Source organism: Apodemus sylvaticus, chromosome 18 (genome assembly GCF_947179515.1).
Source record: "Apodemus sylvaticus chromosome 18, mApoSyl1.1, whole genome shotgun sequence".
NCBI classification, from domain to species: Eukaryota; Metazoa; Chordata; class Mammalia; order Rodentia; family Muridae; genus Apodemus; species Apodemus sylvaticus.
Window position 1 is genome coordinate 17,879,441 of NC_067489.1, and position 72,089 is coordinate 17,951,529.

Below are 72,089 nucleotides of genomic sequence, written 5' to 3' on the forward strand. Positions count from 1 at the left end.
TGAGTCTACATGCTTAGACATACACGTAACACCAAAGCTTTTCGAGTTACAATGTGTTGTTTAGGAAAAACAAGATAATTTCGCACGATGCGTTATTTGTTCTCTTAAAGTTTAAGTATTTCCAGTACATACGTATTTGTCTTTACTCTGCAACACTTTATTTCCTTATAACGTGGAATTCTTACATATTCTTTGAGAGAAAACTCTCCTGTGCGTTCACTTTTGAAGCTGCATGCTTAGACATACACGCAACACCAAAGCTTTTTGAGTTACAACGTGTTGTTTAGGAAAAACAAGATAATTTCGCAAGATGGGGGGTTTCCTTAAAACGTGGTGTTCTGACATGAATTTTTTTGAGAGAAAATTCTCCTGTGGGTTCTCTCTTGAGGATACACATGTAGACATACACACAACACCAAATCTTATCGAGTTACAAAGTGTTGTTTAGGAAATACAAAACCATTTTTTACGATGTGTTTTTTCTTCTCGTAAATTTAAGTATTTCTAATACGTAAGTATTTGTCTTTAGTCTGCAACACTGTATTTCCCTATAACGTGGTATTCTTACATATTCTTTCGAGAGCAAACTCTCCTGTGCGTTCTCTTTTGAGGATACACGGTTAGACATACACGAAACATCAAAGATTTTCGAGTTAAAACGTATTGTTTAGTAAAAACAAGATAATTTCGCACGATGTGTTATTTCTTCTCGTAAAGTTTAAGTATTTCCAATACATACGTATTTGTCTTTACTCTGCACCACTGTATTTCCTTATAACGTGTAATTCTTACATATTCTTTGAGCGAAAATTCTCCTGTGTGTTCACCTTTGAAACTACACGCTTAGACATACACACAACACCAAAGCTTTTCGAGTTACAACGTGTTGTTTAGGAAAAACAAGATAATTTTGCACGATGCAGGATTTCCTTAAAACATGGTATTCTGACATATTTTTTCGAGAGAAAATTCTCCTGTGGGTTCTCTTTTGAGGCTACATGTTTAGACATACAAGCAGCAGCAAATCTTTTGAGTTACAACGTGTTGTTTAGGAAATACAAGATAATTTTCTACGATGCGTTACTTCTTCTCGTAAAGTTTAAGTATTTCTAATAAGTACGTATTTGTCTTTACTCTGCAACACTGTATTTACTTATAACGTTGTATTCTTACATATTCTTTTGAGAGAAAACTCTCCTTTGCGTTCTCTTTTGAGGCTACACGCATAGACATAAACGCCACACCAAAGCTTTTCGAGTTAAAACGTATTGTTTAGGAAAAATAAGATAATTTCACAAGATGCGGGATTTCCTGAAAACGCGGTATATTGACATATTTTCTCGAGAGAAAACTCTCCTGTGCATTCTCTTTTGAGGCTACAACCTTAGACATACACGCAACACCAAATCTTTTCGAGTTACAACGTGTTGTTTAAGAAAAACAAGATAATTTTGCACAATGCATTAAATCTTCTCGTAAATTTTAATTATTTCCAATATGGACATATTTGTCGTTACTCTGCAACACTGTATTTCCTTATAACGTGGTATTCTTACATATTCTTTCGAGAGAAAACTCTAATGTGCATTCTCTTTTGAGGCTACATGCTTAGACATACACGCAACACCAAAGCTTTTCGAGTTACAAGGTATTGTTTAGGAAAAACAAGATAATTTCGCACGATGCAGGATTTCCTTAAAACATGGTATTCTGACATATTTTTTCGAGAGAAAACTCTCCTGTGCATTCTTTTTTGAGGCTACATGCTTAGTCAAACACACAACACCTAATCTTTTCGAGTTACAATCTGCTGTTTAGGAAAAACAAGATAATTTCGCACGATGCGAGATTTCCTTAAAACATGGTATTCTGGCATATTTTTTCGAGAGAAAATTCTCCTGTGGGTTCTCTTTTGAGGCTACACGTTTAGACATACAAGCAGCAGCAAATCTTTTTTAGTTACAACGTGTTGTTTAGGAAATACAAGATAATTTTGCACAATGCGTTACTTCTTCTAGTAAAGTTTAAGTATTTCTAATACTTACATATTTGTCTTTACTCTGCAACACTGTATTTCTTTATAACGTTGTATTCTTACATATTCTTTTGAGAGAAAACTCTCCTGTGCATTTTCTTTTGAGGCTACTCTACTCGCATAGACATAAACGCAACACCAAAGCTTTACGAGTTAAAACCTGTTGTTTAGAAAAAATAAGATAATTTTTCACGATGCAGGATTTCCTTAAAACGTGGTATTCTGAGATATTTTCTCGAGAGAAAACTCTCCTGTGCATTCTCTTTTGAGGCTAAAACCTTAGACATACACGCAACACCAAATCTTTTCGAGTTACAACGTGTTGTTTAGGAAAAACAAGACAATTTTGCACGATGCGTTATTTCTTCTCGTAAATTTTAAGTATTTCCACTACGTATGTATTTGTCGTTACTCTTCAACACTGTATTTCCTTATAACGTGGTAGTTTTACATATTCTTTCAAGAGAAAACTATAATGTGCATTCTCTTTTGAGGCTACACGCTTAGACATACACGCAACTCCAAAGCTTTTCGAGTTATAACGTGTTGTTTAGGTAAAACAAGATAATTTCGCACGATGTGCATTTTCCTTAAAACGTGGTATTCTGACATATTTTTTCAAGAGAAAACTCTCCTGTGCACTTTCTTTTGAGGCTACACGCTTAGACAAACACGCAACACCAAATCTTTTCGAGTCACAACGTGTTGTTTAGGAAAAACAAGATAATTTTTTACGATGCGTTATTTCTTCTGGTAAAGTTTAAGTATTTCTAAAACGTACATATTTGTCTTTACTCTGCAACAAAGTATTTCCTTATAACGTGGTAGTCTTACATATTCTTTCAAGAGAAAATTCTCCTGTCATTTCTCTTTTGAGGCAACACGCTTCGACATTCACGCAACACCAAAGCTTTTCAACTTACAACGTGTTGTTTAGGAAAAACAAGATAATTTTGCACAATGCGGGATTTCCTTAAAATGTGGTGTTCTGACATGTTTTTTTTCGAGAGAAAATTCTGCTGTGGGTTCTCTTTTGAGGCTACACGTGTAGACATACACATAACACCAAATCTTATCGAGTTACAAAGTGTTGTTTAGGAAATACAAAACAATTTTGTACGATGTGTTATTTCTTCTCATAAAGTTTAAGTATTTCTAATACAGAAGTATTTGTCTTTAGTCTGCAACACTGTATTTCCCTATAACGTGGTATTCTTTCATATTCTTTAGAGAGCAAAATCTCCTGTGCGTTCTCTTTTGTGGCTACAAGCTTATACATACACGCAACACCAAATCCTTTCGAGTTACAATGTGTTGTTTAGGAAAAACAAGATAAATTTGCACAATGTCTTATTTCTTCTCGTAAAGTTTAAGTATTTCTAATACGTATGTATTTGTCTTTACTCTGCACCACTGTATTTCCTTATAACGTGGTATTCTTACATATTCTTTCGAGAGAAAACTCTCCTATGCGTTCTCTCTTGAGGCTATACACTTAGACATGCACGCAACACCAAAGCTTTTCAAGTTACAAAGTGTTGTTTAGGAAAAACAAGATAATATCGCATGATGTGCGATTTCCTTTTAACGGGGTATTCTGACATGTTTTTTTGAGAGAAAACTCTCCTGTGCATTCTCTTTTGAGGCTAGAAGGTTAGACATACACGCAACACCAAATCTTTTCAGGTTACAACGTGTTGTTTAGGATATACAAGATAATTTTGTACGATGCATTATTTCTTCTCTTAAGGTTTAAGTATTTCTAATACGTGTGTATTTGTCTTTACTCTGCAACACTGTATTTGCTTATAACGTGGTATTCTTACATATTCTTTCGAGAGAAAACTCTCCTGTGCATTCTCTTTTGAGGCTACACTCATAGACATACGCGCAAAACCAAAGCTTTTCAAGTTACAACGTGTTGTTTAGGAAAAACAAGATAATTTTGCACGATGTGATATTTCTTCTCGTAAAGTTTAAGTATTTCTAATACGTACGTATTTGTCTTTACTCTGCAACACTGTATTTCCTTATAACGTGGTATTTGTACATATTCTTTTGAAAGAAATCTCTCCTGTGCATTCTCTTTTGAGTCTAAAAACTTAGACATGCACGCAATACCAAAGCTTTTCGAGTTACAACGTGTTGTTTAGGAAAAACAAGATAATTTCGCACAACGCTGGATTTCCTTAAAACGTGGTATTCTGACATATTTTTTTCGAGACAAAACTCTCCTGTGCATTCTCTTTTGAGGCTACACGCTTAGACAAACACGCAACACCAAAATTTTCGAGTTGCAACGTGTTGTTTAGGAAAAACAGGATAATTTCGCACGATGCATGATTTCCTTAAAACGTGGTATTCTGACATATTTTTTCGAGAGAAAACTCTCGTGTGCGTTCTCTTTTGAGGCTACAAGCTTAGACATACACACAGCACCAAATCTTTTCGAGTTCCAACGTGTTGTTAAGAAAAACATGATAATTTTGCACGATGCATTATTTCCTCTCGTAAAGTTTAAGTATTTCTAATAAGTATGTATTTGTCTTTACTCTGCAACACTGTATTTCCATATAACATGGTATTCTTACATATTCTTTCGAGAGAAAACTCTCGTGTGCGTTCTCTTTTGAGGCTGCATGTTTAGAAATAAAAGCAACACCAAAGCTTTTCGAATAACAATGTGTTGATTAGGAAAAACAAGATAATTTTGCATGATGCAGGATTTCCTCTCATAAAGTTCAAGTATTTCTGATACGTACATATTTGTCTTTACTCTGCCACACTCTATTTCCATTTAACGTGGTATTCTTACATATTCTTTCGAGAGAAAACTGTCCTCTTCATTCTCTTTTGAGGTGACATGCTTAGACAAACACGCAATACCAAAGCTTTTCGAGTTACAATGTGTTGTTTAGGAAAAACAAGATAATTTCGCACGAAGCGGTATTTTCTTAAAACGTTGTATTCTGACATATTTTTTCGAGAAAAAATTCTCCTGTGGGTTCTCTTTTGAGGCTACACTTTTAGACTTACAAGCAACACCAAATCTTTTCAGGTTACAACGTGTTGTTTAGGATATACAAGATAATTTTGTACGATGCATTATTTCTTCTCATAAGGTTTAAGTATTTCTAATACGTGCATATTTGTCTTTACTCAGCAACACTGTCTTTGCTTATAACGTGGTATTCTTACATATTCTTTCGAGAGAAAACTCTCCTGTGCATTCTCTTTTGAGGCTACACTCATAGACATACACGCAACAACAAAGCTTTTCAAGTTACAATGTGTTGTTTAGGAAAAACAAGATAATTTTGCACGATGTGATATTTCTTCTCGTAAAGTTTAAGTATTTCTAATACGTACGTATTTGTCTTTACTCTGCAACACTGTATTTCCTTATAACGTGGTATTCGTACATATTCTTTTGAGAGAAATCTCTCCTGTGCGTTCTCTTTTGAGTCTATAAACTTAGACACATACGCAACACCAAAGCTTTTCGAGTTACAACATGTTCTTTAGGAAAAACAAGATAATTTCGCACAAGGCTGCATTTCCTTAAATCGTGGTATTCTGACATTTTTTTTCGAGAGAAAACTCTCCTGTGCATTCTCTTTTGAAGCTACACGCTTAGACATGCACGCAACACCAAAATTTTCGAGTTACAACGTGTTGTTTAGGAAAAACAGGATAATTTCGCACGATGCGTGATTTCCTTACAACGTGGTTTTCTGACATATTTTTTGAGAGAAAACTCTCGTGTGCCTTCTCTTTTGGCTACAAGCTTAGACATAAACACAACAACAAATCTTTTTGAGTTCCAACGTGTTGTTAGGAAAAACATGATAATTTTGCACGATGCGTTATTTCCTCTCATAAAGTTTAATTATTTCTAATACATACGTATTTGTCTTTATTCTGCAACACTATATTTCCTTATAACCTGGTATTCTTACATTTTCTTTCGAGAGAAAACTCACCTGTGCATTCTCTTTTGAGGCTGCATGCTTAGACATACACGCATCACCAAAGCTTTTCGAGTTATAACGTGCTGTTTAGGAAAAACAAGATAATATCGCATGATGCGGGATTTCCTTAAAATGTTGTATTCTGGCAAATTTTTTCGAGAGAAAATTCTCCTGTGGGTTCTCGTGTGGATACACGTTTAGACATACACGCAAAACCAAATCTTTGCCAGTTACAACGTGTTGTATAGGAAATATAAGATAATTTTTTACGATGCGTTATTTCTTCTCTTAAAGTTTAAGTATTTCTAGTACATACGTATTTGTGTTTACTCTGCAACACTGTACTTCCTTACAACGTGGTATTCTTACATATTCTTTCGAGAGAAAACGCTTCTGTGCGTTCTCTTTTGAGGCTGCACTCTTAGAAATAAACGCAACACCAAAGCTTTTCGAATGACAATGTGCTGTTTAGGAAAAACAAGATAATTTCGCAGGATGCGGGATTTCCTTATAACGTGGTATTCTGACATATTTTTTCGAGAAAAAAATTCTCCTGTGGGTTCTCTTTTGCGGCTACAAGCTTAGACATACATGCAACCCCAAATCTTTTCGAATTTCAACTTGTTGTTTTTGAAATACAAGAAAATTTTTTATGGAGCCTTATTTCTTCTTGTAAGTTTAAGTATTTCTATAATGTACGTGTTAGTCTTTACTCTGCAACAGTGTATTTCCTTGTAACGTGGTATTCTGACATATTCTTTCGAGAGAAAACTCTCCAGTGCGTTCTCTTCTGAGGCTACACACTTAGACATACAAACAATACCAAAGCTTTTCGAGTTAAAACGTGTTGTTTAGGAAAAACAAGATAATTTTGCACAATGCTGGATTTCCTTAAAACGTGGTATTCTGACATATTTTTTCGAGAGAAAACTCTCCTGTGCGTTTTCCTGTGCGCTTAGTCATACACGAAACACGAAAACCTTTCGAGTTACAACGTGTTGTTTAGGAAAAACAAGATAATTTTGCATGATGCGTTATTTCTTCTCGTAAAGTTTAAGTATTTCTAATACCTACTTATTTGTTTTTACTCTGCAACACTGTATTCCGTTATAACGTGGAATTCTTACATATTCTTTCGAGAGAAAACTCTCCTGTGCGTTCTCTTTAGAGGCTACAAGCTTAGACATACACGCAATACCAAAGCCTTACGAGTTACAACATGTTGTTTAGGAAAAACAAGATAATTTCGCATATTGCGGTATTTCCTTAAAACGTGGTATTCTGACATATTTTTTCGAGGGAAAATTCTCTTGTGGGTTCTCTTTTGAGGCTTCACATTTAGACATACAAGCAACACCAAATCTTTTCGAGTTACAACGTGTTGTTTAGGAAAAACTAGATAATTTTGCATGATGCATTATTCCTTCTCGAAAATTTTAAGTATTTCTAATACTTACGTATTTGTCTTTACTCTGCAACACTGTATTTCCTTATAACGTGGTATTCTTACATATTCTTTCAAGAGAAAACTCTCCTCTTCATTCTCTTTTGAGGCGACACGCTTAGACATACACGCAACACCAAAGCTTTTCGAATTACAACTTGTTGTTTAGGAAAAACAAGATAATTTTGCACGAAGCGGGATTTCCTAAAAACGTTGTATTCTGACATATTTTTTCGAGAAAAAAAATTCTCCTGTGGGTTCTCTTTTGAGGCTACACTTTTAGACTTACAAGCAACACCAAATCTTTTCAGGTTATAACGTGTTGTTTAGGATATACCAGGTAATTTTGTACGATGCATTATTTGTTCTCGTAAAGTTTAAGTATTTCTAATACGTACGTATTTGTCTTTATTCTGCAACACTGTATTTGCTTATAACGTGGTCTTCTTACATATTCTTTCGAGAGAAAACTCTCCTGTGGGTTCTCGTTTGAGGCTACACTCATAGACATCCACCCAACACCAAAGCTTTTCAAGTTACAATGTGTTGTTTAGGAAAAACAAGATAATTTCGCACGGTGTGCGATTTCTTTAAACCGGCATATTCTGACATGTTTTTTTCGAGAGAAAACTCTCCTGTGCATTCTCTTTTGAGGCTAGGAGCTTAGACATACACGCAACACCAAATCTTTTTGAGTTACAATGTGTTATTTAGGAAAAATAAGATAATTTTGCATGATGCGTTATTTCTTCTCATAAAGTTTAAGTATTTCCAATATATACGTATTTGTCTTTAATATGCAACACTGTATTTTCTTATGACGTGGTATTCTTCCATATTCTTTCGAGTGAAAACTCTCCTGTGCGTTCTCTTTTGAGACTGCATGCTATGACATACACGCAACACCAAAGCTTTTCGAGTTACAAGGTGTTGTTTAGGAAAAACAAGATAATTTCTCAGGATGAGCGCTTTCCTTAAAACGGGGTATTCTGACATGTTTTTTCGAGAGAAAACTCTCCTGTGTGTTCTATTTTGAGGCTGCACGCTTAAACATACACGAACCACCAAAGCTTTTCGAGTTAAAACGTGTTGTTTAGGAAAAACAAGATAATTTCGCACAAAGCGTGATTTCCTTAAAACGTGGTATTCTGACATATTTTCTCGAGAGAAAATTCTCCTGTGGGTTCTCTTTTGAGGCTACACATTTAGACATACAAGCAACCCCAAATCTTTTCGAGTTACAACATGTTGTTTAGGATATTCAAGATAATTTTGCACGATGCATTATTTCTTCTCGTAAATTTTAAGTATTTCTAATACGTACATATTTGTCTTTACTCTGCAACACTGTATTTGCTTATAACGTGGTATTCTTACATATTCTTTCGAGAGAAAACTCTCCTGTGCGTTCTCTTTTGAGGCTACACTCAAAGACTTACACGCAACACCAAAGCTTTTCAAGTTCCACCGTGTTGTTTAGGAAAAACAAGATAATTTTGCACAATGTGATATTTCTTCTCGTAAAGTTTAAGTATTTCTAACACGTACGTATTTGTCTTTATCCTGCAACACTGTATTTCCTTATAACGTGGTATTCGTACATATTCTTTCAAGAGAAATCTCTCCTGTGCGTTCTTTTTTGAGGCTACAAGCTTAGACATACAAGCAACACCAAAGCTTTTCGAGCTACAACGTGTTGTTTAGGAAAAACAAGATAATTTCGCACAAGGCTGGATTTCCTTAAAACGTGGTATTCTGACATATTTTTTTCGAGAGAAAACTCTCCTGTGCATTCTCTTTTGAGGCTACACCCTTAGACGTACATGCAACACCAAAATTTTCGAGTTACAACGTGTTGTTTAGGAAAAACAGGATAATTTCGCACGATGCGTGATTTCCTTAAAACGTGGTATTCTGACATATTTCTTCGAGAGAAAACTCTCCTGTGCGTTCTCTTTTGAGACTACAAGCTTAGACATACACACAACAACAAATCTTTTCGAGTTCCAACGTGTTGTTAGGAAAAACATGATAATTTTGCACGATGCATTATTTCCTCTCGTAAAGTTTAAGTATTTCTAATACGTACGTATTTGTCTTTACTCTGCAACATTCTATTTCCATTTAACGTGGTATTCTTACATATTCTTTCGAGAGAAAACTCTCCTGTGTGTTCTCTTTTGAGGCTACACGCTTAGACATACACACATCACCAAAGCTTTTCGAGTTATTACGTGTTGTTTAGGAAAAACAAGATAATATCGCATGATGCGGGATTTCCTTAAAATGTTGTATTCTGGCATATTTTTTCGAGAGAAAATTCCCCTGTGGGTTCTCTTTTGAGGATACACGTTTAGACATACACGCAAAACCAAATCTTTTCGAGTTACAACGTGTTGTATAGGAAATATAAGATAATTTTTTACGATGCGTTATTTCTTCTCTTAAAGTTTAAGTATTTCTAATACATACGTATTTGTGTTTACTCTGCAACACTGTACTTCCTTACAACGTTGTATTCGTACATATTCTTTCGAGAGAAAATTCTCCTGTGCGTTCTCTTTTGAGGCTGCATGCTTAGAAATAAACGCAACACCAAAGCTTTTCGAATGACAATGTGCTGTTAAGTAAAAACAAGATAATTTGGCAGGATGTGGGATTTCCTTAAAACGTGGTATTCTTACATATTCTTTCGAGAGAAAACTCTCCTGTGAGTTCACTTTTGAGGCTGAACGCTTAGAAATAAATGCAACACCAAAGCGTTTCAAATGACAATGTGCAGTTTAGGAAAAACAAGATAATTTCGCAGGATGCGGGATTTCCTTAAAACATGGTATTCTGACATATTTTTTCGAGAGAAAACTCTCCTGTGCCTTCTCTTTGTGTCTACAAGCTTAGACATACATGCAACACCAAATCTTTTCGAACTTCAACTTGTTGTTTTTGAAATACGAGATAATTTTGTACGGAGCCTTATTTCTTCTTGTAAGTTTAAGTATTTCTAATACGTACGTATTAGTCTTTACTCTGGAACAGTGTATTTCCTTGTAACGTGGTATTCTGACATATTCTTTCGAGAGAAAACTCTCCAGTGCGTTCTCTTCTGTGGCTGCACACTTAGACATACACGCAACACCAAAGCTTTTCGAGTTAAAACGTGTTCTTTAGGAAAAACAAGATAATTTCGCACAATGCTGGATTTCCTTAAAACGTGGTATTCTGACATATTTTTTCGAGAGAAAACTCTTCTGTGCGTTCTCTTTTGAGGCTACACGCTTAGTCATACACGAAACACGAAAATCTTTTGAGTTACAACGTGTTGTTTAGGAAAAACAAGATAATTTTGCATGATGCGTTATTTCTTCTCGTAAAGTTTAAGTATTTCTAATACCTACTTATTTGTTTTTACTCTGCAACACTGTATTCCGTTATAACGTGGAATTCTTACATATTCTTTCGAGAGAAAACTCTCCTGTGCGTTCTCTTTTGATGCTACACGCTTAGACATACACGCAATACCAAAGCTTTACGAGTTACAACGTGTTGTTTAGGAAAAACAAGATAATTTCGCATATTGCGGTATTTCCTTAAAACGTGCTATTCTGACATATATTTTCGAGGGAAAATTCTCCTGTGGGTTCCCTTTTGAGGCTTCACATTTAGACATACACACAACACCAAATCTTTTCGAGTTACAACGTGTTGTTTAGGAAAAACTAGATAATTTTGCACGATGCATTATTTCTTCTCATAAATTTTAAGTATTTCTAAGCCTTACGTATTGGTCTTTACTCTGCAACATGGTATTTCCTTATAACGTGGTATTCTTACATATTCTTTCAAGAGAAAACTCTCCTCTTCGTTCTCTTTTGAGGCGACACGCTTAGACATACACGCAACACCAAAGCTTTTCGAGTTACAACTTGTTGTTTAGGAAAAACAAGATAATTTCGCACGAAGCGGGATTTCCTTAAAACGTTGTATTCTGACATATTTTTTTGAGAAAAATTTCTCCTGTGGGTTCTCTTTTGAGGCTACACCTTTAGACTTACAAGCAACACCAAATATTTTCAGGTTACAACGTGTTGTTTAGGATATACAAGATAATTTTGTACGATGAATTATTTCTTCTCGTAAAGTTTAAGTATTTCTAATACGTACCTATTTGTCTTTACTCTGCAACACTGTATTTGCTTATAACGTGGTATTCTTACATATTCTTTTGAGAGAAAACTCTCCTGTGGGTTCTCGTTTGAGGCTACACTCATAGACATACGCGCAACACCAAAGCTTTTCAAGTTACAATGTGTTGTTTAGGAAAAACAAGATAATTTCGCACGATGTGCGATTTCTTTAAACCGGCATATTCTGACATGTTTTTTGAGAGAAAACTCTCCTGTGCGTTCTCCTTTGAGGCTAGAAGCTTAGACATACACGCAACACCAAATCTTTTTGAGTTACAACGTGTTATTTAGGAAAAGCAAGATAATTTTGCATGATGCGGTATTTCTTCTCAAAAAGTTTAAGTATTTCCAATATATACGTATTTGTCTTTAATATGCAACACTGTATTTTCTTATAACGTTGTATTCTTCCATATTCTTTCTAGTGAAAACTCTCCTGTGCGCTCCCTTTTGAGGCTGCATGCTAAGACATACACGCAACACCAAAGCTTTTCTAGTTACAATGTGTTGTTTAGGAAAAACAAGATAATTTCCCACGATGCGGGATTTCCTTAAAACGTTGTATTCTTACATATTTTTTGAGAGAAAATTCTCCTGTGGTTTCTCTTTTGAGGATACACGTTTAGAAATACAGGCAACACCAAATCTTTTCAAATTACAACGTGTTGTGTAGGAAATACAAGATAGTATTTTAGGATGCGTTATTTCTTCTCGTAAAGTTTAAGTATTTCTAATACGTAAGTATTTGTCTTTACTCTACAACACTCTACTTTCTTATAACGTGGTATTCTTACATATTCTTTCGAGAGAAAACTCTCCTGTGTGTTCTCTTTTGAGGCTGCACACTTAAACATACACACAACACCAAAGCTTTTCAAGTTAAAATGTGTTGTTTAGGAAAAACAAGATAATTTCGCACAATGCGTGATTTCCTTAAAACGTGGTATTCTGACATATTTTTTTCGAGAGAAAACTCTCCTGTGCATTCTCTTTGGTGGCTGCACGCTTAGACAAAAAGGCAACACCACAGCTTTTCGAGTTACAACAAGTTGTTTAGGAAAAACAAGATAATTTCTCACGATACGGGATTTTCTTAAAACGTGGTATTCTGACATATTTTTTCGAGAGAAAACTGTCCTGTGCGTTCTCATTTGAGGCTACACACTTAGACATACACGCAACACAAAAGCTTTTCGAGTTACCATGTGTTGCTTAGAAAAAACAAGAAAATTTCGCACGATGCAGGATTTCCTTAAAACGTTGTATTCTGACATATTTTTTCGAGAAAAAATTCTCCTTTGGGTTCTCTTTTGAGGCTACACTTTTAGACTTACAAGCAACAACAAATCTTTTCAGGTTACAACGTGTTGTTTAGGATGTACAAGATAATTTTGTACGATGCGTTATTTCTTCTCGTAAATTTTAAGTATTTCTAATAAGTACGTATTTGTCTTTACTCTGCAACACTGTATTTGCTTATAACGTGGTATTCTTACATATTCTTTTGAGAGAAAACTCTCCTGTGCGTTCTCTTTTGAGGCTACACTCATAGACTTACACGCAACACCAAAGCTTTTCAAGTTCCAACTTGTTGTTTAGGAAAAACAAGATAATTTTGCACGATGTGATATTTCATCTCGTAAAGTTTAAGTATTTCTAATAAGTACGTATTTGTCTTTACTCTGCAACACTGTATTTCCTTATAACGTGGTATTCATACATATTCTTTCAAGAGAAATCTCTCCTGTGCGTTCTCTTTTGAGGCTACAAGCTTAGACATACACGCAACACCAATGCTTTTCGAGTTACAACGTGTTGTTTAGGAAAAACAAGATAATTTCGCACAAGGCTGGATTTCCTTAAAACGAGGTATTCTGACATATTTTTTTCGAGAGAAAACTCTCCTGTGCATTCTCTTTTGAGGCTACACGCTTAGTCATACACGAAACACGAAAACTTTTCGAGTTACAGCGTGTTGTTTAGGAAAAACAAGATAATTTTGCATGATGCGTTATTTCTTCTCGTAAAGTTTAAGTATTTCTAATACCTACTTATTTGTTAACACTCTGCAACACTGTATTACGTTATAACGTGGAATTCTTACATATTCTTTCGAGAGAAAACTCTCCTGTGCATTCTCTTTTGAGGCTACACACTTAGACATACACGCAATACCAAAGCTTTACGAGTTACAACGTGTTGTTTAGGAAAAACAAGATAATTTCGCATATTGCGGTATTTCCTTAAAACGTGGTATTCTGGCATATTTTTTTGAGGGAAAATTCTCCTGTGGGTTCTCTTTTGAGGCTTCACATTTATACATACACACAACACCAAATCTTTTCGAGTTACAACGTGTTGTTTAGGAAAAACTGGAAAATTTTGCACGATGCATTATTTCTTCTCGTAAATTTTAAGTATTTCTAATACTTACGTATTGGTCTTTACTCTGCAACACTGTATTTCCTTATAACGTGGTATTCTTACATAGTCTTTCAAGAGAAAACTCTCCTCTTTGTTCTCTTTTGAGGCGACACACTTAGACATACACGCAACACCAAAGCTTTTCGAGTTACAACTTGTTGTTTAGGAAAAACAAGATAATTTCGCACAAAGCGGGATTTCCTTAAAACGTTGTATTCTGACTTATTTTTTCGAGAAAAATTTCTCCTGTGGGTTCTCTTTTGAGGCTACACTTTTAGACTTACAAGCAACACCAAATCTTTTCAGGTTACAACGTGTTGTTTAGAATATACAAGATAAATTTGTACGATGCATTATTTCTTCTCGTAAAGTTTAAGTATTTCTAATACGTACGTATTTGTCTTTACTCTGTAACACTGTATTTGCTTATAACGTGGTATTCTTACATATTCTTTTGAGAGAAAACTCCTGTGGGTTCTCGTTTGAGGCTACACTCATAGACATACGCGCAACAGCAAAGCTTTTCAAGTTACAATGTGTTGTTTACGAAAAACAAGATAATTTCGCACGATGTGCGATTTCTTTAAACCGGCATATTCTGACATGTTTTTTTGAGAGAAAACTCTTCTGTGCGTTCACTTTTGAGGCTAGAAGATTAGACATACACGCAACACCAAATCTTTTTGAGTTACAACGTGTTATTTAGGAAAAACAAGATAATTTTGCTTGATGCGGTATTTCTTCTCATAAAGTTTAAGTATTTCCAATATATACGTATTTGTCTTTAATATGCAACACTGTATTTTTTGATAACGTGGTATTCTTCCATATTCTTTCTAGTGAAAACTCTCCTGTGCGTTCTCTTTTGAGGCTTTATGCTAAGACATACACGCAACACCAAAGTTTTTCTAGTTACAACGTATTGTTTAGGAAAAACAAGATAATTTCCCACGATGCGGGATTTCCTTAAAACGTTGTATTCTTACATATTTTTTCGAGAGAAAATTCTCCTGTGGTTTCTCGTTTGAGGATACACGTTTAGAAATACAGGCAACACCAAATCGTTTCAAAGTACAACGTGTTGTATAGGAAATACAAGATAGTATTTTAGGGTGCATTATTTCTTCTCATAAAGTTTAAGTATATCTAATACGTAAGTATTTGTCTTTACTCTGCAACACTCTACTTCCTTATAACGTGGTACTCTTACATATTCTTTCGAGAGAAAACTCTCCTGTGTGTTCTCTTTTGAGGCTTCACGCTTAAACATACACGCAACACCAAAGCTTTTCGAGTTACAACGTGTTGTTTAGGAAAAACAAGATAATTTCGCACAATGCATGATTTCCTTAAAACGTGGTATTCTGACATATTTTTTTAGAGAGAAAACTCTCCTGTGTGTTCTCTTTGGTGGCTGCACACTTAGACAAAAAGGCAACACCACAGCTTTTCGAGTTACAACAAGTTGTTTAGGAAAAACAAGATAATTTCTCACGATACGGGATTGTCTTAAAACGTGGTATTCTGACATATTTTTTCGAGAGAAAACTGTCCTGTGCGTTCTCTTTTGAGGCTACACACTTAGACATACACGCAACACAAAAGCTTTTCGAGTTACCATGTGGTGTTTAGGAAAAACAAGATAATTTCTCACGATGCAGGATTTCCTTAAAACGTGATATTCTGACATATTTTTTGAGAGAAAATTCTCCTGTGGGTTCTCTTTTACGGCTATACATTTACACATACACACAACACCAAATCTTTTCGAGTTACAACGTGTTCTTTAGGAAGTACAAGATAATTTTTTACGAGGCGTTATTTCTTCTTGTAAAGCTTAAGTATTTCTAATACGTATGTATTTGTCTTTACTCTGCAACACTGTATTTCCTTATAACGTGGTATTCTTACATATTCTTTCGAGAGAAAACTCTCCTGTGCGTTATCTTTTGAGGCTACACGCTTAGACTTTCACGCAACACCAAAGCTTTTCGAGTTGCCACGTGTTGTGTAGGAAAACAAGATATTTTCCACGATGCAGGATTTCCTTAAAACGTTTTATTCTGAAATATTTCTTTCAAGAGAAAACTCTCCTGTGCATTCTCTTTTTAGGCTACACACTTAAACATACACGCAAAACCAAAGCTTTTCGAGTTAAAACATGTTGTTTAAGAAAAACAACATAATTTTGCACGATATAGAATTTCCTTAAACGTGGTATTCTGAGATATTTTTTCGAGAGAAAACTCTCCTGTACGTTCTCTTGAGGCTACATGCTGAGACATACAAGCAACACCAAAGCTTTTCGAGTTACAATGTGTTGTTTAGGAAAAACAAGATAATTTCGCACGATGCAGCATTGTCTAAAAACGTGGTATTCTGACATATTTTTTTCAAGAAAATATTCTCCCGTGGGTGCTCTTTTGAGGCTACACATTTATATATACACGCAACACCAAAGCTTTTCCAGTTACAACGTGTTGTTTAGGAAAAACAAGATAATTTCGCACGATGCAGGATTTCCTAAAAACGTGGTATTCTGACATATTTTTTCGAGAGAAAATTCTCCTGTGGGTTCTGTTTTGAGGCTACACGTTTAGACATACACACAACACCAAAGCTAATTGAGTTAAAATATGTTGTTAAGGAAACACAAGATAATTTCGCAGGATGCGGGATGACCTTAATACGTGATACTCTGACTTTTTTTTTAGAGAAAACTCTCCTGTGCGTTCTCTTTTGAAGCTACATGCTCAGACAAACACGCAACACCAAATCTTTTCGAGTTACAACGTGTTGTTTAGGAAAAACAAGATAATTTTGCAAGATGCTTTATTTCTTCTCCTAAAGTTTAAGTTTTTCTAATATGTAAGTATTTGTCTTTACCCTTGCAACACTGTATTTCCTTATAACATGGTATTCTTACATATTCTTTGGAGAGAAAACTCTCCTGTGCATTCTATTTTGAGGCTACACGCTTAGACATACACGCAACACCAAAGCTTTTCGAGATACAACGTGTTGTTTAGGAAAAACAAGATAATTTCGCACAATGCGGGTTTTCCTTACTACGTGGTATTCTGACATATTTTTTGAGAGAAAACTCTCCTGTGCGTTCTCTTTTGAGGCTACACGCTTAGACATACATGCAACACCAAAGCTTTTTGAGTTACAACATGTTGTTTAGGAAAAACAAGATAATTTCCACGATGCGCAATTTCCTTAAAACGTTTTATTCTGAAATATTCTCCTGTGGGATCTCTTTTGGGGCTACAGGTTTAGACATACACGCAACAACAAATCTTTTCGAGTTACAACGGGCTGTTTAGGAAAAACAAGATAATTTTGCACGATGCGTTATTTCTTCTTGTAAAGTTTATGTATTTCCAATACGTATGTATTTGTCTTTACTCTTCAACACTATATTTCCATATAACGTGGTATTCTTATATATTCTTTCGAGAGAAAACTATCCTGTGCGTTCTCTTTTGTGGCTGCACGCTTAGACAAAAAGGCAACACCACAGCTTTTCGTGTTACAACAAGTTGTTTAGGAAAAACAAGATAATTTCTCACGTTACGGGATTTTCTTAAAACGTGGTAATCTGACATATTTTTTTGAGAGAAACCTGTCATCTGCATTCTCTTCTGAGGCTACACACTTAGACATACACGCAACACCAAAGCATTTCGAGTTACCATGTGTTGCTTAGGAAAAACAAGATATTTTCTCATGATGCAGGATTTCCTTAAAACGTGGTATTCTGACATAATTTTTCGAGAGAAAATTCTCCTGTGGGTTCTTTTTCGAGGCTACACATTTACACATACACACAACACCAAATCTTTTCGAGTTACAACGTGTTCTTTAGGAAATACAAGATAATTTTTTATGATGTGTTATTTCTTCTCGTAAAGCATAAGTATTTCTAATATGTACGTATTTGTCTTTACTCTGCAGCACTGAATTTCCTTATAACGTGGTATTCTTACATATTCTTTCGAGAGAAAACTCTCCTCTGCGTTCTCTTTTGAGGCTACACGCTTAGACATACACGCAACTGCACATATTTTTGAATTACAACGTGTTGTTTAGGAAAAACAAGAGAATTTCGCACTATGCGGGATTCCCTTAAAACATGGTATTCTGATTTATTTTTCAAGAGAAAATTCTCCTGTGGGTTCTCTTTTGAGGCTACACGTTTACACATACACGCAACACCAAATCTTTTCGAGTTACAACTTGCTGTTTAGGATATACAAGATAATTTTTTACGATGCATTATTTCTACTCATAAAGTTTAAGTATTTCTAATACGTATATATTTGTTTTTATTCTGCAACACTCTGTTTCCTTATAACGTGGTATTCTTACATATTCTTTCGAGAGAAAACTCTCCTGTGCATTCTGTTTTGAGGCTACACGCTTAGACATACACTCAACACCAAAGCTTTTCGAGTTACAACTTGTTGTTTAGGAAAAACAAGATAATTTCCACGATGCAGGATTTCCTTAAAACGTTTAATTCTGAAATATTTTTTCAAGAGAAAACTCTCCTGTGCATTCTCTTTTTTAGGCTACACACTTAAACATACACGCAGCACCAAAGCTTTTCGAGTTAAAACATGTTGTTTAGGAAAAACAACATAATTTCTCACAATACAGTATTTCCTTAAAACGTGGTATTCTGAGATATTTTTTTGAGAGAAAACTCTCCTGTGCATTCTCTTTTGAGGCTACACGCTGAGACATACAAGCAACACCAAATCTTTTCGAGTTACAACATGTTGTTTAGGAAAAACAGGATAATTTCGCACGATGCAGGATTTCCTAAAAACGTGGTATTCTGACATATTTTTTCGAGAGAAAATTCTCCTGTGGGTTCTCTTTTGAGGCTACACGTTTAGACATACACGCAACACCAAATCTTTTCCAGTTACAAAGTGTGTTTTAGGAAATACAAGATAATTTTTTACGATGTCTTATTTCTTTTCGTAAAGTTTAACTATTTCTAATATGCACGTATATTTAATCTGCAACACTGTATTTCCTTGTAATGTGGTATTCTTACATATTTTTTCAAGAGAAAACTCTCCTGTGCATTCTCTTTTTGAGGCTACACGCTAAGACATACACGCAACACCAAAGCTTTTAGAATTAAAATATGTTGTTATGGAAAAACAAGATAATTTCGCACGATGCGGGATGTCCTTAAAACGTGGTATTCTGACATATTTTTTGAGAGAAAATTCTCCTGTGCATTCTCTTTTGTGGATGCACACTTAGACAAAAAGACAACACCATAGCTTTTCGAGTTGGATCGTGTTGTGTAGGAAAAACAATATAATTTCCACGATGAGGGATTTCCTTAAAACGTTTTATTCTGAAATATTTTTTTCAAGAGAAAGCTCTCCTGTGCATTCTCTTTTGAGGCTCCAAGCTTAGACATACACGCAACACAAAAGCTTTTTGAGTTACAACTTGTTGTTTAGGAAAAACAAGATAATTTTGCACGATGCATTATTTCTTCTCATAAAGTTTAAGTATGTCCAATAAGTACGTATTTGTCTTTACTCTGCAACACTATATTTCCTTATAACGTGGTATTCTTACATATTCTTGCGAGAGAAAACTCTCCTGTGCGTTCTCTTTTGTGGATGCACGCTTAGACAAAAAGAAAACAGCATAGCTTTTCGAGTTACAACAAGTTGTTTAGGAAAAACAAGATAATTCCTCACGATATGGGATTTTCTTAAAACATGGTATTCTGACATATTTTTTCGAGAGAAAACTGTCCTGTGCATTCTCCTTTGAGGCTACACACTTAGATATACACGCAACACCAAAGCTTTTCGAGTTACCATGTGTTGTTTAGGAAAAACAAGATAATTTTGCACGATGCAGGATTCCCTTAAAACGTGGTATTCTGACATATTTTTCGAGAGAAAATTCTCATGTGGGTTCTCTTTTGAGGCTACACGTTTAGACATACGGACAACACCAAATCTTTTCGTGTTACAACGTGTTGTTTAGGAAAAAGAAGATAATTTTGTACGATGCGTTATTTCTTCTCATAAAGTTTAAGTATTTCTAGTAGGTACGTATTTCTCTTTAGTCTGCAACACTGTATTTCCTTATAACGTAGTTATCTTACATATTCTTTCGACAGAAAACTATCCTGTGCGTTCTCTTTTGAGGCTACACACTTAGATATACACACAACACCAAAGGTTTTCGAGTTACCTTGTGTTCTTTAGGAAAAACAAGATAATTTTGCACGATGCGGGATATCCTTAAAACGTGGTATTCTGACATATTTTTTCGAGAGAAAACTCTCCTGTGCATTCTCTTTTGAGGCTACAAGCTTAGACATACACGTAACACAAAATCCTTTCGAGTTACAACCTGTTGTTTAGGAAAAAAAAAGATAATTTTTGCACGATGCGTTATTTCTTCTCCTAAAGTTTAAGTATTTCCAATATGTACGTATTTGTCTTTAATCTGCAACACTGTATTTCCTTATAACGTGGTATTCTTACATATTCTTTCAAGAGAAAACACTTCTGTGCGTTCTCTTTTGATGCTACATGCTTAGACATATATGCAACACCAAAGCTTTTCGAGTTGCAAGGTGTTGTTTAAGAAAAACAAGATAATTTCGGACGATGCGAAATTTCCTTAAAACGTGGTATTCTGACATATTTTTTGGAGAGAAAAATCTCTTTGGCGTTCTCTTTTGAGGGTACAAGCAAAGACATACACACAACACCAAATCTTTTCGAGTTACAACTTGTTGTTTAGGAAATACAAGATAATTTTGTACGATGATTTATTTCTTCTCGTAATGTTTAAATATTTCTAATACATACGTATTTGTACTCTGCAACACTGTATTTCCTTGTAACGTGGTATTCTTACATACTCTTTCGATAGAAAACTCTCCTGTGCGTTCTCTTTTGAGGCTACTCGCTTAGACATACACGCATCACCAAAGCTTTTCGAGTTGCAAAGTGTTGTTTAGGAAAAAAAAGATAATTTCGCACGATGCGGGATTTACTTAAAACGTGGTATTCTGACATATTTTTTCGAGAGAAAAGTCTCCTGTGCATTCTCTTTTGAGGCTACACGCTTAGACATACACACCACACCAAATCTTTTCGAGTTACAACGTGTTGTTTAGGAAATACTAGACAATTTTGTACGATGCGTTATTTCTTCTCGTAATGTTTAAGTATTTCTAATATGTACTTATTTGTCTTTACTCTGCAAAACTGTATTTCCTTGTAATGTGGTATTCTTACATATTCTTTCGAGAGAAAACTCTCCTGTGCATTCTCTTTTGAGGCTAAACACTTAGACATACACGCAACACCAAAGCTTTTCGAGTTAGAACATGTTGTTTAGGAAAAACAAGATAATTTCACACGATGCAGGATTTCCTTAAAACGTGGTAATCTGACATATTTTTTCAAGAGCAAACTCTCCTGTGCGTTCTCTTTTGAGGCTACACGCTGAGACATACAAGCCCTGTGCATTCTCTTTTGAGGGTGCGCGCTTAGACATACATGCAACACCAAAGATTTTCGAGTTTCAACGTGTTGTTAAGGAAAAACAAGATAATTTCGCAAGATGCGGGATTTCCTTAAAACGTGGTATTCTGATAAATTTTTTCGAGAGAAAACTCTCCTGTGCCTTCTCTTTTGCGGCTACAAGCTTCAACATACACACAACTCCCAATCTTTTCGAATTTCAACTTGTTGTTTAGGAAATACAAGATAATTTTGTAGGGAGCGTTATTTCTTCTCATAAACTTTAACTATTTCTAATATGTACATATTTGTCTTTACTCTGCAACACTGTATTTCCATGTAACATGGTATTCTGACATATTATTTCGAGAGAAAACTCTCCTGTGCGTTCTCTTCTGAGGCTACACACTTAGGCATACACACAACACCAAAGCATTTCGAGTTAAAACGTGTTGTTTATGAAAAAAAAGATAATATCGCACAATGCTGGATTTCCTTAAAACGTGGTATTCTGACATATTTTTTCCAGAGAAAACTCTCCTGTGCGTTCTCTTTTGAGGCTACATGCTTAGACATACACGCAACACCAAAGCATTGCGAGTAACAAAGTTTTGTTTAGGAAAAACAAGATAATTTCGCATGATGCGTTATTTCTTCTCATAAAGTTTAAGTATTTCTAATTCGTACGTATTTGTCCTTACTTTGCAACATTGTATTTCCTTATAACGTGGTATTCTTACATATTCTTTCGAGAGAAAACTCTCCCGTGCGTTCTCTTTTGAGGCTACACACTTAGACATACACGCAACACCAAAGCTTTTCGAGTTAAAACCTTTTGTTTAGGAAAAACAAGATAATTTCTCACAATGAGGGATTTCCTTAAAACGTGGTATTGTGATATATTTTTTCGAGAGAAAACTCTCCTGTACATTCTCTTTTGAGGCTGCACACTTAGTCATACATGCAACACAATATCTTTTCGAGTTACAACGTGTTGTTTGGGAAAAACAAGATAATTTTGCATGACGCGTTATTTCTTCTGGTAAAGTTTAAGTATTTCTAATATGCACGTATTTGTCTTTACTCTGCAACACTGTATTTCTTTATAACATTGTATTCTTACATATTCTTTCGAGAGAAATCTCTCCTGTGCGTTCTCTTTTGAGGCTACAAGCTTAGACATACAGGCAACACCAAAGCTTTTCCAGTTACAACGTGTTGTTTAGGAAAAACAACATAATTTCGCACGATGCCTGTTTTCCTAAAAACGTGGTATTCTGACATATTTTTTCTAGAGAGAATTCTCCTGTGGGTTCTCTTTTGAGGATCCATGTTTAGCCATACATGCAACAACAAATCTTTTCGAGTTACAACGTGTTGTTTAGGAAATACAAGATAATTTGGTACGATGCAATATTTCTTCTCGTCAAGTTTAAGTATTTCTAATATGTACGTATTTGTCTTTACTCTGCAACAGTGTATTTACTTATAATGTGGTATTCTTACATATTCTTTCGAGTGAAAACTCTCCTGTGCATTCCCTTTTGAGGCTACACGCTTAGACATACACGCAACACCAAATCTTTTCAAGTTACAACGTGTTGTTTAGGAAAAACAAGGTAATTTTGCATGATGCGTTATTTCTTCTCGTCAAGTTTAAGTATTTCTAATATGTACGTATTTGTCTTTACTCTGCTACACTGTATTTACTTATAACGTGGAATTCTTACATATTCTTTCGAGAGAACACTCTCCTGTGCATTCTCTTTTGAGGCTACATGCTTAGACATACACGCAACAGCAAATCTTTTCGAGTTACAACGTGTTGTTAAGGAAAAGCAAGATAATTTCACAAGATGCGGGATTTCCTTAAAACGTGGTATTCAGACATATTTTTTCGAGAGAAAACTCTCCTCTGCATTCTCTTTTGAGGCTACAAACTTAGACATACACGCAACACCAAATCTTTTCGAATTTCAAATTGTTGTTTAGGAAATACAAGATAATTTTGTAAGGAGCGTTATTTCTTCTCGTAAAGTTTAAGTATTTCTAATACGTATGTATTTGTCTTTACTCTGTAACACTGTATTTCCTTGTAACATGGTATTCTGACATATTCTTTCGAGAGAAAACTCTCATGTGCATTCTCTTCTGAGGCAACACACTTAGACATACGCGCAACACCAAAGCTTTTCGAGTTACAACGTGTTGTGTAGGTAAAACAAGATATTTTCGCACGATGCTGGGTTTCCTTAAAACGTGGTATTCTGACATATTTTTTCAAGAGAAAACTCTCCTGTGTGTTCTCTTTTCCGGCTACATGCTTAGACATACACGCAACACCAACTCTTTACTAATATCAACTAGTTGTTTTGGAAATACAAGATAATTTTGTACGGAGCGTTATTTCTTCTCATAAAGTTTAAGTATTTCTAATACGTACGTATTTGTGTTTACTCTGCAACACTGTATTTCCTTGTAACGTGGTATTCTTGCATATTCTGTCGAGAGAAAATTGTCCTGTGCGTTCTCTTTTGAGGCTGCACGCTTAGACATACACGCAACACCAAAGCTTTTCGAGTTACAACATGTTGTTAAGGAAAAACAAGATAATTTCGCAAGATGCAGGATTTCCTTAAAACGTGGTATTCTTACATATTCTTTTGAGAGAAAACTCTCCTGTGTGTTCTCTTTTGAGGCTGCACCCTTATACATAGACGCAACACCAAAGCTTTTCGAGTTACAACGTGTTGTTTAGGAAAAACAAGATAATTTCGCACGATGCGGGATTTCCTAAAAACGTGGTATTCTGACATATTTTTTTTCGAGAGAAAACTCTCATGTGCGTTCTCTTTTGAGGCTGCACTCTTAGACATACTTGCAACACCAAATCTTTTCGAGTTAAAACGTGTTGTTTAGGAAAAATAAGATAATTTTGCACGGTGCTTTATTTCTTCTCGTAAATTTTAAGTATTTCTAATACGTACGTATTTGTCTTTACTCTGCAACACTGTATTTCCTTATAACGTGGTATTCTTACATATTCTTTCAAGAGGAAACTCTCCTGTGCATTCTCCTCTGAGGCTACACACTTGCACATACACGCAAAACAAAGCTTTTCGAGTTAAAACATGTTGTTTAGGAAAAACAAGATAATTTCTCACAATGCGGGTTTTCCTTAAAACGTGGCATTCTGACATGTTTTTTCGAGAGAAAACTCTCCTGGGCGTTCTCTTTTGAGGCTACACGCTTAGTCATACACGCAACACTAATCTTTTCGAGGTACAACGTGTTGTTTAGGAAAAACAAGATAATTTTGCATGATGCGTTATTTCTTCTCATAAAGTTTAAGTATTTCTAAAACGTACTTATTTGTTTTTACTCTGCAACAAGGTATTCCATTAGAACGTAGAATTCTTTCATATTCTTTCGAGAGGAAACTCTCCTGTGCATTTTCTTTTGAGGCTACATGCTTAGACATAAACGCAACACCAAAGATTTTCGAGTAACAATATGTTGTTTAGGAAAAACAAGATAATTTCGCATGATGCGGTATTTCCTTAAAACGTGGTACTCTGACATATTTTTTCGAGAGAAAATTCTCCTGTGGGTTCTCTTTAGAGGCTACAAATTTAGACATACAAGCAACACCAAATCTTTTCTAGTTACAACGTGTTGTTTAGGAAAAACAAGATAATTTTGCACGATGCATTATTTCTTCACGTAAATTTTAAGTATTTCTAATACATATGTATTTGTCTTTACTCTGCAACACTGTATTTCCTTATAACGTGGTATTCTTACATATTCTTTCAAGAGAAAACTCTCCTCTTCGTTCTCTTTTGAAGCTACATGCTTAGACATACACGCAACACCAAATCTTTTCGACTTACAACGTTTAGGAAAAACAAGATAATTGCTCACGTTGCGGGATTTCCTAAAAACGTGGTATTCTGACATATTTTTTCGAGAGAAAACTCTCTTGTGCATTCTCTTTTGAGGCTACAGGCTTAGCCATACACGCAACACCAAATCATTTCGATTTTCAACGTGATGTTTAGGAAATACAAGATAATATTGTATGATGTGTTATTTCTTCTGGTTAAGTTTAAGTATTTCTAATACGTACATATTTGTCTTTAACTGCAACACTGTATTTCCTTGTATCGTGGTATTCTTATATATTCTTTGGAGAGAAAACTCTCCTGTGCGTTCTCTTTTGAGGTTAAACACTTAGACATACATGCAACACCAAAGCTTTTTGAGTTACAACATGTTGTTTAGGAAAAACAAGATAATTTCGCACGATGCAGGATTTCCTTATAACGTGGTATTCTGACATATTTTTTCAGAGAAAACACTCCTGTGCATTCTCTTTTGAGGCTACCAGCTTAGACATACATGTAACACCAAATCTTTTCGAGTTACAACGTGTTGTTTAGGAAAAACAATATAATTTTGCATGATGCGTTATTTCTTCTCATAAAGTTTAAGTATTTCCAATATGTATGTATTTGTCTTTACTCTGCAATATTGTATTTCCTTATAACGTGGTATTCTTACATATTCTTTCGAGAGAAAATTCTCCTGTGCATTCCCTTTTGAGGGTGCGCGCTTAGACATACACGCAACACCAAAGATTTTCGAGTTTCAACATGTTTTTAAGGAAAAACAAGATAATTTCGCAAAATGCGGGATTTCCTTAAAACGTGGTATTCTGAAATATTTTTTCGAGACAAAACTCTCCTGTGCGTTCTCTTTTGCGGCTGCAAGCTTAAACATACACGCAACTCCCAATCTTTTCAAATTTCAACTTGTTGTAAATTTTGTACGGAGCGTTATTTCTTCTCGTAACCTTTAACTATTTCTAGTATGTACGTATTTGTCTTTACTCTGCAACACTGTATTTCCTTGTAACATGGTATTCTGACATATTATTTCGAGAGAAAACTCTCCTGTGCGTTTTCTTCTGAGGCTACACACTTAGGCATACACACAGCACCAAAGCTTTTCGAGTTAAATGTATTGTTTATGAAAAAAAAACATAATATCGCACAATGCTGGATTTCCTTAAAACGTGGTATTCTGACATATTTTTTCCAGAGAAAACTCTCCAGTGCGTTCTCTTTTGAGGATACACGCTTAGACATACAAGCAACACCAAAGCATTGCGAGTAACAAAGTTTTGTTTAGGAAAAACAAGATAATTTCGCATGATGCGTTATTTCTTCTCATAAAGTTTAAGTATTTCTAATATGAACGTATTTGTCCTTACTTTGCAACACTGTATTTCCTTATAACGTGGTATTCTTATATATTCTTTCGAGAGAAAATTCTCCTGTGCGTTCTCTTTTGAGGCTACACACTTAGACATACACGCAACACCAAAGCTTTTTGAGTTAAAACCTTTTGTTTAGGAAAAACAAGATAATTTCTCACAATGCGGGATTTCCTTAAAACGTGGTATTGTGACATATTTTTTCGAGAGAAAACTCTCCTGTGCGTTCTCTTTTGAGGCTGCACACTTAGTCATACATGCAACACAATATCTTTTCGAGTTACAGCGTGTTGTTTTGGAAAAACAAGATAATTTTGCACGACGCGTTATTTCTTATAGTAAAGTTTAAGTATTTCTAATATGTACGTATTTGTCTTTACTCTGCAACACTGTATTTCTTTATAACATGGTATTCTTACATATTCTTTCGAGAGAAATCTCTCCTGTGCGTTTTCTTTTGAGGCTACAAGCTTAGACATACAGGCAACACCAAAGCTTTTCCAGTTACAACGTGTTGTTTAGGAAAAACAACATAATTTCGCACGATGCCTGTTTTCCTAAAAACGTGGTATTCTGACATATTTTTTCTAGAGAGAATTCTCCTGTGGGTTCTCTTTTGAGGATCCACGTTTAGACATACACGCAACAACAAATCTTTTCGAGTTACAACGTGTTGTTTAGGAAATACAAGATAATTTGGTACGATGCAATATTTCTTCTTGTCAAGTTTAAGTATTTCTAATATGTACGTATTTGTCTTTACTCTGCAACACTGTATTTACTTATAACATGGAATTCTTACATATTCTTTCGAGAGAACACTCTCCTGTGCGTTCTTTTTTGAGGCTACAAGCTTAGACATACACACAACAGCAAATCTTTTCGAGTTACAACGTGTTGTTAAGGAAAAACAAGATAATATCGCAAGATGCGGGATTTCCTTAAAACGTGGTATTCTGACATATTTTTTTCGAGAGAAAACTCTCATGTGCGTTCTCTTTTGAGGCTACACTCTTAGACATACTCGCAACACCAAATCTTTTCAAGTTACAACGTGTTGTTTAGGAAAAACAAGATAACTTTGCACGATGCTTTATTTCTTCTCGTAAATTTTAAGTATTTCTAATACGTACGTATTTGTCTTTACTCTGCAACACTGTATTTCCTTAAAACGTGGTATTCTTACATATTCTTTCAAGAGAATACTCTCCTGTGCATTCTCTTCTGAGGCTACACACTTACACATACACGCAACACAAAGCTTTTCGAGTTAAAACATGTTGTTTAGGAAAAACAAGATAATTTCTCACAATGTGGGTTTTCCTTAAAACGTGGTATTCTGACATGTTTTTTCGAGAGAAAACTCTCCTGGGCGTTCTCTTTTGAGGCTACACGCTTAGTCATACACGCAACACTAATCTGTTCGAGGTACAACGTGTTGTTTAGGAAAAACAAGATAATTTTGCATGATGTGTTATTTCTTCTCATAAAGTTTAAGTATTTCTAAAACGTACTTATTTGTTTTTACTCTGCAACACTGTATCCCATTAGAACGTGGAATTCTTTCATATTCTTTCGAGAGAAACCTCTCCTGTGCATTTTCTTTTGAGGCTACATGGTTAGACATAAACACAACACCAAAGATTTTCGAGTAACAACGTGTTGTTTAGGAAAAACAAGATAATTTCGCATGATGCGGTATTTCCTTAAAACGTGGTACTCTGACATATTTTTTCGAGAGAAAATTCTCCTGTGGGTTCTCTTTAGAGGCTACAAATTTAGACATACAAACAACACCAAATCTTTTCTAGTTACAACGTGTTGTTTAGGAAAAACAAGATAATTTTGCACGATGCATTATTTCTTCTAGTCAATTTTAAGTATTTCTAATACGTACGTATGTATCTTTACTCTGCAACACTGTATTTCCTTATAAGGTGGTATTCTTACATATTCCTTCGAGAGAAAACTCTCCTCTTCGTTCTCTTTTGAAGTTACACGCTTAGACATACACGCAGCACCAAAGATTTTGCAGTTACAACGTGTTGTTTAGGAAAAACAACATAATTTCGCCCGATGCCTGTTTTCCTTAAAACGTGGTATTCTGACATATTTTTTCTAGAGAGAATTCTCCTGTGGGTTCTCTTTTGAGGATCCACGTTTAGACATACACTCAACAACAAATCTTTGCGAGTTACAACGTGTTGTTTAGGAAATACAAGATAATCTGGTACGATGCAATATTTCTTCTTGTCAAGTTTAAGTATTTCTAATATGTACTTATTTGTCTTTACTCTGCAACAGTGTATTTACTTATAATGTGGTATTCTTATATATTCTTTCGAGTGAAAACTCTCCTGTGCTTTCCCTTTTGAGGCTACACACTTAGACATACACGCAACACCAAATCTTTTCGAGTTACAACGTGTTGTTTAGGATAAACAAGATAATTTTGCATGATGCGTTATTTCTTCTAGTAAAGTTTAAGTACTTCTAATATGTTCGTATTTGTCTTTACTCTGCAACACTGTATCTACTTATAACGTGGAATTCTTACATATTCTTTCGAGAGAAAACTCTCCTGTGCGTTCTGTTTTGAGGCTACATGTTTAGATATACACGCAACAGCAAATCTTTTCGAGTTACAACATGTTGTTAAGGAAAAACAAGATAATATCGCAAGATGCAGGATTTCCTTAAAACGTGGTATTCTGACATATTTTTTCGAGGGAAAACTCTCCTGTGCCTTCTCTTTTGAGGCTACTAGCTTAGACATACACGCAACACCAAATCTATTCAAATTTCAACTTGTTGTTTGGAAATACAAGATAATGTTGTAAGGAGCGTTGTTTCTTCTCATAAAGTTTAAGTATTTCTAATACGTATGTATTTGTCTTTACTCTGCAACACTGTATTTCCTTGTAACATGGTATTCTGACATATTGTTTCGAGAGAAAACTCTCCTGTGCGTTCTCTTCTGAGGCTACACACTTAGACATACATGCAACACCAAATCTTTTCGAGTTAAAACATGTTGTTTAGGAAACACAAGATAACTTCTCACGATGCGGGATCTACTTAAAACGTGGAATTGTGACATATTTTTTTTGAGAAAAACTCTCCTGTGCTTTCTCTTTTGAGGCTGCATGCTTAGTCATACATGCAACACAATATCTTTTCGAGTTACAACGTGTTGTTTAGGAAAAACAAGATAATTTTGCACAACGCGTTATTTCTTCTAGTAAAGTTTAAGTATTTCTAATACGTACGTATTTGTTTTTATTCTGCAACACTGTATTTCCTTATAACATGGTATTCTTACATATTCTTTCGAGAGAAATCTCTCCTGTGCGATCTCTTTTGAGGCTACAAGCTTAGACATACACACAACACCAAAGCTTTTCGAGTTACAACATGATGTTTAGGAAAAACAAGATAATTTCGCATGATGCAGTATTTCCTTAACACGTGTAATTCTGACATATTTTTTCGAGTGAAAATTCTCCTGTGGGTTCTCATTGGAGGCTACACATTTAGACATACACGCAACACCAAATCTTTTCTAGTTACAACGTGTTGTTTAGGAAAAACAAGATAATTTTCAAGATGCATTATTTCTTCTCGTAAATTTGAAGTATTTCTAATACGTACGTATTTTTCTTTACTCTGCAACACTGTATTTCCTTATAACGTGGTATTCTTTCATATTCTTTCGAGAGAAAACTCTCCTCTTCGTTCTCTTTTGAGGCTACACGCTTAGACATACACGCAACACCAAAACTCTTCGAGTTACAACGTGTTATTTAGGCAAAACAAGATTATTTCGCACGATGCGGGATTTCCTTAAAACGTGGTATTCTGACATATTTTTTGGAGAGAAAATTCTCCTGTGGGTTCTCCTTTGAGGCTACACACTTAGACATACACGCAATACCAAAGCTTTTCAAGTTACAACGTTTTGTTTACGAAAAACAAGATAATTTCGCATGATGCGTTATTTCTTCTCATAAAGTTTAAGTATTTCTAATACGTATGTATTTGTCCTTATTCTGCAACACTGTATTTCCTTATAACGTGGTATTCTTACATATTCTTTCAAGAGAAAACTTTCCTGTGCATTCTCTTTTGAGGCTACACACTTAGACATACATGCAACACCAAAGCTTTTCGAGTTAAAACATGTTGTTTAGGAAAAACAAGATAATTTCACATGATGCGGGATTTCCTTAAAACGTGGTATTCTGACATATTTTTTCCAGAGAAAACGCTCCTGTACGTTCTCCTTTGAGGCTGCACGCTTAGTCATACATGCAACACCATATCTTTTCGAGTTACAACGTGTTGTTTAGGAAAAACAATATAATTTTGCACAACGTGTTATTTCTTCTAGTAAAGTTTAAGTATTTCTAATACGTATGTATTTGTCTTTACTCTGCAACACTGTATTTCCTTGTAACATGGTATTCTGACATATTGTTTCGAGAGAAAACTCTCCTGTGCGTTCTCTTCTGAGGCTACACACTTAGACATACATGCAACACCAAATCTTTTCGAGTTAAAACATGTTGTTTAGGAAACACAAGATAACTTCTCACGATGCGGGATCTACTTAAAACGTGGAATTGTGACATATTTTTTTCGAGAAAAACTCTCCTGTGCTTTCTCTTTTGAGGCTGCATGCTTAGTCATACATGCAACACAATATCTTTTCAAGTTACAACGTGTTGTTTAGGAAAAACAAGATAATTTTGCACAACGCGTTATTTCTTCTAGTAAAGTTTAAGTATTTCTAATACGTACGTATTTGTTTTTATTCTGCAACACTGTATTTCCTTATAACATGGTATTCTTACATATTCTTTCGAGAGAAATCTCTCCTGTGCGATCTCTTTTGAGGCTACAAGCTTAGACATACACACAACACCAAAGCTTTTCGAGTTACAACATGATGTTTAGGAAAAACAAGATAATTTCGCATGATGCAGTATTTCCTTAACACGTGTAATTCTGACATATTTTTTCGAGTGAAAATTCTCCTGTGGGTTCTCATTGGAGGCTACACATTTAGACATACACGCAACACCAAATCTTTTCTAGTTACAACGTGTTGTTTAGGAAAAACAAGATAATTTTCAAGATGCATTATTTCTTCTCGTAAATTTGAAGTATTTCTAATACGTACGTATTTTTCTTTACTCTGCAACACTGTATTTCCTTATAACGTGGTATTCTTTCATATTCTTTTGAGAGAAAACTCTCCTCTTCGTTCTCTTTTGAGGCTACACGCTTAGACATACACGCAACACCAAAACTCTTCGAGTTACAACGTGTTATTTAGGCAAAACAAGATTATTTCGCACGATGCGGGATTTCCTTAAAACGTGGTATTCTGACATATTTTTTGGAGAGAAAATTCTCCTGTGGGTTCTCCTTTGAGGCTACACACTTAGACATACACGCAATACCAAAGCTTTTCAAGTTACAACGTTTTGTTTACGAAAAACAAGATAATTTCGCATGATGCGTTATTTCTTCTCATAAAGTTTAAGTATTTCTAATACGTATGTATTTGTCCTTATTCTGCAACACTGTATTTCCTTATAACGTGGTATTCTTACATATTCTTTCAAGAGAAAACTTTCCTGTGCATTCTCTTTTGAGGCTACACACTTAGACATACATGCAACACCAAAGCTTTTCGAGTTAAAACATGTTGTTTAGGAAAAACAAGATAATTTCACATGATGCGGGATTTCCTTAAAACGTGGTATTCTGACATATTTTTTCCAGAGAAAACGCTCCTGTACGTTCTCCTTTGAGGCTGCACGCTTAGTCATACATGCAACACCATATCTTTTCGAGTTACAACGTGTTGTTTAGGAAAAACAATATAATTTTGCACAACGTGTTATTTCTTCTAGTAAAGTTTAAGTATTTCTAATACGTATGTATTTGTCTTTACTCTGCAACACTGTATTTCCTTATAACGTGATATTCTTTCATATTCTTTCGAGAGAAATCTCTCCTGTCCATTCTCTTTTGAGGCTACATGCTTAGACATACATGCAACACCAAAGCTTTTCGAGTGACAACGTGTTGTTTAGGAAAAACAAGATAATATCGCATGATGCGGTATTTCCTTAAAACGTGGATTTCTGACATTTTCTTCGAGAGGAAATTCTCCTGTGGGTTCTCTTTGGAGGCTACACAATTAGACATACATGCACCACCAAGTCTTTTCTAGTTACAACGTGTTGTTTAGGAAAAACAAGATAATTTTGCACGATACATTACTTCTCGCAAATTTTAAGTATTTCTAATATGTATGTATTTGTTTTTAATCTGCAACACTGTATTCCGTTATAACGTGGAATTCTTACATATTCTTTTGAGAGAAAACTCTCCTGTGCATTCTCTTTTGAGGCTACATGCTTAGACATACACGCAACACCAAAGCTTTTCAAGTTACCACGTGTTGTTTAGGAAAAACAAGATAATTTCGCATGATGCGGTATTTCCTTAAAACGTGGAATTCTGACATATTTTTTCGAGAGAAAATTCTCCTGTGGGTTCTCTTTGGAGGCTACACATTTAGACATACACGCAACACCAAATCCTTTCTAGTTACAACGTGTCGTTTTGGAAAAACAAGATAATTTTGCAGGATGCATTATTTCTTCTCATAAATTTTAAGTATATCTAAAACGTACGTATTTGTCTTTACTCTGCAACACAGTATTTCCGTATAACGTGGTATTCTTTCATATTCTTTTGAGAGAAAACTGTCTTCTTCGTTCTCTTTTGAGGCTACCGCTTAGATATACATGCAACACCAAAGCTTTTCGAGTTACAACTTGTTGTTTAGGAAAAACAAGATAATTTCGCACGATGCGGGATTTCCTTAAAACGTGGTATTCTGACATATTTTTTGGAGAGAAAATTCTCCTTTGGGTTCTCTTTTGATGCTACACATTTTTACTTACAAGCAACACCAAATCTTTTCAGGTTATAACGTGTTGTTTAGGATATAAAAGATATTTTGTACGATGTGTTATTTCTTCTCGTACAGTTTAAGTATTTCTAATACTTACGTATTTGTCTTTACTCTGCAACACTGTATTTGCTTATAACGTGGTATTCTTACATATTCTTTCGAGAGAAAACGCTTCTGTGCGTTCTCTTTTGAGGCTACACGCTAAGACATACATGCAACACCAAAGCTTTTCAAGTTACCACGTGTTGTTTAGGAAAAACAAGAAAATTTCTCACAGTGAGCGATTTCCATAAAACGGGGTATTCTGAGATGTTTTTTGAGAGAAAACTCTCCTGTGCGTACTCTTTTGAGGCTAGAAGCTTAGACATACACGCAACACCAAATCTTTTCGAGTTACAACGTGTTATTTAGGAAAAACAAGATAATTATGCTCGATGCGTTATTTCTTCTCATAAAGTTTTAGTATTTCCAATATGCACGTATATGTCTTTAATATGCAACACTGTATTTCCTTGTAATATGTATTCTTACATATTCTTTCGAGAGAAAACTCTCCTGTGTGTTACTTCTGAGGCTACACACTTAAGACATACACTCAACACGAAAGCTTTTCGAGTTACAACATGTTGTTTAGGAAAAACAAGATAATTTCACACGATGAGCGATTTCCTTAAAACGGGGAATTCTGACATGTTTTTTCGAGAGAAAACTCCTGTGCGTTCTCTATTGAGGCTGCACGATTAGACATACACGCAACAGCAAATCGTTTCGAGTTACAGCTTGTTGTTAAGGAAAAACAATATAATTTGCAAGATGCGGTATTTCCTTAAAACGTGGTATTCTGACATACTTTTTCGAGAGAAAACTCTCCTGTGCATTCCCTTTTGAGGCTACAACCGTAGACATACATGCAACACCAAATCTTTTCGAATTTCAACTTGTTGTTTAGGAAATACAAGATAATTTTGTAAGGAGCGTTATTTCTTCTCATAAATTTTAATTATTTCTAATAAGTATGTATTTGTCTTTACTCTGCAACACTGTATTTCCTTGTAACGTGGTATTCTGACATATTCTTTCGAGAGAAAACTCTCCTGTGCGTTCTCTTCTGAGGCTACACACTTAGACATACACGCAACACCAAAGCTTTTTGAGTTAAAACGTGTTGTTTAGGAAAAACAAGATAATTTCGCACAATGCTGGATTTCCTTAAAACGTGGTATTCTGACATATTTTTTCGAGAGAAAACACTCCTGTGCATTCTCTTTTGGGGCTACACGCTTAGTCATACACGCAACAGCAAATCTTTTCGGGTTACAACGTGTTGTTTACGAAAAACAAGATAATTTTGCATGATGCGTAATTTCTTCTCGTAAAGTTTAAGTATTTCCAATGTGTACGTATTTGTCTTTATTCTGCAACACTGTATTTCATTATAACATGGTATTCTTACATATTCTTTCGAGATAAAATTCTCCTGTGCATTCTCTTTTGAGGTTGCACGCTTAGTCATACACGCAACACCAAATCTTTTCGAGTTACAACGTGTTGTTTAGGAAATACAAGATAATTTTGTAAGATGTGTTATTTCTTCTCGTAAAGGTTAATTATTTCGAATACGTACGTATTTGTCTTTACTCTGCAATACTATATCCTTATAACGTGGTATTCTTACATATTCATTCGAGAGAAAACCCTCCTGTGCCTTCTCTTTTGAGGCTACACGCTTAAACATACACGCAATACCAAAGCTTTTCGAGTTACAACGTGTTATTTAGGGAAAACCAAGATAATTTCCCGCGATGCGGTATTTCCTTAAAACGTGGTTCTGACACATTTTTTCGAGAGAAAATTCTCCTGTGGGTTCTCTTTTGAGGCTACACATTTACACATACACGCAACACCATATCTTTCGAGTTACAACGTGTTCTTTACGAAATACAAGATAATTTTGTGCGATGCGTTATTTCTTCCCTTAAAGTGTAAGTATTTCTAATACGTACGTATTTGTCTTTACTATGCAACACTGTATTTCCTTGTAACGGGGTATTCTTAAATATCCTTTCGAGAGAAAACTCTCCTGTGCATTCTCCTCTGTGGCTACACACTTAGACATATACGCAACACCAAAGCTTTTAGATTTAAAACTTGTTGTTTAGGAAAAAGCAAGTTAATTTCGCACGATGTGGGATTCCTTAAAATGTGGAATTCTGACGCATTCATTCTAGAGTAAACTCTCCTGTGCGTTCTCTTTTGAGGCTACACACGTAGTCATACACGCAACACCAAAGCTTTTCGAGTACAATGTGTTGTTTAGGAAAAACAAGATAATTTTGCAGGATGCATTATTTCTTCTCGTAAAGTTTAAGTATTTCTAATACGTACATATTTGTCTTTAATCTGCAACACTGTGTTTCCTTATAACATGGTATTCTTACATATTCTTTCGAGAGAAAACTCTCCTGTGCATTCTCTTTTGAGCCTGCACGCTTAGACATACACACAACACCAAAGCTATTCGAGTTACAATGTGTTATTAAGGAAAACAAGATAATTTCGCAAGATGCGGGAATTCCTTAAAACGAGGTATTCTGACAAGCTTTTTCGAGAGAAATCTCTCCTGTGCATTCTCTTTTGAGTCTACGTGCTTAGACATACATGCAACACCAAATCTTTTTGAGTTACAACATGTTGTTTAGAAAATACAACATAATTTTGTATGATGCCTTATTTCTTCTCGTAAAGTTTAAGTATTTCTAATACGTACGTGTTTGTCTTTACTCTGCAACACTGTATTTCCTTGTAACGAGGTATTCTTACATATTCTTTTGAGAGAAAACTCTCCTGTGCATTCTCTTCTGACGCTACACACTTAGACATACACGCAACACCAAAGCTTTTTGAGTTAAAACTGGTTCTTTATGTAAAAACAAGATAATTACGCATGATGCGGGATTTCCTTAAAACGTGGTGTTCTGACATATTCATTCGTGAGAAAACTCTCCTGGGCGTTATCTTTTGAGGCTACACTCTTAGTCATACATGCAACACCAAATCTTATCGAGTTACCACGTGTTGTTTAGTAAAAACAAGATAATTTTGTTCGATGCATTATTTCTTCTCGTAAAGTTTAAGTATTTCTAATAAGTAAGTATTTGTCTTTACTCTGCAACACTGTATTCTGTTATAACGTGGAATTCTTAGATATTCTTTCGAGAGAAAAATCTCCTGTGCGTTCGCTTTTGCGGCTAAATGCTTAGACATACACGCAACACCAAATCTTTACGAATTTCAACTTGTTGTTTAGGAAATACAAGATAATTTTGTACGGAGCGTTATTTCTTCTCTTAAAGTTTAAGTATTTCTAATATGTACATATTTGTCTTTACTCTGCAACACTGTATTTCCTTGTAACGTAGTATTCTGACATATTCTTTCGAGAGAAAACTCTCCTGTGCATTCTCATCTGAGGCTACACACTTAGGCATACACACAACACCAAAGCTTTTCGAGATAAAACGTGTTGTTTAGGAAAAACAAGATAATATCGCACAATGCTGGATTTCCTTAAACCTGGTATTCTGACATATTTTTTTCGAGGGAAAACTCTCCTGTGCGTTCTCTTTTGAGGCTACATGCTTAGTCATACACTCAACACCATATCTTTTTGAGTTACAACGTGTTGTTTAGGAAAAACAAGATAATTTTGCATGAGGCGTTATTTCTTTTCGTAAAGTTTAATTATTTCTAATACGTACATATTTGTCTTTACTCTGCAACACTGTATTCCGTTATAACGTGGAATTCTAACATATTCTTTCAAGAGAAAACTCACCTGTGCATTCTCTTTTGAGGCTACATGCTTAGACATGCACGCAACACCAAAGCTTTCCGAGTTACAACATGTTGTTTAGGAAAAACAAGATAATTTCGCATGATGCGGTATTTCCTTAAAACGTGGTATTCTGACATTTTTTCGAGAGATAACTCTCCTGTGCGTTCTCTTTTGAGGCTGCACGCTTAGTCATACATGCAACACCATATCTTTTCGAGTTACAACGTGTTGTTTAGGAAAAACAAGAAAACTTTGCATGACGCGTTATTTCTTCTCGTAAAGTTTAAGTATTTTTAATACGTATGTATTTGTCTTTACTCTGCAACAATGTATTACCTTATAACGCGGTATTCTTACATATTCTTTCGAGAGAAAACTCTCCTGTGCATTCTCTTTTGAAGCTGAACCCTTACACATACACGCAACACCAAACTTTGCGAGTTACAATATGTTGTTTAGGAAAAACACGATAATTTCGCACGATGCGGGATTTCCTTATAACGAGGTATTCTGAAATATTTTTTCGAGAGAAAACTATCCTGTGCATTTTCTTTTGCAGTTACACACTTAGACATACACACAACACCAAAGCTTTTCGAGTTACAACGTGTTGTTTAAGAAAAACAACATAATTTCTCACGATGCGGGATTTCTTTAAAACGTGGTATTATGACATATTTTTCGAGAGAAAACTCACCTGTGCTTTCTATTTTGAGGCTACACGCTTAGTCATACACTCAACACCAAATCTTTTCGAGTTACCACGTGTTGTTTAGGAAAAACAAGATAATTTTGCATGATGCGTTATTTCTTCTCATATCGTTTAAGTATTTCTAATACGTACATATTTGTCTTTACTCTGCAACACTGTATTACGTTATAACGTGGAATTCTTACATATTCTTTCGAGAGAAAACTCTCCTGTGTGTTCTCTTTTGAGGCTGCATGCTTAGCCATACACTCAACACCAAATCTTTACGAATACCAACTTGTTGTTTAGGAAATACAAGATAATTTTGTAAGGAGCGTTGTTTCTTCTCATAAAGTTTAAGTATTTCTAATACGTACCTATTTGTCTTTACTCTGCAACACTGTATTTCCTTGTAACGTGGTATTCTGACATATTCTTTCGAGAGAAAACTCTCCTGTGCATTCTCTTCTGAGGCTACAAACTTAGGCATACACACAACACCAAAGCTTTTTGAGTTACAACGTGTTGTTTAGGAAAAAAAGATAATTTCACACAATGCGGGATTTCCTTAAAACGTGGTATTCTGACATATTTTTTCGAGAGAAAAATATCCTGTGCATTCTCTTTTGAGGCTACAAGCTTAGACATACATGCAACATGAAATCTTTATGAGTTAAAACGTGTTGTTTATGAAATAAAAGATAATTTTGTACAATGCGTTATTTCTTCTCGTAAAGTTTAAGTATTTCTAATACGTACTTATTTGTCCTTCCTCTGCAACACTGTATTTCCTTATAACGTGGTATTCTTACATATTCTTTCAAGAGAAAACTCTCCTGTGCATTCTCTTTTTAGGGTACACACTTAGACATACACGCAACACCAAAGCTTTTCCAGTTAAAACATGTTGTTTAGGAAAAACAAGATAATTTCACACGATGCGGGATTTCCTTAAAACATGGTATTCTGACATAATTTTTTGAGAGAATACTCTCCTGTGTGTTCTCTTTGAGGATACACGTTTAGATATACACGCAACAACAAATCTTTTCGAGTTAAAACGTGTTGTTTAGGATATACAAGATAATTTTGTATGATGTGTTATTTCTTCTCATAAAGTTTAAGTATTTCTAATATGCACGTATTTGTCTTTACTCGCAACACTGTATTTCCTTGTAATGTGGTATTCTTACATATTCTTTCGAGTGAAAACTCTCCTGTGCATTCTATTTTGAGGCTACATGCTTACACATACATGCAAAAGCAAAGCTTTTCGAGTTACAACGAGTTGTGTAGGAAAAACAAGATAATTTCACACGATGCTGGATTTCCTTAAAACGTGGTATTCTGACATATTTTTCAAGAGAACATTCTCCTGTGCATTCGATTTTGAGGCTACATGCTTATACATACACGCAACACAAAATCTTTTCGAGTTACAATGTGTTGTTTAGGAAATACAAGATAATTTTGCACGATGCGTTATTTCTTCTCATAAAATTTAAGTATTTCTAATACGTAAGTATTTGTCTTTACTCTGCAACACTTTATTTCCTTGTAACCTGGTATTCTGACATATTCTTTCAAGAGAAAACTCTCCTGTGCATTCTCTTCTGAGGCTACACACTTAGGCATACACACAACACCAAAGCTTTTCGAGTTACAACGTGTTGTTTAGGAAAAACAAGATAGTTTCGCAAGATGCAGGATTTCCTTAAAACGTGGTATTATGGCATATTTTTTCGAGAGAAAACTCTCCTGTGCGTTCTCCTTTGAGGCTACAAGCTTAGACATACATGCAACACCAAATCTTTTCGAGTTGCAACGTGTTGTTTAAGAAATACAAGATAATTTTTTTACGATGCGTTATTTCTTCTCGTAAAGTTTAAGTATTTCTAATACATACGTATTTGTCCTTACTCTGCAACACTGTATTTCCTTATAACGTGGTATTCTTACATATTCTTTCAAGAGAAAACTCTCCCGTGCGTTCTCATTTGAGGCTACACACTTAGACATACACGCAACACCAAAGCTTTTCGAGTTAAAACATGTTGTTTAGGAAAAAGAAGATAATTTCACACGATGGGGGATTTCTTTAAAACGTGGTATTCTGACATATTTTTTCGAGAGAATACTCTCCTGTGGGTTCTCTTTGAGGATACACGTTCAGACATACACGCAACAACAAATCTTTTCGAGTTACAACATGTTGTTTAGGAAATACAATATAATTTTGTATGATGCGTTATTTCTTCTCATAAAGTTTAAGTATTTCTAATATGTACGTATTTGTCTTTACTCTGCAACACTGTATTTCCTTGCAATGTGGTATTCTTATATATTCTTTAGAGTGAAAACTCTCCTGTGCATTCTCTTTTGAGGCTACACGCGTAGACATACACGCAACACCAAAGATTTTCGAGTTACAACGTGTTGTGTAGGAAAAACAATATAATTTCGCACAATGCTGGATTTCCTTAAAACGTGGTATTTTGACATATTTTTTCAAGAGAAATTTCTTCTGTGCATGCGCTTTTGATGCTACATGCTTAGACATACACACAACAGAAAATCTTTTCCAGTTACAACGTGTTGTTTAGGAAATACAAGATACTTTTGCACGATGCGTTATTTCTTCTAGTAAATTTTAAGTATTTCTAATATGTAAGTATTTGTCTTTTCTCTGCACCACTGTATTTTCTTATAACGTGGTATTCTTACATATTCTTTTGAGAGAAAACTCTCCTGTGCGTTCTATTTTGAGGCTGAAGCCTTACACATACACGCAACACCAAAGTTTTTCGAGTTACAAAGTGTTGTTTAGGAAAAACAAGATAATTTCGCAGGAAGCGGGATTTCCTTAAAACGTGATATTCTGACATATTTTTTCGAGAGAAAACTCTCCTGTGTGTTCTCTTTTCCGGCTACATGCTTAGACATACACGCAACACCAAATCTTTAAGAATATCAACTTGTTTAGGAAACACAAGATAATTTTGTACGGAGCATTATTTCTTCTCATAAAGTTTAAGTATTTCTAATATGTACGTATTTGTCTTTACTCTGCAAAACTGTATTTCCTTGTAACGTGGTATTCTGACATATTCTTTTGAGAGAAAACTCTCCTGTGCATTTTCTTCTGAGGCTACACACTTAGGCATACACACAACACCAAAGCTTTTCAAGTTACAACGTGTTGTTTAGGAAAAACAAGATAATTTTGCACGATGCAGGATTTCCTTAAAACGTGGTATTCTGACATATTTTTTCGAGAGAAAACTATCCTGTGCGTTCTCTTTTGAGGCTACACGCTTAGTCATACACTCAACACCAAATCGTTTCGAGTACCAACGTGTTGTTTAGGAAAAAAAAGATTATTTTGCATGATGCGGTATTTCTTCTCGTAAATTTTAAGTATTTCTAATATGTACGTATTTGTCTTTACTCTGCAACACTGTATTTCCTTATAACGTGGTATTTTGACATATTCTTTCGAGAGAAAACTCTCCTGTGCGTTCTATTTTGAGGCTGAACCCTTACACATACACGCAACACCAAAGTTTTTCGAGTTACAACGTGTTGTTTAGGAAAAACAAGATAATTTCGCAGGATGCGGGATTTCCTTAACGTGGTATTCTGACATATTTTTTCGAGAGAAAACTATCCTGTGCGTTCTCTTTTGAGGCTACACGCTTAGTCATACACTCAACATCAAAGCTTTTCAAGTTACAACGTGTTGTTTAGGAAAAAGAAGATAATTTCGCACGATGCAGGATTTCCTTTAACTTGGTATTCTGACATATTTTTTCGAGGGAAAACTCTCCTGTGCGTTCTTTTTTGAGGCTACACGCTTAGTCATACACTCAACACCAAATCTTTTCGAGTTACAATGTGTTGTTTAGGAAAAACAAGATAATTTTGCATGATGCGGTATTTCTTCTCGTTAAGTTTAAGTATGTCTTATACGTACATATTTGTCTTTACTCTGCAACACTGTATTACATTATAACGTGGAATTCTTACATATTCTTTCGAGAGAAAACTCTCCTGTGCATTCTCTTTTGAGGCTGCATGCTTAGTCATACACGCAACACCAAATCTTTACGAATATCAACTTGTAGTTTAGGAAATACAAGATAATTTTGTACGGAGCGTTATTTCTTCTCATAAAGCTTAAGTATTTCTAATACGTACGTATTTGTCTTTACTCTGCAACACTGTATTTCCTTGTAACGTGGTATTCTGACATATTCTTTCGAGAGAAAACTCTCCTGTGCATTCTCTTCTGAGGCTACACACTTAGGCATACACACAACACCAAAGCTTTTCTAGTTACAACGTGTTGTTTAGGAAAAACAAGATAATTTCCCACGATGCGGGATTTCCTTTAAACGTGGTATTCTGACATATTTTTTCGAGAGAAAACTCTCCTGTGCGTTCTCCTTTGAGGCTACATGCTTAGACATACACGCAACACCAAATCCTTTCGAGTTACAACGTGTTGTTTAGGAAAAACAAGATAATTTTGTACGATGCGTTATTTCTTCTCGTAAAGTTTAAGTATTTCTAATACGTACATAGTTGTCTTTACTCTGCAACACTGCATTTCCTTATAACGAGTTATTCTTACATATTCTTTCGAGGGAAAACTCTCCTGTGTGTTCTCTTTTGAGGCTACACACTTAGACATACATGTAACACCAAAGCTTTTCGAGTTAAAACATGTTGCTTAGGAAATACAAGATAATTTCGCACGATGCGGGATTTCCTTAAAACGTGGTATTCTGACATATTTTTTCAAGAGAAAACTCTGCTGTACATTCTCTTTTGAGGCTATGCGCTTAGACATACACACAACACCAAATCTTTTCGAGTTACAACGTGTTGTTTAGGAAATACAAGATAATTTTGTACAATGCGTTATTTCTTCTCGTAAAGTTTACGTATTTCTAATACGTACGTATTTGTCCTTACTCTGCAACACTGTATGTCCTTATAACGTGGTATTCTTACATATTCCTTCAAGAGAAAACTCTCCTCTGCGTTCTCTTTTGAGGCTTCACAGTTAGACATACACGCAACACCAAAGCTTTTCGAGTTAAAATATGTTGTTTAGGAAAAACAAGATAATATCACACGATGCGGGATTTCCTTAAAACGTGGTATTCTGACATATTCCTTCGAGAGAAAACTCTCCTGTTCGTACTCTTTTGAGGCTACACGCTTAGTCATACATGCAACACCATATCTTTTCGAGTTACAACGTGTTGTTTAGGAAAAAACAAGATAATTTTGTACGATGCATTATTTCTTCTCGTAAAGTTTAAGTATTTCCAATATGCACTTATTTGTCTTTACTCTGCAACACTGTATTTCCTTATAACGTGGTATTCTTACATATTCTTTCGAGAGAAATCTCTTCCTGTGCGTTCTCTTTTGAGGCTACAAGCTTAGACATACACGCAACACCAAAGCTTTTCGAGTTACAACGTGTTGTTTAGGAAAAATAACAATTTCGCACGATGTGGGATTTCCTAAAAACGTGGTATTCTGATATATTTTTTCTAGAGTGAATTCTCCTGTGGGTTCTCTTTTGAGGATACACGTTTAGACATACACGCAACAACAAATCCTTTCGAGTTACAACGTGTAGTTTAGGAAATACAAGATAATTTTTTATGATGCAATATTTCTTCTCGTAAAGTTTAAGTATTTCTAATATGTACGTATTTGTCTTTACTCTGCAACACTTTCTTTACTTAAAATGTGGTATTCTTACATATTCTTTCGAGTGAAAACTCTCCTGTGTGTTCTCTTTTGAGGCTACCCGCTTAGACATACAGGCAACACCAAAGCTTTTCGAGTTACAACGTGTTGTTTAGGAAAAACAAGATAATTTCACAAGATATTGGATATCCTTAAAAAGTGGTATTCTGAAATATTTTTTCGAGAGAAAATTCTCCTGTGTGTTCTCCTTTGAGACTACATGCTTTACCATACACGCAACACAAAATCTTTTCGAGTTACAACATGTTGTTTAGGAAATACAAGATAATTTTGCACGATGCGTTATTTCTTCTCCTAAATTTTAAGTATTTCTAATACGTACATATTTGTCTTTAATCTGCAACACTGTATTTCCTTATAATGTGGTATTCTTACATATTCTTTTGAGAGAAAAATCTCCTGTGCTTTCTCTTTTGAGGCAGCACGCTTAGACAAAAACGCAACACTAAAGCTTTTCCAGTTACAACAAGTTGTTTAGGAAAAACAAGATCATTTCGCACGATACGGGATTTTCTTAAAACGTGGTATTCTGACATATTTTTTCGATAGAAAACTCACCTTTGCTGGCTATTTTGAGGCTACACGCTTAGACATACACGCAACACCAAAGCTTTTCGAGTTACAACGTGTTGTTTAGGAAAAACAAGATAATTTCACATGATGTAGGATTTCTTTAAAACGTGGTATTCTGACATATTTTTTCGATAGAAAACTCACCTGTGCTGGCTCTTTTGAGGCTACACGCTTAGACATACACGCAACACCAAAGCTTTTCGAGTTACAACGTGTTGTTTAGGAAAAACAAGATAATTTCACATGATGTAGGATTTCTTTAAAACGTGGTATTCGGACATATTTTTTCGAGAGAAAAATCTCCTGTGGGTTCTCTTTTGAGGCTACACATTTACACATACACACAACACCATATCTTTTCTAGTTATAACGTGTTGTTTAGGAAATAGAAGATAATTTTTATGATACATTCTTTCTTCTTGTAAAGTTTAAGTATTTCTAATACACACGTATTTGTCTTTATTCTGCAACACTGTATTTCCTTATGACGTGGTATTCTTACATATTCTTGCGAGAGAAAACTCTCCTGTGCATTCTCCTTTGAGGCTACACGCTTAGACATAGACGGAAAACCAAAACTTTTCGAGTTACAACGTGTTGTTTAAGAAAAACAAGATAATTTCGCACGATGCGGGATTTCCTTAAAACTTGGTATTCTGGCATATTTTTTTCGAGTGAAAACTCTCCTGTGCATTCTCCTTTGAGGCTACACGCTTAGACATACAAGCAACACCAAATCTTTTCGAGTTACAACATGTTGTTTAGGAAGTGCAAGATAGTTTTCTACGATGCGTTATTTCTTCTCATAAAGTTTAAGAATTTCCAATACGTACGTATTTGTCTTTACTCTGCAACACTTTATTTCTTTATATCGTGGTATTCTTACATATTCTTTCGAGAGAAAACTCTCCTGTGCATTCTCTTTTGAGGCTGCATGCTTAGACAAAAACGCAAGACCAAAGCTTTTCGAGTTACAATGTGTTGTTTAGGAAAAACAAGATAATATTGCCCTATACGGGATTTTCTTAAAACGTGGTATTCTGATATATTTTTTTGAGAGTAAACTCTCCTATGCATTCTCATTTGAGGCTACACGCTCTAGACATACAAGCAACACCAAAGCTTTTCGAGTTACAACGTGTTGTTTAGGAAAAACAAGATACTTTCACACAATGCAGGATTTCTTTAAAACGTGGTATTCTGACATATTTTTCGGGAAAAAATTCTCCTGTGCGTTCCCTTTTGAGGCTACAATCTTAGACAAACACACAACACCAAATCTTTTCGAGTTACAATGTGTTGTTCAGGAAATACAAGATATTTTTTTACGATGCATTATTTCTTCTCGTAAACTTTAAGTACTTGTAAATGTACATATTTGTCTTTACTCTGCAACACTATTTTCTTATAACGTGGAATTCTTACAAATTCTTTCGAGAGAAAACTCTCCTGTTCGTTCCCTTTTGAGGCTACACGCTTAGACATACACGCAACACTAAAGCTTTTCGAGTTACAATGTGTTGTTTAAGAAAAACAAGATAATTTCTCACGATGCGGGATTTCCATAAAACGTGATATTCTGACATATTTCTTCGAGTGAAAACTCTCCTGTCCATTCTCCTTTGAGCATACACGCTTAGACATACATGCAACACGAAATCTTTTTGAGTTACAACGTGTTGTTTAGGAAATACAAGATAATTTTTTACGATGAGTTATTTCTTCTCTTAAAGTTTAAGTATTTCTAATATGTAAGTTTTTGTCTTTACTCTGCAACACTGTATTTCCTTATAACGTGGTATTCTTACATATTCTTGCGAGAGAAAACACTCCTGTGTGTACTCTTTTGAGGCTACACGCTTAGACATACATGCAACACCAATGCCTTTCGAGTTACAACATGTTCTTTAGGAAAAACAAGATAATTAGGCATGATGCGGCATTTCCATAACACGTGGTATTCTGACATATTTTTTTGAGAGAAAACTCTGCTGTGCATTCTCTTTTGAGGCTACAAGCTTAGACATACACACAACACCTAATGTTTTCGAGTTACAACGTATTGTTTAGGAAAAACAAGATAATATTGAACGATGCGATATTTCTTCTCGTAAAGTTTAAGTATTTCTAATATGTACGTATTTGTCTTTACTCTGCAACACTGTATTTCCTTATAACCTGGTATTCTTACATATTCTTTCGAGAGAAAACTCTCCTGTGCGTTCTCTTTTGAGGCTACATGCTTAGACATACACGCAACACCAAAGGTTTACGCGTTACAAAGGGTTGTTTAGGAAAAATAAGATAATTTCGCACGATGCGGGATTTCCTTAAAACATGGTATTCTGACATATTTTTTTTCGAGAGAAAACTCTCCTGTGCGTTCTCTTTTGAGGCTACACGCTTAGACATACATGCAACACCAAAGCTATTCGAGTTACAACGTGTTGTTTAAGAAAAACAAGATAATTTCGCACGATGCTGGATTTCCTTAAAACGTAGTATTCTGACATATTTATTCGAGATAAAATTCTCCTGTGGGTTCTGTTTTGAGGCTACACATTTAGACATACACACAACACCAAATCTTTTCGAGTTACAACGTGTTTTATAGGAAATACAAGATAATTTTTTATGATGCGTTATTTCTTCTCGTAAAGTTTAAGTATTTCCAATACGTACATATTTGTCTTTGCTCTACAACACTGTATTTCCTTATAACTTGGTATTCTTACATATTCTTTTGAGAGAAAACTCTCCTGTGCGTTCTCTTTTGAGGCTACACGCTTAGATATACACGCAACACCAAAGCTTGTCGAGTTACAACGTGTTGTTTAGAAAAAACAAGATAATTTTGCATGATGCATTATTTCTTCTCGTAAAGTTTAAGTATTTCCAATACGTACGTAATTGTCTTTACTCTGCAACACTGTCTTTCCTCATAGCATTGTATTCTTACATATTCTTTCGAGAGAAAACTCACTCTTCTGTGCGTTTTCTTTTGAGGCTGCCCCCTTAGACAAAAACGCAACACCAAAGCTTTTCGAGTTACAACAAGTTGTTTAGGAAAAACAAGATAATTTCGCACGATACGGGATTTTCTTAAAACGTGGTATTCTTACATATTCTTTCGAGAGAAAACTCACTCTCCTGTGTGTTCTCTTTTGCGGTACACGCTTAGACATACACGCAACACCAAAGCTTTTCGAGTTACAACGTGTTGTTTAGGAAAAACAAGGTAATTTCGTACGATGCAGGATTTCCTTAAAACGTGGTATTGTTACATATTTTTTCAAGAGAAAATACACCTGTGGGTTCTCTTTTGAGGCTACACATTTAGACATACACACAACACCAAATCCTTTCGAGCTACAACGTGTTGTTTAGGAAAAACAAGATAATTTTCACGATGCAGCATTTCCTTAAAACTTGGTATTCTGACATATTTTTTCGAGAGTAAGTAATCCTGTGGGTTCTCTTTTGAGGCTAAACATTTAGACATACAGGCAACATCAAATCTTTTCGAGTTACACCGTGTTGTTTAGGAAATACAAGTTAATTTTGTACGATGCGTTATTTCTTCACTTAAATTTTAAGTATTTCTAATAAGTAAGTATTTGTCTTTACTCTGCAACACTGTATTTCCTTATAACGTGGTATTCTTACCTATTATTTGGAGAGAAAACTCGCCTGTGCGTTCTCTTTTGAGGCAACACGCTGAGACATACAAGCTACACCAAAGCGTTTCGTGTTACAACGTGTTGTTTAGGATAAACAAGATTATTTCTCACGATGCAGGATTTCCTTAAAACGTGGTATTCTGACATATTTTTCCGAGGGAAAACTCCCCTGTGCGTTCTCTTTTGAGGCTACACGTTTAGACATACAGGCAACACCAAATCTTTTCGAGGTACAACGTGTTGTTTAAGAAAAACAAGAAAATTTTGCACGATGTGTTATTTCTCCTCTTATAATTTAAGTATTTCCAATACGTACATATTTGTCTTTACTCTGCAACACTATATTTCCTTATAACGTGGTATTCTTACATATTGTTTCGAGAGAAAAACTCTCCTGTGTGTTCTCTTTTGAGGCTGCACGCTTAGACAAAAACCCAACACCAAAGCTTTTCGAGTTACAAGTTGTTTAGGAAATACAACATAATTTCGCACAATACGGGATTTTCTTAAAACGTGGTATTCTGACATATTTTTTGAGAGAAACCTCTCCTGTACATTCTCTTTTGAGGGTACACGCTGAGAAATACACGCAACACCAAAGCTTTTCGAGTTACAACGTGTTGTTTAGGAAAAACAAGGTAATTTCGCACGATGCAGGATTTCCTTAAAACGTGGTATTCTGACATATTTTTTCAAGAGAAAATACTCCTGTGGGTTCTCTTTTGAGGCTACACATTTAGACATACACACAACACCAAATCCTTTCGAGTTACAACGTGTTGTTTACGAAATACAAGAAATTTTTTATGATGCGTTATTTCTTCTCGTAAAGTTTAAGTAGTTCTAATACGTACGTATATGTCTTTACTCTGCAACATGGTAGTTTCCTTATAACGTGGTATTCTTACATATTCTTTCGAGAGAAAACTCTCCTGTGCATTCTCTTTTGAGGATACACGCTTAGACATACACACAACACAAAAGCTTTTCGAGTTACAATGTGTTGTTTAAGAAAAACAAGATAATTTCTCACGAAGGGGGATTTCCTTAAAATGTGGTATTCTTACATATTTTTTCGACAGAAAACTGTCCTGTGCATTCTCTTTTGAGGCTAAATTCTTAGACATACACGCAACACCAAATCTTTTCGAGTTAAAACGTGTTGTTTAGGAAATACAAGGTAATTTTGTATGATGCATTATTTCTTCTCGTAAAGTTTAAGTATTTCTAATACATACGTATTTGTCTTTACTCTGCAACACTGTATTTCCATGTAACGTGGTATTCTTACATATTCTTTCGAGAGAAAACTCTCCTGTGCATTCTCTTTTGAGGCTACACACTTAGACATACACGCATCACCATAGATTTTCGAGTTACAACATGTTGTTTAGGGAAAAAAGATAATACAGCAAGATGCGGGATTTCCTTAAAGCCTGGTATTCTGACATATATTGTCGAGAGAAAATTCTCCTGTGGGTTCCTTTTTGAGGCTACACGTTTAAACATGCACACAACACCAAATCTTTTTGAGTTACAACGTGTTTTTTAGGAAAAACAAGATAATTCTGCACTATGCGGGATTTCCTTAAAACGTGGTATTCTGACATATTTTTTCGAGAAAACACTCTTGTGCATTCTCTTCTGAGGCTACACACTTAGACGTACACGCAAAACCAAAGCTTTTTGAGTTAAAACATGTTGTTTAGGAAAAAAAAGAGATAATTTCGCACGATGCTGGATTTCCTTAAAACGTGGTATTCTGACATATTTTTTTGACAGAAATCTCTCCTGTGCATTCTCTTTTGAGACTACAAGCTGAAACATACAAGCAACACCAAAGCATTTCGAGTTTCAACATGTTGTTTAAGAAAAACAAGATAATTTTGCACGATGCAGGATTTCCTTAAAACGTGGTATTCTGACATATTTTTCCAGAGAAAATTCTCCTGTTGGTACTCTTTTGAGGTTACACGTTTAGACATACACGCAACACCAAATCTTTTCGAGTTACAACGTGTAGTTTAGGAAATACAAGTTAATTTTGTACGATGCTTTATTTCTTCTCGTAAAGTTTAAGTATTTCTAATACGTACTTTTTTGTCTTTACTCTGAAACACTATATTTCCTTGTAACGTGGTAATCTTACATACTCTTTCGAGAGAAAACTCTCCTGTGCGTTCTCTTTTGAGGCTACACTCTTAGACATACACGCCACACCAAATCTTTTCGAGTTACAACGTGTTTAGGAAATACTAGATAATTTTTTACGATGCGTTATTTCTTCTTGTAAGTTTAAGTATTTCTAATATGTACGTATATGTCTTTACTCTGCAAAACTGTTTTTCCTTGTAACGTGGCATTCTTACATATTTTTGAGAGAGAAAACTCTCCTGTGCCTTCTCTTTTAAGGCTACACACTTAGACATACACGCAACACCGAAGCTTTTCGAGTTAAAACATGTTGTTTAGAAAAAAAAAAAAAGGAAATTTTCCACGATGCGGGATTTCCTTAAAACGTGGTATTCTGACATATTTTTTGGAGAGAAAACTTTCCTGGGCATTCTCTTTTGAGGCTACTTGCTTAGACATACACGCAGAACAAAATCTTTTCGAGTTAAGACGTGTTGTTTAGGAAAAACAAGATAATTTTGCACGATGCATTATTTCTTCTCGTAAAGTTTAAGTATTTCCAATACATACGTATTTGTCTTTAATCTGCAACACTGTATTTCCTTATAACGTGGTATTCTTACATATTCATTCGAGAGAAAACTCTCCTATGCATTCTCTTCTGAGGCTTCACACTTACGCATACACGCAACACAAAGCTTTTCGAGTTAACACGTGTTGTTTAGGAAAAAAAAGATAATTTCGCACAATGCTGGATTTCCTTAAAACGTGGTATTCTGACATATTTTTTCAAGAGCAAACTCTCCTGGGCGTTCTCTTTTGAGGCTACACGCTTACTCATACACGCAACACCTAATCCTTTCGAGTTACAACGTGTTGTTTAGGAAAAACAAGATAATTTTGTACGATGCATTATTTCCTCTCAAAAATTTTAAGTATTTCTAATACATAAATATTTGTCTTTACTCTGCAACGCTGTATTTCCTATAACGTGGTATTCTTACATATTCTTTCGAGAGAAAACTCTCCTCTTCATTCTCTTTTGAAGCTACACGCTTAGACATACACGCAACACTAAAGCTTTTCGAGTTACAACGTGTTGTTTAAGAAAAACAAGATAATTTCGCATAATGCGGGATTTCCTTAAAACGTGGTATTCTGATATATTTTTTCAAGAGAAAATTCTCCTGTGGGTTCTCTTTTGAGGCTACACATTTAGACTTACAAGCAACACCAAATCTTTTCAGGTTACAATGTGCTTTTTAGAATATACAAGATAATTTTGTACGATGCGTTATTTCTTCTCATAAAGTTTAAGTATTTCTAATAAGTACGTATGTGTCTTTGCTCTGCAAAACTGTATTTGCTTATAACGTGGTATTCTTAGATATTCTTTCGAGAGAAAACTCTCCTGTGTGTTCTCTTTTGAGGCTACACACTTAGACATACATGCAACACCAAAGCTTTTCGAGTTAAAACTTGTTATTTAGGAAAACAAGATAATTTTGCAAGAGGAGCGATTTCCTTAAAACGGGGTATTCTGACAAGTTTTTTCAATAGAAAACTCTCCTGTGCATTCTCTTTTGAGGCAAGAAGCGTAGACATACACGCAACACAAAATCTTTTCGAGTTACAACGTGTTATTTAGGAAAAACAAGATAATTTTGCACGATGCGTTATTTCTTCTCATAAAGTTTAAGTATTTCCAATATATACGTATATGTCTTTAATACGCAACACTGTATTTCCTTGTAACGGGGTATTCATACATATTCTTTCGAGAGAAAACTCTCTTGTGCGTTCTCGTCTGAGGCTTCACACTTAGGCATACACGCAACACCAAAGCTTTTCAAGTTACACTGTGTTGTTTAGGAAAAACAAGTTAATTTCGCACGATGAGCTATTTCCTTAAAACAGGGTATTCTGACATGTTTTTTCGAGAGAAAACTCTCCTGTGCGTTCTCTTTTGAGGCTAGAAGCTGAGACATACACTCAACACCAAATCTTTTCGAGTTACAACGTTTAGGAAAAACATGATAATTCTGTACGATGCATTATTTCTTCTCATAAATTTTAAGTATTTCTAATACTTATGTATTTGTCTTTACTCTGCAACACTGTATTTCCTTATAATGTGGTATTCTTACATATTCTTTTGAGAGAAAACTCTCCTGTGCGTTCTCTTCTGAGGCTACACACTTACACATACGCGCAACACAAAGCTTTTCGACTTAAAATGTATTGTTTAGGAAAAACAAGATAATTTCGCACAATGCGGGATTTCCTTAAAACGTGGTATTCTGACATATTTTTTCGAGAGAAAACACTCCTGTGCGTTCTCTTTTGTGGCTACCAGCTTAGACATACACGTAACACCAAATCCTTTCTCGTTACAACGTGTTGTTTAGGAAAAACAAGATAATTTTGCACGATGCTTTATTTCTTCTCGTAAAGTTTAAGTATTTCCAATATGAACATATTTTTCTTTACTCTGCAACACCGTACTTCCTTATAACGTGGTATTCTGACATATTTTTTCGAGAGAAAACTCTCCTGTGCATTCTCTTTTGCGGCTACAAGCTTAGACATACACGCAACTCCAAATCTTTTCGAATTTCAACTTGTTGTTTAGGAAATACAAGAAAATTTTGTACGGAGCGTTATTTCTTCTCATAAGGTTTAACTATTTCTAATATGTACGTATTTGTCTTTACTCTGCAACAGTGTATTTCCTTGCAACATGGTATGCTGATATAGTATTTCGAGACGAAACTCTCCTGTGCGTTCTCTTCTGAGGCTACACACTTAGACATACACGCAACACAAAGCTTTTCGAGATAAAACGTGTTGTTTAGGAAAAACAAGATAATTTCGCACAATGCTTGATTTCCTGAAAACGTGGTATTCTGACATATTTTTTCGAGAGAAAACTCTCATGTGCGTTCTCTTTTGAGGCTACACGCTTAGACATACACGTAACACCAAAGCTTTTCGAGTTACAACATGTTGTTTAGGAAAAACAAGATAATTTCGCATGATGCGTTATTTCTTCTCATAGAATTTAAGTATTTCTAATACGTATTTATTTGTTTTTAATCTGCAACACTGTATTCCGTTATAACGAGAAATTCTTACATATTCTTTCGAGAGAAAACTCTCCTGTGCATTCTATTTTCAGGCTACATGCTTAGACATAAACGCAACACCAAAGATTTTCGAGTTACAACGTGTTGTTTAGGAAAAGCAAGATAATTTCGCATGATGCGGTATTTCCTTAAAACGTGGTATTCTGACATATTTTTTTCGAGAGAAAATTCTCCTGTGATTTCTCTTTTGAAGCTACACATTTAGACATACACGCAACACCAAATCTTTTCTAGTTACAACGTGTTGTTTAGGAAAAACAAGATAATTTTGCACGATGCATTATTTCTTCTCGTACATTTTAAGTATTTCTAATACGTACATATTTGTCTTTACTCTGCAACACTGTATTTCCTTATAACGTGCTATTCTTACATATTCTTTCAAGAGAAAACTCTCCTCTTCGTTCTCCTTTGAAGCTACACGCTTAGACATACACGCAACACCAAAGCTTTTCGAGTTACAACGTGTTGTTTAGGAAAAACAAGATAATTTCTCACTATGCGGCATTTCCTTAAAACGTGGTATTGTGACATTTTTTTGAGAGAAAACTCTCCTGTGCGTTCTCTTTTGAGGATGCACGCTTAGTCATACATGCAACACCATATCTTTTCGACTTACAACGTGTTGTTTAGGAAAAACAAGATAATTTTCCACGACGTGTTATTTCTTCTAGTAAAGTTTAAGTATTTCTAATACGTAGGTATTTGTCTTTACTCTGCAGCACTGTATTTCCTTATAACGTTCTATTCTTACATATTCTTTCGAGAGAAATCTCTCCTGTGCGTTCTCTTTTGAGGCTTGAACCTTAGACATACACGCAACACCAAAGCTTTTCGAGTTACAACGTGTTGTTTCGGAAAAACAACATAATTTTGCACGATGCCGGATTTCCTTAAAACGTGGTATTCTGACATATTTTTTCTAGAGAGAATTTTCTTGTGGGTTATCTTTTGAGGATCCACGTTTAGACATACACGCAACAACAAATCTTTTCGAGTTACAACATGTTGTTTAGGAAATACAAGATAATTTGGTACGATGCAATATTTCTTCTCATAAAGTTTAAGAATTTCTAATATGTACGTATTTGTCTTTACTCTGCAACACTCTATTTACTTATAATGTGGTATTCTTACATATTCTTTCGAGTAAAAACTCTCCTGTGCATTCTCTTTTGAGGCTACACGCTTAGACATACACGCAACACCAAAGCTTTTCGAGTTAGAACTTGATGTTTAGGAAAAAGAAGATAATTTCGCACAATGCTGGATTTCCTTAAAACGTGGTATTCTGAAATAGTTTTTCTAGAGAAAATTCTCCTGTGCGTTCTCTTTTGAGACTACATGCTTTACCATACACGCAACACCAAATCTTTTCGAGTTACATCGTGTTGTTTAGGAAAAACAAGATAATTTTGCATGATGCGTTATTTCTTCTCGTAAAGTTTAAGTATTTCTAATACGAACTTATTTGTTTTTACTCTGCAAGACTGTATTCCGATATAACGTGCAATTCTTACATATTCTTTCGAGAGAAAACTCTCCTGTGCGTTCTCTTTTAAGGCTACATGCTTAGACATATACGCAACACCAAAGATTTTCGAGTGACAACGTGTTGTTTAGGAAAAACAAGATAATTTCGCACGATGCGGTATTTCCTTAAAACGTGGTATTCTGACATATTTTTTGGAGAGAAAATTCTCCTGTGGGTTCTCTTTTGAGGCTACACGCTTAGACATACACGCAACACCAAAGCTTTTCGAGTTACAACGTTTTGTTTAGGAAAAACAAGATAGTTTCACATGATGCGTTATTTCTTTTCATAAAGTTTAAGTATTTCTAATAAATACGTATTTGTCCTTAGTCTGCAACACTGTATTTCCTTATAACATGGTATTCTTACATATTCTTTCGAGAGAAAACTCTCCTGTGTGTTCTCTTTTGGGGCTACACACTTAGACATACACGCAACACCAACGCTTTTCGAGTTATAACATGTTGTTTAGGAAAAACAAGATAATTTCACACGATGAGGGATTTCCTTAAAACGTGGTATTGTGACATATTTTTTCGAGAGAAAACTCTCCGGTGCGTTCTCTTTTGAGGCTGCACGCTTAGTCATACATGCAACACCATATCCTTTCGAGTTACAACGTGTTGATTAGGAAAAACAAGATAATTTTGCACGATGCATTATTTCTTCTAGTAAAGTTTAAGTATTTCTAATACGTACATATTTGTCTTTACTCTGCAACACTGTATTTCCTTATAACGTGGTATTCTTACATATTCTTTCGAGAGAAATCTCTCCTGTGCATACTCTTTTGAGGCTACATGCTTAGACATACACGCAACACCAAAGCTTTTCGAATTACAATTTGTTGTTTAGGAAAAACAAGATAATTTCGCATGATGTGGTATTTCCTTAAAACGTGGAATTTTGATATATTTTATCGAGAGAAAATTCTCCTGTTAGTTCTCTTTGGAGGCTACACATTTAGGCATACATGCAACACCAAATATTTTCTAGTTACAACGTGTTTTTTAGGAAAAACAAGATTATTTTGCACGATGCATTATTTCTTCTCGTAAATTTTAAGTATTTCTAATACGTACGTAATTGTCTTTACTCTGCAACACTGTATTTCCTTATTACGGGGTATTCTTTCATATTCTTTCGAGAGAAAACTGTCCTCTTCGTTCTGTTTAGAGGCTGCACGCTTAGACATACACGAAACAACAAAGCTTTTCGAGTTACAAGGTGTTGTTTAGGAAAAACAAGATAATTTCGCACGATGCGGGATTTCCTTAAAAGGTGGTATTCTGACATATTTTTTCGATAGAAAACTATCCTTTGCGTTCTATTTTGTGGCTACAAGCTTAGACATACACGCAACACCAATTTTCCTCGAATTTCAACTTGTTGTTTAGGAAATACAAGATAATTTTGTATGGAGCGTTATTTCTTCTCGTAAAGTTTAAGTATTTCTAATTCGTACATATTTGTTTTTACTCTGCAACATTGTATCCGTTATAACTTGGAATTCTTACATATTCTTTAGAGAGAAAACTCTCCTGTGCATTCTCTTTTGAGGCTACACGCTTAGACATACACACAACACCAAAGCTTTTCGAGTTACAACGTGTTGTTTAGGAAAAACAAGATAATTTCGCATTATGCGGTATTTCCTTAAAACGTGGTATTCTGACATATTTTTTGAGAGGAAATTCTCCTGTGGGTTCTCTTTTGAGGCTACACATTTAGACATACACGCAACAACAAATCTTTTCGAGTTACAACGTGTTGTTTAGGAAAAACAAGATAATTTTGCACGATGCATTATTTCTTTTCGTACATTTTAAGTATTTGTAATACGTACATATTTGTCTTTACTCTGCAACACTGTATATCCTTATAACGTGGTATTCTTACATATTCTTTCGAGAGAAAATTCTCCTGTGCATTCTCTTTTGAGGCTACACGCTTAGACATATGCGCAACACCAAAGCTTTCGAGTTACAACGTGTTGTTAAGGAAAAACAAGATAATTTCGCAAGATGCGTGATTTCCTTATAACGTGGTATTCTTACATATTCTTTTGAGAGAAAACTCTCCTGTGCATTCTCTTTTGAGGCTGCACGCTTACACATAGACTCAACACCAAAGCTTTTCGAGTTACAAAGTGTTGTTCAGGAAAAATAAGATATTTTCGCACGATGCGGGATTTCTTTAAAACTTGGTATTCTGACATATTTTCGAGAGAAAACTCTCATGTGCGTTCTCTTTGAGGCTACACGCTTAGAGATACTCGCAACACCAAATCTTTTTGAGTTACAACGTGTTGTTTGGGAAAAACAAGATAATTTTGCACGATGGATTATTTCTTCTCGAAATTTTAAGTATTTCTAATACGTATGTATTTGTCTTTACTCTGCAACACTGTATTTCTTTATAACGTGGTATTCTTACATATTCTTTCGAGAGAAAACTCCCCTGTGCATTCTCTTCTGAGGCTACACACTTACACATACACGCAACACAAAGCTTTTCGAGTTAAAACGTGTTGTTTAGGAAAAACAAGATAATTTCGCACAATGCTGGATTTCCATAAAATGTGGTATTCTGACATATTTTTTGAGAGAAAACTCTCCTTTTCGTTCTCTTTTGAGGCTACACGCTTATTCATACACGCAACACCAAATCTTTTCAAGTTACATCGTGTTGTTTAGGAAAAACAAGATAATTTTGCATGATGCGTTATTTCTTCTCGTAAAGATTAAGTATTTCTAATACGTACTTATTTGTTTTTACTCTGCAACACTGTATTCCGTTATAACGTGGAATTCTTACATATTCTTTCGAGAAAAAACTCTCCTGTGCATTCTCTTTTGAGGCTACATGCTTAGACATAAACGCAACACCAAAGATTTTAGAGTTACAACGTGTTGTTTAGGAAAAACAAGATAATTTCGCATGATGCAGGATTTCCTTAAAACGTGGTATTCTGACATATTTTTTGAGAGAAAATTCTCCTGTGGGTTTTCTTTTGAAGCTACACATTTAGACATACACGGAACACCAAATCTTTTCTAGTAACAACGTGTTGTTTAGGAAAAACAAGATAATTTTGCACGATGCATTATTTCTTCTCGTAAATTTTAAGTATTTCTAATATGTACGTATTTGTCTTTATTCTGCAACACTATATTTCCATATAACGTGGTTTTCTTACATCTTCTTACGAGAGAAAACTCCCCTCTTCATTCTCTTTTGAAGCTACACGCTTAGACATACACGCAACACCAAAGATTTTCGATTTACAGCGTGTTGTTTAGGAAAAACAAGATAATTTCGCATGATGCAGGATTTCCTTAAAACGTGTTATTCTGACATATTTTTTCGAGAGAAAATTCTCCTGTGGGTTCTCTTTTGAGGCTACACTTTTAGACTTACAAGCAACACCAAATCTTTTCAGGGTACAATGTGTTGTTTAGGATATAGAAGTTAATTTTGTACGATGCGTTATTTCTTCTCGTAAAGTTTAAGTATTTCTAATTCGTACGTATTTGTCTTTACTCTGCAACACTGTATTTGCTTATAACGTGGTATTCTTACATATTCTTTCGAGAGAAAACACTCCTGTGCGTTCTCTTTTGTGGCTACACGCTTAGACATACATGCAACACCAATGCTTTTCGAATTAAAACTTGTTGTTTAGGAAAAACAAGATAATTTCGCACGATGAGTGATTTCCTTAAAACGAGATATTCTGACATGTTTTTTCGAGAGAAAACTCTCCTGTGCCTTCTCCTTTGAGGCTAGAAGCTTAGACATACACGCAACACAAAATCTTTTCGAGTTACAACGTGTTATTTAGGAAAAACAAGATAATTTTGCACGATGCGTTATTTCTTTTCGTCAAGTTTAAGTATTTCCAATATGTTCGTATATGTCATTAATATGTATGACTGTATTTCTTTGTAACGGGGTATTCTTCTATATTCTTTCGAGAGAAAACTCTCCTGTGCATTCATGTCTGAGGCTACACACTTAGACATACACGCAACACCAAAGCTTTTCAAGTTACACCTTGTTGTTTAGGAAAAACAAGATAATTTCGCACGATGAGCGATTTCCTTAAAACGGGGTATTCTGACATGTTTTTTTGAGAGAAAACTATCCTGTGCGTTCTCTTTTGAGGCTAGAAGCTTAGACATACACGCATCACCAAATCTTTTCGAGTTACAACGTTTAGGAAAAACAAGATAATTGCTCACGATGCGGGATTTCCTAAAAACTTGGTATTCTGACATATTTTTTCGAGAGAAAACTCTCATGTGTGTTCTCATTTGATGCTACATGCTTAGATATACACGCAACACCAAATCTTTTAGAGTTACAACGTGTTGTTTAGGAAAACCAAGATAATTTTGTACGATGCATTATTTCTTCTCGTAAAGTTTAAGTATTTCTAATACGTATGTATTTGTCCTTACTCTGCAACACTGTATTTCCTTATAACGTGGTATTCTTACATATTCTTTCGAGAGAAAATTCTCCTGTGCATTCTCTTTTGAGGCTGCACGCTTAGACATACACGCAACACCAAATTTTTTCAAGTTCCAACGTGTTGTTTAGGAAAAACAAGATAATATCGCACGATGCAGGATTTCCTTAAAACATGGTATTATGAAATATTATTTCGAGAGAAAATTCTCCTGTGGGTTCGGTTTTGAGGCTACACGTTTAGACATACATGCAAAACCAATTCTTTTCGAGTTATAGCGTGTTGTTTAGGAAATACAAGATAATTTTGCACGATGCATTATTTCATCTCATAAATTTTAAGTATTTGTAATACATACGTATTTGTCTTTACTCTGCAACACTGTATTTCTTTATAACGTGGTATTCTTACATATTCTTTCGAGAGAAAACTCTCCTGTGTGTTCTCTTTTGAGGCTGCACGGTTAGAGAAAAACGCAACACCAAAGCTTTTTGAGTTACAACAAGTTGTTTAGGAAAAACAAGATAATTTCACATGATGTGGGATTTCCTTAAAACGTGGTATTCTGACGTATTTTTTCGAGAGAATACTCTCCTGTGGGTTCTCTTTGAGGATACATGTTTAGACATACACGCAACAACAAATCTTTTCGAGTTACAACGTGTTGTTTAGAAAAAAATAAGATAATTTTGCATGATGCGTTATTTCTTCTCGTAAAGTTTAAGTATTTCTAATACGTACTTATTTGTCTTTACCCTGCAACACTGTATTTCCTTATACGTGGTATTCTTACATTTTCTTTCGAGAGAAAACTCTCCTGTGCGTTCTCTTTTGAGGCTACACACTTAGTCATACACTCAACACCAAATCCTTACAAGTTACAACCTGTTCTTTAGGAAAAATAAGATACTTTTGCATGATGCGTTATTTCTTCTCGTAAAGTTTAAGTATTTCTAATACGTACATATTTGTCTTTACTCTGCAACAATGTATTACATTATAACGTGGATTTCTTACATATTCTTTCGAGAGAAAACTCTCCTGTACATTCTCTTTTGAGTCTACATGCTTAGACATAAACACAACACCAAAGCTTTGCAAGTTACAACGTGTTGTTTAGGAAAAACAAGTTAATTTCGAACGATTCAGGATTTCCTTAAAACGTGGTATTATGAAGTATTATTTCGAGAGAAAATTCTCCTGTGGGTTCTCTTTTGAGGCTACACGTTTAGACATACACGCAAAACCAAATCTTTTCGAGTTACAACGTGTTGTTTAGGAAATACAAGATAATTTTGCACGATGCATTATTTCTTCTTGTAAATTTTAAGTATTTCTAATACGTACGTATTTGTCTTTACTCTGCAACACTGTATTTCTTTATAACCTGGTAATCTTACATATTCTTTGGAGAGAAAACTCTCCTATGCGTTCTCTTTTGAGGCTGCACGGATAGAGAAAAATGCAACACCAAAGCTTTTAGAGTTACAACAAGTTGTTTAGGAAAAACAAGATAATTTCACATGATGCGAGATTTCCTTAAAACGTGGTATTCTAAAATATTTTTTCGAGAGAATACTCTCCTGTGAGTTCTCTTTGAGGATACACGTTTAGACATACACGCAACAATAAATCTTTTCGAGTTACAACGTGTTGTTTAGGAAAAATAAGATAATTTTGCATGATGCGTTATTTCTTCTCGTAAAGTTTAAGTATTTCTAATACGCACTTATATGTCTTTACCCTGCAACACTGTATTTCCTTATAACGTGGCATTCTTACATATTCTTTCGAGAGAAAACTCTCCTGTGCGTTCTCATTTGAGGCTACATGCTTAGACATACACGCAACACCAAAGATTTTCGAGCTACAACGTGTTGTTTAGAAAAAACAAGATAATTTCGCACAACGCAGGATTTTCTTAAAACCTGGTATTCTGACATATTTTTTCGAGAAAAAACTCTCCTGTGCGTTCTCTTTTGAGGCTACACGCTTAGTCATACACTCAACACCAAATCTTTACGAGTTACAACGTGTTGTTTAGGAAAAGCAAGATAATTTTGCATGATGCGTTATTTCTTCTCGTAAAGTTTAAGTATTTCTAAAACGTACATATTTGTCTTTACTCTGCAACACTGTATTATGTTATAACGTGGATTTCGCACATATTCTTTCGAAAGAAAACTCTCCTGTGCGTACTCTTTTGAGTCTACATGCTTAGACATAAACACAACATCAAAGCTTTTCGAGTTACAACGTGTTGTTTAGGAAAAAAAAGATAATATCGCATGATACAGTATATCCCTAAAACGTGGTATTCTGACATATTTTTTCAAGAGAAAACTCTCCTGTGCTTTCTCTTTTGAGGCTGCATGCTTGCTCATACATGCAACACCAAATCTTTTCGAGTTACAACGTGTTGTTTAGGAAATACAAGATAATTTTGTACGATGCATTAGTTCTTCTCGTAAAGTTTAAGTATTTCTAATACGTATGTATTTGTCTTTACACTGCCACACTGTATTTCCTTATAACGTGGTATTCGTACATATTCTTTCAAGAGAAAACTTTCCTGTGCGTTCTCTTTTGAGGAAGCATGCTTACTCATACACACAACACCAAATCTTTTCGAGTTACAACGTGTTGTTTAGGAAATACAAGATAATTTTGCACGTTTCGTTATTTCTTCTCATAAATTTTAAGTATTTCTAATACGTACGTATTTGTCTTTACTCTGCAACATTGTATTTCCTTATAACGTGGTATTCTTACATATTTTTTCGAGAGAAAACTCTCCTGTGCGTTCTCTTTTGCGGCTACAAGCTTACACATACACGCGACACCAACGGTTTTCGAGTTCCAATGTGTTGTTTAGGAAAAAAAGATAATTTAGCATGATGCAGGATTTCCTTAAAACGTGGTATTATGATGTATTTTTTCGAGAGAAAATTCTCCTGTGGATTCTCTTTTGAGGCTACACGTTTAGACATACACGCAACACCAATTCTTTTTGAGTTACAACGTGTTGTTTAGGAAATACAAGATAATTTTGCACGATGCGTTTTTTCTTCTCGTAAATTTTAAGTATTTCTAATATGTACGTATTTGTCTTTACTCTGCAACACTGTATTTCTTTATAACGTGGTATTCTTACATATTCTTTCAAGAGAAAACTCTCCTGTGCGTTCTCCTTTGAGGCTGCACGGTTAGAGAAAAACGCAACACCAAAGCTTTTCGTGTTACAACAAGTTGTTTAGGAAAAACAAGATAATTTCGCACGATGCAGGATTTACTTAAAACGTGGTTTTCTGACATATTTTTTTCGAGAAAAAATACTCCTGGCGGTTCTTTTTTGAGGCTACACGTTTAGACATACACACAACACCAAATCTTTTCGAGTTACAACGTGTTGTTTAGGGAATACAAGAAAATTTTGTACGATGCGTTATTTCTTCTCATAAAGTTTATGTAATTTTAAAACGTACATATTTGTCTTTACTCTCGAACACTGTGTTTCCTTATAATGTGGTATTCTTACATATTCTTTTGAGAGAAAACTCTCCTGTGCGTTCTCTTTTGAGGCTGCACCTTTAGACATACAAGCAACACCAAAGCTTTGCGAGTTCCAACGTGTTGTTTAGGAAAAACAAGATAATTTCGTACGATGAGGGATTTCCTTAAAACGTGGTATTCTGACATATTTTTTTCGAGGGAAAACTCTCCTGTGCGTTCTCTTTTACGGCTCCAAGCTTAGACATACATGCAACACCAAATCCTTTCCAATTTCAACTTTTTGTTTAGGAAAAACAAGATAATTTTGTATGGAGCGTTATTTCTTCTCATAAAGTTTAAGTATTTCTAATACGTACGTATTTGTCTTTTCTCTGCAACACTCTATTTCCTTGTAACATGGTATTCTTACATATTCTTTCGAGAGAAAACTGTCTTGTGCCTTCTCTTTTGAGGCTACACACTTAGACATACACGCAACACCAAATCATTTCGAGTTACAACGTGTTGTTTAGGAAATGCAAGATAATTTTGTACGATGCGTTATTTCTTCTTGTAAAGTTTAAGTATTTCTAATACGTACGTATTTGTCTTTACTCTGCACCACTCTATATTTCTTTGTAACATTGTACTCTTACATATTCTTTCGAGAGAAAACTGTCCTATGCCTTCTCTTATGAGGCTACACCCTTAGACATACACACAACACCAAATCTTTTCGAGTTACAATGTGTTGTTTAGGAAATACAAGATAATTTAGTACGATGTGTTATTTCTTCGAGTAAAGTTTAAGTATTTCTAATACGTACGTATTTGTCTTTAATTTGCAACACTGTATTTCCTTATAACGTGGTATTCTTACATATTCTTTCGAGAGAAAACTCTCCTGTGCATTCTGTTTTGAGGCTACACGCTTAGACATACACGCAATACCAAAGCATTTCGAGTTACAACGTGTTCTTTAGGAAATACAACATAATTTTGCACGATGCGGTATTTCCTTAAAAAGTGGTATTCTGACATATATTTTCGAGATAAAACTCTCCTGTGCATTCTCCTTTGAGGCTACAAGTTTAGACATACACCGAAAACCAAATCCTGTCGAGTTAGAACGTGTTGTTTAGGAAAAACAAGATAATTTTGCACGATGCGTTATTTCTTCTCGTAAAGTTTAAGTATGTGTTTTATGTACTTATTTGACTTTACTCTGCCAAACTGTATTTCCTTGTAAAGTGGTATTATTACATATCTTGTGAGAGAAAACTCTCCTGTGCATTATCTTTTGAGGCTACACAATTAGACATACTCGCAACACCAAAGCTTTTCGAGTTAAAACATGTTGTTTAGGAAAAACAAGATAATTTCGCATGATGCAGGATTTCTATAAAACGTGGTATTATGATATATTTTATCGAGAGAAAACTCTCCTGTGCATTCTCTTTTGAGGCTACACGCTGAGACATACAAGCAACCCCAAAGGTTTTTGAGTTACAACGTGTTGTTTAGGAAAAACAAGATAATTTCGCACGTTGCAGGATTTCCTTAAAACTTGCTATTCTGACATATTTTTTCGGAGAAAATTCTCCTGTCGGTGCTCTTTTGAGGCTACACATTTAGACATACTTGCAACACCAAATCTTTTCGAGTTACAACGTGTTGTTCAGGAAATACAAGATAATTTTGTACGATGCGTTATTTCTTCTAGTAAAGTTTAAGTATTTCTTATACATACATATTTGTCTTTATTCTGCAACACTGTATTTCCTTATAATGTGGTATTCTTACATATTCTTTCCAGCGAATACTCTCCTGTGCGTTCCCTTTTGGGGCTACACGCTTAGACAAACACGCAACACCAAAGCTTTTCGAGTTACAATGTGTTGTTTAAGAAAAACAAGATAATTTCGCACGAAGCGGGATTTCCTTAAAACGTGGTATTCTGACATATTTTTTCAGGAGAAAACTCTCCTGTGAGTTCTCTTTTGAGGCTACATGCTTAGACATACACGCAACACCAAATCTTTTCGAGTTACAACGTGTTGTTAATGAAATACAAGATAATTTTGTATCATGCGTTATTTCTTCACTTAAAGTTTAAGTGTTTCTAATACGTACGTGTTTGTCTTTACTCTGCAACACTGTATTTCCTTGTAACGTGGTATTCTTACATATTCTTTCGAGAGAAACCTCTCCTGTGGGTTATCTTTTCAGGCTACATGTTTAGACATACACGCAACACCAAATGTTTTCGAGTTAAAACATTTTGTTTAGGAAAAGAAGATAATTTCGCACGATGCAGGATTTCCTTAAAACGTGGTATTCTGACATATTTTTTCGAGAGAAAACTCTCCTGTGCGTTCTCTTCTGAGGCTACACGCTTAGACATACATGAATCACCAAAGCTTTTCAAGTTACAACCGGTTGTTTTAGAAAAAGAAGATAATTTCGCACGATGCAGGATTTCCTTAAAACGTGGTATTCTGACATATTTTTTGAAGAGAAAACTCTCCTGGGCATTCTCTTTTGAGGCTACAAGTTTAGACATACACGCAAAACAAAATCTTTTCGAGTTACAACGTGCTGTTTAGGAAAAAGAAGATAATTTTGCACGATGCGTTATTTCTTCTTGTAAAGTTTAAGTATTTCCAATACGTACATATTTGTCTTTACTCTGCAACACTGTGTTTCCTTATAACATGGTATTCTTACATATTCTTGCGAGAGAAAACTCTCCTGTGCGTTCTCTTTTGAGGCTACATGCTTAGATATACACACATCACCAATGCTTTTCGATTTACAACCTGTTGTTTAAAAAAAAAAAGATAATTTCGCACGATGCGGGATTTCCTTAAAATATGGTATTCTGACATATTTTGTCGAGAGAAAATTCTCCTGTGGGTTCTCTTTTGAGGCTACATGCTTAGACATACACGCAACACCAAATCTTTTCGAGTTACAACGTGTTGTTAAGGAAAAACAAGATAATTTTGCACTATGCAGGATTTCTTTATAACGTGGTATTCTGACATATTTTTTCGAGAGAAAACTCTCCTGTGCGTTCTCTTTTGAGGCTACACGCTTAGTCATAGACGCAACACCAAAGCTTTTTGAGTTACAACAGTTTGTTTAGGAAAAACAAGATAATATCACACGATGCAGGATTTCCTTAAAACTTGGTATTCTGACGCATTTTTCAACAGAAAACTCTCCCGTGCGTTCTCTTTTGAGGCTACACGCTGAGACATACAAGCAACATCAAAGCTTTTCGAGTTACAACATGTTGCTTAGGAAAAACAAGTTAATTTTGCACGATGCAGGATTTCCTTAAAACATGGTATTCTGACATATTTTTTCGAGAGTAAATAATCCTGTGGGTTCTCTTTTGAGGCTAAACGTTTAGACATACACGCATCACCAAATCTTTTCGAGTTACAACCTGTTGTTGTACGATGCGTTTGAGGCTACACATTTAGACATACACACAACACCAAATCCTTTCGAGTTACAATGTGTTGTTTAGGAAAAACAAGATAATTTTGCACGATGTGTTATTTCTTCTCGTAAAGTTTAAGAATTTCTAATATGTACGTATTTGTCTTTACTCTGCAACACTGTATTTCCTTATAACGTGGTATTCTTACATATTCTTTCGAGAGAAAACTCTCTTGTGTATTCTCTTTTGAGGCTACACGCTTAGACATACACTCAACACCAAAGCTTTTTGAGGTACAATGTGTTGTTTAAGAAAAACAAGATAATTTCTTACGATGCGGGATTTCCTTAAAACATGGTATTCTGACATATTTTTTTGACAGAAAACTGTCCTGTGCGTTTGAGGCTAAATGCTTAGACATACATGCAACACCAAATCTTTTCGAGCTACAATGTGTTGTTTAGGAAATACAAGGTAATTTTGTACGATGCCTTATTTCTTCTCGTAAAGTTTAAGTATTTCTAATATGTACGTATTTGTCTTTACTCTGCAGCACTGTATTTCCTTGTAACGTGGTATTCTTACATATTCTTTCGAGAGAAAACTCTCCTGTGTATTCTCTTTTGAGGCTACACGCTTAGACATACACTCAACACCAAAGCTTTTTTAGGTACAATGTGTTGTTTAAGAAAAACAAGATAATTTCTTACGATGCGGGATTTCCTTAAAACATGGTATTCTGACATATTTTTTTGACAGCAAACTGTCCTGTGCGTTTGAGGGTAAATGCTTAGACATACATGCAACACCAAATCTTTTCGAGCTACAATGTGTTGTTTAGGAAATACAAGGTAATTTTGTACGATGCCTTATTTCTTCTCGTAAAGTTTAAGTATTTCTAATATGTACATATTTGTCTTTACTCTGCAACACTGTATTTCCTTGTAACGTGGTATTCTTACATATTCTTTCGAGAGAAAACTCTCCTGTGCATTTTCTTTTGAGGCTACATGCTTAGACATACACGCATCACCAAAGATTTTCGAGTTACAACCTGTTGTTTTGGGAAAAAAAGATAATTTCACATGATGCGGGATTTCCTTAAAAGGTGGTATTCTGACATATTTTGTCGAGAGAAAATTCTCCTGTTGGTTCTCCTTTGAGGCTACACGTTTAGACATACACACAACACCAAAACATTTCGAGTTACAACGTGTTGTTTAGGAAAAACGAGATAATTTCGCATGATGCGGGATTTCCTTAAAATGTGGTATTCTGACATATTTTGTCGAGAGAAAATTCTCCTGTGGGTTCTCTTCTGAGGCTACAAGCTTAGACATACACGTAACACCAAATCTTTTCGAGTTACAACGTGTTGTTTAGAAAATACAAGAAAATTTTGCACGATGCGTTATTTCTCCTCGTATAATTTAAGTATTTCCAATATGTACGTATTTGTCTTTAATGCAACACTGTATTTCCTTATAACATGGTATTCTTACATATTCTTTTGAGAGAAAACTGTCCTGTGTGTTCTCTTTTGAGGCTGCACGCTTAGACAAAAACGCAACACCAAAGCTTTTCGAGTTACAACGTGTTGTTAAGGAAAAACAAGTTAATTTTGCACTATGCAGGATTTCTTTATAACGTGGTATTCTGACATATTTTTTCGAGAGAAAACTCTCCTGTGCGTTCTCTTTTGAGGCTACACGCTTAGTCATAGACGCAACACCAAAGCTTTTTGAGTTACAACAGTTTGTTTAGGAAAAACAAGATAATATCACACGATGCAGGATTTCCTTAAAACTTGGTATTCTGACGCATTTTTCAACAGAAAACTCTCCTGTGCGTTCTCTTTTGAGGCTACACGCTGAGACATACAAGCAACATCAAAGCTTTTCGAGTTACAACATGTTGCTTAGGAAAAACAAGTTAATTTTGCACGATGCAGGATTTCCTTAAAACATGGTATTCTGACATATTTTTTCGAGAGTAAATAATCCTGTGGGTTCTCTTTTGAGGCTAAACGTTTAGACATACACGCATCACCAAATCTTTTCGAGTTACAACCTGTTGTTGTACGATGCGTTTGAGGCTACACATTTAGACATACACACAACACCAAATCCTTTCGAGTTACAATGTGTTGTTTAGGAAAAACAAGATAATTTTGCACGATGTGTTATTTCTTCTCGTAAAGTTTAAGAATTTCTAATATGTACGTATTTGTCTTTACTCTGCAACACTCTATTTCCTTATAACGTGGTATTCTTACATATTCTTTCGAGAGAAAACTCTCTTGTGTATTCTCTTTTGAGGCTACACGCTTAGACATACACTCAACACCAAAGCTTTTTGAGGTACAATGTGTTGTTTAAGAAAAACAAGATAATTTCTTACGATGCGGGATTTCCTTAAAACATGGTATTCTGACATATTTTTTTGACAGAAAACTGTCCTGTGCGTTTGAGGCTAAATGCTTAGACATACATGCAACACCAAATCTTTTCGAGCTACAATGTGTTGTTTAGGAAATACAAGGTAATTTTGTACGATGCCTTATTTCTTCTCGTAAAGTTTAAGTATTTCTAATATGTACGTATTTGTCTTTACTCTGCAACACTGTATTTCCTTGTAACGTGGTATTCTTACATATTCTTTCGAGAGAAAACTCTCTTGTGTATTCTCTTTTGAGGCTACACGCTTAGACATACACTCAACACCAAAGCTTTTTGAGGTACAATGTGTTGTTTAAGAAAAACAAGATAATTTCTTACGATGCGGGATTTCCTTAAAACATGGTATTCTGACATATTTTTTGACAGAAAACTGTCCTGTGCGTTTGAGGCTAAATGCTTAGACATACATGCAACACCAAATCTTTTCGAGCTACAATGTGTTGTTTAGGAAATACAAGGTAATTTTGTACGATGCCTTATTTCTTCTCGTAAAGTTTAAGTATTTCTAATATGTACATATTTGTCTTTACTCTGCAACACTGTATTTCCTTGTAACGTGGTATTCTTACATATTCTTTCGAGAGAAAACTCTCCTGTGCATTTTCTTTTGAGGCTACATGCTTAGACATACACGCATCACCAAAGATTTTCGAGTTACAACCTGTTGTTTTGGGAAAAAAAGATAATTTCACATGATGCGGGATTTCCTTAAAAGGTGGTATTCTGACATATTTTGTCGAGAGAAAATTCTCCTGTTGGTTCTCCTTTGAGGCTACACGTTTAGACATACACACAACACCAAAACATTTCGAGTTACAACGTGTTGTTTAGGAAAAACGAGATAATTTCGCATGATGCGGGATTTCCTTAAAATGTGGTATTCTGACATATTTTGTCGAGAGAAAATTCTCCTGTGGGTTCTCTTCTGAGGCTACAAGCTTAGACATACACGTAACACCAAATCTTTTCGAGTTACAACGTGTTGTTTAGAAAATACAAGAAAATTTTGCACGATGCGTTATTTCTCCTCGTATAATTTAAGTATTTCCAATATGTACGTATTTGTCTTTAATGCAACACTGTATTTCCTTATAACATGGTATTCTTACATATTCTTTTGAGAGAAAACTGTCCTGTGTGTTCTCTTTTGAGGCTGCACGCTTAGACAAAAACGCAACACCAAAGCTTTTCAAGTTACAACGTTTTGGTAAGGAAAAACAAGTTAATTTCGCAAGATGCGGGATTTCCTTAAAACGTGGTATTCTTACATATTCTTTCGAGAGAAATCTCGCCTGTGCGTTCTCTTTTGAGGCTGCACCCTTATACATACACGCAACACAAAATCTTTTCGAGTTACAACATGTTATTTAGGAAAAACAAGATAATTTTGCACGATGCATTATTTCTTCTCGTAAATTTTAAGCATTTCTAATACGTATTTGTCTTTACGCTGCTACACTGTATTTTCTTATAACGTGGTATTCTGACATATTTTTTGAATGAAAACTCTCCTGTGCGTTCTCTTTTGCGTCTACAAGCTTAGACATACACGCAACTACAAATCATTTCGAATTTCACCTTGTTGTTTAGGAAATACAAGATAATTTTGTACGGAGCGTTATTTCTTCTCGTAAAGTTTAACTATTTCTAATACGTACGTATTTGTCTTTACTCTGCAACACTGTATTTCCTTGTATTATGGTATTCTGACATATTGTTTCGAGAGAAAACTCTCCTGTACGTTCTCTTTTGAGGCTACACTCTTAGACATACATGCAACACCAAAGCTTTTCGAGTTAAAACATGTTGTTTAGGAAAAACAAGCTAATTTCGCACGATGCGGGATTTCCTTAAAACGTGGTATTCTGACATATTTTTTGGAGGGAAAATTCTCCTGTGGGTTCTCTTTTGAGGCTACACATTTAGACTTACAAGCAACACTAAATCTTTTCTAGTTACAACGTGTGGTTTAGGATATACAAGATAATTTTGTACGATGCATTATTTCTTCTCGTACATTTTAAGTATTCCTAATACGTATGTATTTGTCTTTAGTCTGCAACACTGTATTTGCTTATCACGTGGTATTCTTACATATTCTTTCGAGAGTAAACTCTCCTGTGTGTTCTCTTTTGCGGCTACATGCTTAGACATACAGGCAACAGCAAAGCTTTTCAAGTTACAACGTGTTGTTTAGGAAAAACAGGATAATTTCGCACGATGCGGGATTTTCTTAAAACGTGGTATATTGACATATTTTTCAAGAGAAAACACTCCTGTGCATTCTCTTTTGATGCCACCAGCTTAGACAAACACGTAACACCAAATCTTTTCTAGTTACAACGTGTTGTTTAGGAAAAACAAGATAATTTTGCACGATGCCTTATTTCTTCTCTTAAAGTTTAAGTATTTCTAAAAGGTACGTATTTGTCTTTACTCTGCAACACTGTATTTCCTTATAACGTGGTATTCTTACATATTCTTTCGCGAGAAAATTCTCCTATGTGTTCTCTTTTGAGGCTGCACACTTAGATATACACACAATACCAAAGCTTTTCGAGTTACAACGTGTTGTTAAGGAAAAACAAGTTAATTTCACAAGATGCGGGATTTCCTTAAAACGTGGTATTCTTACATATTCTTTCGAGAGAAACCTCTCCTGTGCGTTCTCTTTTGAGGCTGCACCCTTATACATACACGCAACACAAAATCTTTTCGAGTTACAACGTGTTATTTAGGAAAAACAAGATAATTTTTCATGATGCATTATTTCTTCTCGTAAATTTTAAGCTTTTCTAATACTTACGTATTTGTCTTTACTCTGCAACACTGTATTTCCTTATAACGTGGTATTCTGACATATTTTCCGAAAGAAAACTCTCCTGGACATTCTCTTTTGCGTCTACAAGCTTAGACATACACGCAACTGCAAATCATGTCAAATTTCAACTTGTTGTTTAGGAAATACAAGA